Source organism: Hydra vulgaris, chromosome 04, assembly GCF_038396675.1.
Source record: "Hydra vulgaris chromosome 04, alternate assembly HydraT2T_AEP".
NCBI classification, from domain to species: Eukaryota; Metazoa; Cnidaria; class Hydrozoa; order Anthoathecata; family Hydridae; genus Hydra; species Hydra vulgaris.
The window spans coordinates 21804967-21877055 of record NC_088923.1 but is presented as its reverse complement, the minus strand read 5'-3'; the positions used below and the strand labels follow the sequence as shown (position 1 = coordinate 21877055).

The 72089-nt window shown below is 28.9% G+C and overlaps 5 protein-coding genes across 5 annotated transcripts; 2 read left to right on the top strand and 3 right to left on the bottom strand.

The window, feature by feature from the left end:
* Positions 1-12588: 12588 nt before the first annotated feature.
* Positions 12589-17863, bottom strand: LOC100203595 (mitochondrial 2-oxoglutarate/malate carrier protein). The gene is made up of 2 exons (XM_065795788.1): positions 17831-17863; positions 12589-13974 (listed from the first exon to the last, which is right to left on the bottom strand). The coding sequence occupies exons 1-2, from the start codon at positions 17836-17838 to the stop codon at positions 13062-13064; spliced, it is 921 nt and encodes a 306-aa protein (XP_065651860.1). The 5' UTR covers positions 17839-17863; the 3' UTR covers positions 12589-13061.
* A 20611-nt stretch (positions 17864-38474) lies between these two features.
* LOC136079273 (protein GVQW3-like) lies at positions 38475-38956 on the top strand. The gene is made up of 2 exons (XM_065795002.1): positions 38475-38487; positions 38589-38956. The coding sequence occupies exons 1-2, from the start codon at positions 38475-38477 to the stop codon at positions 38954-38956; spliced, it is 381 nt and encodes a 126-aa protein (XP_065651074.1).
* Positions 38957-41821: 2865 nt separating this feature from the next.
* On the top strand, positions 41822-50664 carry LOC124818520 (uncharacterized). Its single transcript, XM_065795787.1, has 4 exons — positions 41822-41963; positions 42342-42436; positions 47163-47369; positions 50151-50664. The coding sequence occupies exons 2-4, from the start codon at positions 42350-42352 to the stop codon at positions 50325-50327; spliced, it is 471 nt and encodes a 156-aa protein (XP_065651859.1). The 5' UTR covers positions 41822-41963; positions 42342-42349; the 3' UTR covers positions 50328-50664.
* A 12100-nt stretch (positions 50665-62764) lies between these two features.
* On the bottom strand, positions 62765-63782 carry LOC100204405 (SAGA-associated factor 29). Its single transcript, XM_065795786.1, has one exon. It carries the CDS (start codon positions 63729-63731, stop codon positions 62838-62840), a length of 894 nt encoding a protein of 297 aa, XP_065651858.1. The 5' UTR covers positions 63732-63782; the 3' UTR covers positions 62765-62837.
* Positions 63783-66600: 2818 nt separating this feature from the next.
* LOC136079649 (uncharacterized) lies at positions 66601-70064 on the bottom strand. Its single transcript, XM_065795785.1, has 2 exons — positions 68921-70064; positions 66601-68727 (listed from the first exon to the last, which is right to left on the bottom strand). Exon 2 carries the CDS (start codon positions 68344-68346, stop codon positions 66805-66807), a length of 1542 nt encoding a protein of 513 aa, XP_065651857.1. The 5' UTR covers positions 68347-68727; positions 68921-70064; the 3' UTR covers positions 66601-66804.
* Between the last annotated feature and the right edge of the window lie 2025 nt (positions 70065-72089).

The following is a 72089-nucleotide window of genomic DNA, read 5'->3' as shown; positions in this document are numbered from 1 at the left end:
GACGGCTGTTAAAGATGATGAAACTGTGTCTGATCAAAATAGTTTAGGTGCTGCAGAGGCTGCTAAAGTTGATGAAGGTGGATTACACGTTTGTGTGATTGCTAATGCCTTATGATTTATATTGTTTTTATTAAGTGAAAATAAGTCAGTGTACTGGAAACCAGCGATTGCATGCAAGCGTGTAAAACATTTACCACTCTCTTACAGCAGTTTAAGGAACATTGGAAGTTTTGTTTATCTAAATTCTTACATTTTGAGTCTTTGTAATACTTTTTATGAATTTCTTTTTATGCTTGTTTGACATGACAACACACACCTCTATCCAATGTTTGTAGAATATGTGAAGAATCCTCTGGTAGACAAATCAAGATTATATTGTGTTTTTTGCACAGCAATACCACTTCCAAAGCTATGTGAGTTGTATGCCCATCTAATACTAAAATATAAATACCACCAATTTGCTTAGTTTTGGGTATAAATACTTCTTTCAGCCATTAAATAAACACATTGTGCTCCATCCAACCTGATTTTGAAATCGAATATTTGGTGCCAACTGGACCACCTCTTACCCAGTCAGGACGAAAGTTTCTTTTGGCTTTGTATATCACAAATGGTGGTGCAAAATGCCTACCAGCATTGCAGTAATTGTTTACAGTATAACGAATTTTTTCATTGTTGCCAGTAAGTTTAAATGCACGTCTTTTCGACACACTACCGTTGCTTTGCCTTGATCACCCATCACAATTCCAAACATGCAACCCAGAGGTTATACCAGTCTGTTAATACTGCTTGGCGACGCATTCAAAATAACAATCACTTATTTCTGGCGTACAAGAAGCGGCTCTTTTAGATGCTAAGTTATCCGCTTTTCTTGCTGAAATTTCTTTTGACCATCTCTTCACAAAGGCATAAAACCAGTTTTTACCAGGCTTACCATTTTTGAATAAATGCAATTGATCTTTGCGTTTAAGGTAGCCATTTACAAATTCTAAGGCTTCACTTCGGGTTAAACCATAACCCCAGTCACCAAGTAATTGGAAACGCATGCATCATCAATCTTTCTGTTTCATTTGAGAGTACCGTTGTTGTATCTGAGCCATGGAAGCCTTTGCTGTTGTTGTTTTTGGAATTTTTGAGCGTTGAGACTGGAACGCCATGTTTGAATGCAGCTTTTCTCAGTGATGTTTTACTTTCTTTCATATCAGTTAATGCGGCTAGTATATTGTCTTCCTTGTATTCTTTTGTTTTTTTAGTTGACATGTTAAAGTGAGTTAAATTGAATTGAGTGAGTGATGATTATATTGAGAAATAATATAATAATTGGTTTTTAACCCTTTGAGCGCTCGATAAAATTCAAACGCCGTTCAGAAAAATTCAACTTAAAAAAAATCGGCAAAAAACATAACAAAAAAACAAACAAGAAAACAATAATTTTTGAACTTTATTTTTTAGTAGGTTATATATGATTAAAAGAAGTTTAATAATTTTAATGCACAACTTTTGTGTGATAATTAGAAAAACAGGCTGGACACAGTCCAACACCACATAACTGACACTGCCAACTTGTGCGCACTCGAGTTTGATGCCCAGCTACTTTTTTTTTTCCAGCACTAACTTTCACAAGATTGTGACCATATAATGGATTGTTATTTGCAGTATGTTGGGGAAGTGGGTATGGGACAATTGTACTTTTAGCTTTTTCAATCTCTCTTGATGTTCTTCTTTTAGAAATTATTTTCACTGGAAAATAATCTCCGACTAAACTTTCCACTATAGTCATCATAAAATCTATTCTTGACATTGGCTTATGTTCATTTTTATTGAGCTTATACAATAAATAGCTATTTAAAATTGCTCTATACCAAATAGAGAAAAAACAACTTTAGTTGTCCACTTTATTGTTTTACGCTCAGACAAGTACACATACAGCTGTACATCACCCAAATCTACACCGCCCATGGTTTTATTGTAAAGGGCAGCAGCATTTGGTTTCATAACTATATTTCCTCTTCTGTTACGCATTTCAGTAAAACCTGCTTTGGCAACAGTAGGTAGTAGATATAGATAGTAATATATTTTTACCATCTTGGTATGCCACACACAACAAAGGACCTTTTCTACATTGGCAAACTTCCTTGTTTTTTAATTTTAATTTGATGCAGATTTCTGGTAGGCCTTTCCTGTTGACTCTCACTGTGCCTGTTGCATTGGTCTGATGAGCATATAGATCTAATAACAGTTGAGGAGAAGTATAATAATTGTTAATACCTAAGTGATGACCTTGGTGGAGGAAATTAGTTTGGCGCAAAAGACGAAAAACTAAATTATAAGTCATACCATAGGCAATGGCTGCTACATCTGGGTCTTTTCCTCCTTTGTAAATTTCAAATTGACCAAATAACCATTGGTGCTGTCTGAAACACACCACAACTTAATCCCAAATCTAGAATGACGTTTGTTTGGCATATATTGACGCAGATGTGGTGTCTTTCCTTTGTAGCCAACCATACTCTCATTTATAGAAACTTCTCTTTGTGGATAATAATAATAAAGAAATTTGTTGTTAAAATGTTCAACTAAATGAATTTTATAAATTTTATTGAGTGGTTGTTGATTTGGCACATGGATGTCTGCAAAATGAAGAAATTTAAGCAAAAGTTGAAACCGTTCACGATTGAAGTGGGTATCAAACCAGGGAGTAGATGCACAAGGATGACTTATATCCCAGTACAGTTTAAGGTTAGCTTTTTCTATGAGACCCTTGTTAATTACGACTCCAAGGAAAACTCTTATCTCTAAAAGATTGGTCTTTCCCTGTTTAATCCATCCATGACCTCTTGATGTTGGATGGGACCTCAAATGTTGTTGATTATTTTGAATCCATGTATCAGCATAATTATTAGTAAAATTTACTATATTTTGCAAATAATTCATGAGTAAAAAACAAGTCAAGTTATTCAATAGGCTTAGACTCAGGTAAAATTGAGTGCTTGGGTCCTGATTCACCAGTAAAATGAACAACATCAGGACCATAGTCATCTCCTTGAACAAATACCCAATCATCTAAAACATGACGATCAACATAATCTACATCAATATCGCCATAAGAACTGAAGTCAACATAAAAATTAAAATAAAAACTCTAAATTATCATACTAGTTGATATATTTGTATAAAATAATATTGTATACAATTTTTAAATTAAAGTTATTGTGCCTTCATCAAATAAGCTGTCATCGCTGGAACTTAAAAATTCTTCGCTGGTACAACTTTCAACATCCATGCAACTTTCTTCACTGTCGCTCATTTTTAATGCCAAATATATAAAGACAATATACCAAAAGATAGAAAAAATGTGCTCTATTCAATGCTACCATTTTTAATGAACAAACAGCAATATTTTGCTGTGAAAAGTTATAGTTTCAAAGACCACTTATAAAGCCACGATCGTGGCTCTTTGCGCTCTGACGGTATAGCCACGATCGTGTATATATATATATATATATATATATATATATATATATATATATATATATATATATATATATATATATATATATATATATATATATATATATATATATATATATATATATATACAAAATGATTACGTATCAGATTGCTAAATATACATTAATATAATATTGATACAAACTTTAATATAAATTTTGGTATAACAAGTTGTTATTATTTATTTTTCCAAACAAAACTGGGTTTAGTTTGGAAAAATAAATATATATATATTAGTTGTTATTAACAACTATTATGTATATTTATTTTTCTAAACTTTATTACCTAAAAAAGGAAAGCAAAGAAGATTCAGCATATTTGGGTATAACATCCACAAAAAAATAAAAATTTCGCAGATGCCCCCAACAGCACCATTTGGCGTATACCAATGTCTATGTAAAAAGTTAAGTTGAGTAAATTTAGAAATAATTTTTTTTTAAAATTAGCTTTGTAACTACTATTTCTACTGTTAATATTATTTTTTTTTTGATTAATATTTTATTTTATTTTTTATTTTATATTTATTTTTAATTTATTGTAATCATTTGTACAAACCAAGAATATGCAGTTTTACTTGCCGTTTAAACGACGATATTACATTTAAGTCTTTTAATTTTTCAAGTTTTTCGATGTTTTGTGGCTTTTTTTGCGATATAATTCAAATTATTATATTAAAAAAACTAAAACTATGACCGGGTTTTAGTTTTTTTAATATAATAGTTATGGAAACTATTAGATCGCAAATTATAATTTTGAGAAAATGATGATGAAAATATATTTAAAAAAAATTCGGTAGCATAGGGTAAAATACCCAGTGTTCGCCATGAGACCTAGTCTTTGCCACTTGGTCACTAAAAAACATGCAGAGTTAAAATTAACTGCTGGATAATGTCGATATTGTATCTAAAAAAAACTCTGATCATCTCTTTATAACTGACGAAAATTTGACGATCGTAGGTTTAAAAGTAAGGGTACAGGATCTATTGCAAAAAAAAACTTTGCCTTAAAATCCTTAATGCTCAGTGACAAATTTAAGATACGCTTTAGGATAATCATTCAAAAAAACATATTATTTATAATTTTTTTTCTTTTTTTTTTCTCAGACCGTTGTCAGAATGTAGAAATATATTATAAACAAAGAATTAGTGGATGAACTTGAAAAGGTTGGCGTGGGGTGGTGGTGGCGAACACTGGAAGCAAAATAACCCCCTTGCCAGTAATCGCCAACAAAAAAAATTCAAAAAAATTGAACTTTTTCTTTATTGTAAAACATGAACACTTGCATATTTAACCCTTTTGCTGCTCGATAAAAATAAAAGATGTTTCAAAATATTCAACTAAAAAACCGAAAAAACAATTTTTAGAAAACAGAAAAAAAAACGATTTTTTAGATTCGTATGTCATTTTTCATTTTATAACATCTACAAAATGATGATGGACAGGCTTACATCACGAGATTGGCACATCCAGGATGTGTGAACTCGGGTATTGTGGCCAGCCACTCAGTTTTTTTTCTTCTCATCACCACTTTTTACTAGATTATGACCATGTAATGGATTACTATTAGTTGTGTGTTGGGGAAGTGGATAAGGGTCAGTCATAGTTTAAGCTCTCTGCATCTTACTTGATATTCGTCTCCGAGAAGTGACTTTGGCAGGATATGATTTTTGTCAAACTTTCTACAATCGACATCATAAAATTAATTCTTGACATTAATTTTATGATGTCGGGGAGTACTCATTGTTGTTAATCTTCTATAACAAGTAGCTGTTAAGGATAGCGCTACCAAATAAAGAAAATGCTACCTTTGTTGTCCACTTCATAGTTTTTCTTTCAAACAAATACACGTAAAGTTGCATATCACCCAAGTCAGCCCCCCCCCCCCATTACTCGATTGTAGGGAGCTATTACATTTGGCTTCGTGACAAAACTACCCCTTCTATTGAGCAGTTCAGTAAAACCTCCTTTGGCAACAGTAGATAGTAAAATTGGTTTTTTTTTCCATCTTGATATGCTACACATAACAATGGACCCTTTCTAGATTGCCTCCTTATTCTTAAGCTTTATTTTTATGCATGTTTCTGGCAAACCTTTTCTGTTAGCTCTGACTTTGCCTGTCGCAGTGGTCTGATATGCATGAAGATCCAACAAAAATTGTGGAGAAGTAAAATAGTTATCAATGCCTAAGTAATAACTTCAATGAAGAAGATTTTCCTGGCGCAAAAGACGAAAAACCAAGTTGTACGTCATACCATGGGTATTGGGTGCTTGTTCCGGTTCTTTACCACCCTTGTAAACTTTAAACTGGCACAGGTAGCCATTTGTACTGTCTGAAAAACACCATAACTTAATACCAAATTGAAAATGGCGCTTGTTAGGCATATACTGATGTAGGTGTGGTGTCTTTCACTTGAATCCAATCATACTTTCGTCGATGGAAATATCTTTTTGGGATTGTAGTTATGCAAAAATTTACTATTAAAATGATTTACTAAAAATTTTACCTTGTAAATTTTATGTAGTGGATGCTAAACATTTAAGAGCTTGTTATCTGCAAAACGTATAAATTTAAGAAGAAGTTAGAAACGATCTCGAAAAAAGGCGTCACGAACCATGGAGTAAAACAGCAAGGGTAAGTGGCATCCCAGTTCAGTGAAATATAAGCTTTCTTTATGAGACCCATTAATAACAACCTCCAAGAACGCTCTTATTTCTAAAATATTAGTCTTTCCTTGTGTGATCCATTTATGGCATCAAGATGTTAGGTGGTCCCTCAAGTATTGCTGGTAACGTAGAATCTAAACATCAGCATAATGGTTAGTATTGATTACAATATTTTGTAAAAGACCTGGAGTAAAAAACAGGTTAAAAGTAGCCAATAGGAGTAGAATTACGCGCAATAATATACTTTGGGCCATATTCATCAATAAAAGGAACATCTTCTGTTCCACAATCATCTTCAAGAACAGGAACACACAAATCTGAAACATCTTCACCATCTCTATCATTATCAGTATCAGAGACTAAAATAAAACATACTCAAAAAATGTGTTTGTGATATTAGATGATAAACTATATTTAACTAGTTAATATTAATAATATAACTATTATATAAATAATATTGTGCCTTCATCAACAAAACAATCATCGCTACTAATTATATTTTCTTCGCTAGTAGAGTTTTCTTCTTACAGAGGTGTCTTCGTTATCACTTATTTTCACAGAAAAACATAAACAAACAATATATCAAAAGAAAGAAAAAAATAAGCACTATTAGTGGTACCATTTGTATATTACCAAATTCGATATTTTTGTAATAAAGGTCATAATTTTAAAGATTGATTTTAAAAGCCACGATCGTGGCTCGCCGCACTTCAACGGAACAACAAAAACAAAAGCCACGATCGTGGCTTGCCGCAGTCAAAGGGTTAAACAGTTAAGTATTTTCCAGTCTTCGCAAAACTCACTTTCTAGTATTCGCTGCTTTTGATAATTTATAATTTTAACTGTTTATAAACCTTTTTGCCTTTTTCAGAACATATATGAATAATAATACTTTAATTTAAACACTTTTTTCAGTTATATCATTAAATATGACGTAAATTTTCAGCTCATAGAAGCAGTTATTATGTTTTCTACCCAGAAATTTATTTTTCCACCTTTTTTTTGTATATTGCAAATCAGTTAAGTTAAATACTAGAATGTTCTGTGACATCAGATGGTTTCGAGTAATTGGTTTTTAATCAATAACTATTGTTAATGTGTTTATACGGTTTAAGTGTAACTGTCAATGTGTTAATACAATTTATAATAATAATTTTTGAGGATTGTAATTTAGCAGATGCCTGATCAAACGGTTTTACTTTATAAATAATTAATAGAATTTGTAATGAGATTTTTATCCTGTAAATCTATTAAGGTTTTAATTTATTATAAATTATTAATAAAATTTGTAACGAGATAGGCTCTCATAAAGTACTTAAACTTGAACAAGAAAGTTAATAAACCTTCTCAAATGGCAACCCGCAGATCATATTTAGATGAAGACATAAAAACAGCACTCACTGATGTTCAGAGGTAACTATTTACATGCACAATTATATATAACAATATATATATTTTTTAATTTTATTGTTTCAATTTTATTTTATTTTTTAGAAGTCTTAGAACAAAACTGGAGGCTGCAAAGCATTATGGTATACCAAGAACAACCTTAAGGGACAAACTCAGTGGAAAGGTTCCTATCACCAAAAAGATGGGGCCAGCAACTTTTCTAACTGAGGCTGAGGAACACGTTCTCGTGAACTATATTATCAGCGCTCAACGAAGAGCACATCCTGTATGCAAAGACACTGTTCTATCCCATATTTCCAGTCTTTTAATGGACGAGCGGCTATTCTCGTCCATTAAAAGACTGTAAATAAATAGAGACTGACCATACAAATTAAGCAGAGCTTGCACGCTAAAACCTGGTGATCGGTGTTTATTAAACATAATAATCACTATATTTGTATAATATATATTAAGTTACTACACTGGTAGTTGTTTATATCGTATTTTAAGTTTAGTCTATAGTATATGATAATAATATAGGTTATACCCATCAAACATTTAGTCAGAAAAAGACGACTTTAATGCATCTCTTAAACGTATTAGACGTTTTTTATACATTTAAAAGACGTCTTATTTAGACTAAATGTTTGCTGGGTAGTATTTTAATTGATACAATAACTAAATAAGTTTTTACCTTAAAAAGTAAACAAATACAAATTGATAGTTATATAGGCCTAAAATATAATTTGTATAACCTAGTTTTAAAAGCAGGTTAGAATAGTAACTTAATCATTATTTTTTTGAAGCTATAAACTTTTCATGGCAAGGTATCCTAATATAGTCACCCGAATGAAAGAGTCTTTAGGTGCAAACCGGCAAAACATTTCACAATAGTGCATCAAACAGTAGTTCTCTGTTATTCGCAGATATCTGTCGGAAAATGATTGCCTAGACATTTTATATGAGCCTGACCGTAACTTTAACATCAATGAGTAAGGCTTTGTGTTTTCTCCAATAAGACCCAAAGTCTTGGCTGAAAAGGCTTAAAAAACGTCCCTAATGGCATCTCCTCGAAAGTAAAGGAAAGAATTATTGTTTTAGGTAAGCAAAATGTATACAATCATAGCTAATGAGTCATTGCTAATTCTGTAACGCTTTTATTACTTATAAACCTTACAACTTTACATAAAATTGTAAATGCTTCCCTATCATTTATTTTTGGTTCATTATAATGCCTAGCTTGACATGATAATATTCCTTTGCATTTCTTTTTCATATTTTTTTATAGCTAATGTTAGTACAGATGGATCATTGCCACTACCGCTTATAATATATCCTAATGTGCGTATTCTAATGAACGTTTACGCACCTTTATCTCCTACACTTTGAAGGCATTGGAAAACCTGAAAACGGTTATATTAACCACGAGAAGTAATACGAGTACCTTTGCAACGCTTTTGATCAAAGGTTAACATCTAAATATATGAAAATACCATTAATTGTGTGGTCAGATAAACATGAGTCTCGTATTCAATTTCATCATGTCAAGAAGCTAGCTGATATCAACATCATGTTAATCCTGATCCCCTTAACTGCACCCACGTCATGCAGCCTTTTGATGTAGTGTTATCATGACTTATGAAGGCAGCATAGTTACAGGTTGCAGGCTTTGTTAAACTTTTAACCCAAATGGAACCAATATCACCTTTGAATGTAAGTAATCAGATTAAGCCGAGTGAGAAATAGGTTTGAAACACAGGCAGCTGAGTCATACATAAACCTGTAAGTGATAAATAATTTTTGTAAACACAATATAGGATTGGGACAAATTACATACTTAGTTAAATTTTAAACAACCTTTTACAATTATATTTTCAATAATTAATTAGTGTAACATTTTGTAACATCTAAAGCCTCTGCTAAAACTATTATTTATTTAAATTTTAAAATTTTTTTATTTTATTTAAAATATTTATGCAGAATTTTAAAAATTTGTGATGACTTTGTATTGGATTGTCCCAGATTTGACGTGTTTAAAACAAGCAAACCAAGAAACTGGTTTGATTTTGCGTTTGAACAAAATAGGCGATTGGAGACACAAACCAGCACATCTACAAATCTAAGTTCTCCCAAGAGCCAACCTTCTACTAGTAGAATTATTTACCATTATTCTTCTCCTGATGATTCAACAATAAAAATGTTATTTCCCTTTGCCTGTGGTAGCTTTTAAACAAAAGAGGTCCGGTATTAGTCCTGTCATACTCAACCATAGGTGGTTTCCTTTGCTCAAAAAAGCTCTAGGTTAGTCATGGGCATTTTTTAATTTTATTTTAATATTGATCTTATGTTATACTGAACTTAGTGATATTTATGATCATAAAAATATATTTTCTTTACCGTACAATTATAAACTGTTCTTAGCTAAAATTCGCACTGTTGCGCGAGAGCTTCAATCAGCATCTGTTGTGACGTCAGATCAGTTTGTAACTATTCTGGCGGAAGTAAAAGAGAAAAAGAAAAACCAAGAACGAGCAAAAGTTGAAAGAACGAACAAACGCTTGGCAACTGAGTTGGCGAAGAAGTCAAAGCCCCCAGAAAAAAAGTGACTACTCTATGGTCCAGCTGTTGTTTTATTGAATTAATAAAAAATCGATAAAAACGTTTCCACATTTTATTTATAATGTCATTTTCTCTCCTTTTTTTTAATAAGATTTTTGATTGTAAATAAGTAAACGCAATTGCACCTAGTATAAAATAAACTGGTTTTGTAATTTTACCACTCGGCTTTTTATTGAACATAAATGAGTAACTACTAACAGAAATTTTTTCAATGCTGTAAAATAAGGATTGATTAGAACGTTGTCAAAAAGCAAAAAAAAAATTCAAATTATCTGCGCAAGACAAAATTTTTGGTTTTCAATTTTTGAGCTTGGAAACAACAGAAACAGGATGCGAATTTTTTATAGTAGCATTTTTTCACGTTTTATAACCAAGAGTTGATTAAAAATAAAACATGAGTAAAAAGAAAAAGAAATTTAATTTGCATTTTTGTTTTTAAAGTATAAAAGAATGTATGTTGTACTGTCCCATCTTAAAGACTTGGCCGTAAAATCAAGCAGATCAAATGGAATGCTGGCTAAAATTCGCCATTATGTAAATCTGTTACTTATGGATATAAGTCCACAAAAAACCAAAGTTTAAAATCTTGCAATAACCTTCCCTATGAACTAAAAGGCCTCCACTCAATCTATGTTTTTGAGAGTAACCTATTCCACTTCTTCCTAATCAAATACAGTTAATAAATCCGAAGATATGTGTATTTGAGTATAAGTGTTTGTGATAAGTGCATGTGAAGTGTGAGCATACATGTATCTACGCGTATGTGTAGATAAGTGTATGTGTATGCGTGTATATATATATATATATATATATATATATATATATATATATATATATATATATATATATATATATATATATATATATATATATATATATATGTATATATGTATTTGTGAATGTAAGTGTGTATGCGTGTTTGTATACATGTATTTGTATGTGTCTATATATGTGTACATGTGGTTAATACTACATTACTATCATTTTTTTATGATTATTGTAATTAATTTTATTTTTATAATTTTTATTATCATGGTATTTTTATTATCGTTACTAATACCACTTAATTATTATTATTACTTTTACTACTGCAACTTTTAATGATTGTTGTGTTACTGCTGCGGACGATTAATATTACTATTAGCATTAGCAATATATTTATTAACTTTTATTTGTAAAGTTTTTACTTGAGATTAGTACATGTACTATTGGTAGGCCTGTAAATCGAGCCGAACGAGCCAAGCTTGCCAAGGCTCGGCTTGTTTACATATCAAGAGTGTTCAGGCTCGGCTCGAGCTCGTTTCGAACATGAGATTCTTTGTTCAAGCTCGGCTCGTTAAGGATTAGTATTGTTTGGGCTCGGCTCGTTTTACATGTTGCTCGAGCTCGACTGGTTTAAAACTCGAAATAATTATTGTAACCTGTTAGTTTAATGCTCGTTTAGTAAAAAAAAATTGTTCGTTAAAGGCTCGTCTGTAAATAATGCAAGTCCTAATCAACAAACAACATAAACAATGCTACAGTCTATTAAACAAGCAAATAAACAACATAATGAAATAAGATCCCACAAATCTTATAGTTCAAAATAAAAGTTAAAACTAATAGTTCAATGTTCAAACTTAATGTTCAAAGTTCAAACATAATGTAAACTCTCACAAACATAATAATTCCTATTAAACACTGCACTCTAACAGTTCAAATTACATTTTCACAAATATAAGTCTTGCTCTCATTGCATTGGATAAATAAATATATATGTATATATTCGAGCTTTAATCGAGCCTATATGAACGAGCCTATGATGTTCAAGCTCAGCTCGTTTAATAAACGAGCCTAATTTTTTGTTCAAGCGCGGCTCGTTTACCATTCGAGCCGAACATGAACGAGCTCTTGTCGAGCCGATCACCGAGCCGTTCACGAACACGAGCCAGGATTTACAGCCCTAACTATTGGTAAACTGCCGTCAATGTAACAACTATCTCAGAAATATATTGATTGATATGTAAAATTAATTTTTAGCTATGCAAGTTTTACATCAAATTCGCATGCAAAAAAAATCTAACGCACTAAAATAAGATGAGATCTTCCTGTTCCGAGTTTTTATTTCCGGAATTTCGGATTAAATTGACTGCGTTATAGAGTTATTAAATAGGTAATCAAAAGGAATTTCTATAATGTAGTTTTGTAAATTTAATCAGTGATATAAACTTTTTACCATGCAAAAATAAAAAATAAAATTTAAATCCTTTTCATCGCTCATATTTTAAACGCGTGCTCGAAATTCAAATTTCAAAATTCTATTTAATTTTTAAAATTGGACAAAATAAGTAGAAATAAAATGAATTTTTATTCTACATAAAATTACTACAAGGTTTTTGAGGCATGCGCATTAATTTAAAAACTAGATTTATTCATATTCAAAAAAAATACTTTCTTTAAATTTACAAGTAAATTTAATACAGATCAGCATTTCTGATGCAAACAAAATATCATAAAATCATTTTTTTAAAAATCACGCATGCCATTTTATAAATGTAATAAACTTTAAAAAAATAGTAAAACAATCTTTTATCCTAAAATTGCAAAAGATTGTAGAAATTTTTTAAATTCTTGAACGATTTTTAAAGTACTAAATGTTTTTATGGTATTTTTATATGGCGGAAGTTTTATATAGTGCTAGATGAATTATTAGGAGATGTTTTGTATGGCGGTAGATGCATTATGTGGTGGTAGATGTATTATATGGAGGATCTTTGTATGGCGGTAGATATTTTACATGAGATGTTTTGGTTGGCGGTAGAGGCTTTATATGGCAGTAGATGTTTTATATGGTAGAAAATTTTTATATGGCAGTATATGTATAAGTAATTAAACTAGTGTTATCTTTGTGTCACAAAATATCTTTTTGCAGCATTCTGAAACTGTTCCAGAAATATAAATGTAAAAACTGTATGAGGAGCAATGCGCAAATAACATGGAGTAAAACCTTTCCAAAGAGCAAACAAACCTTCTCTCTTGACAACTGTAGTCAATACATCTAATCCATTTTTGTATTCTGGTTTACCATTAATAACTTTCATACTTTGGATTCTAGTTTTTACAATATCTGCTGGAAGTGATGCCCAGGTCGTTGCTAAACCACTAACCATGCTGGCAGCAAAGTGACACATAATGTTGTCTTCAAAGTACTTTGTCTCTAGAAGCATTTGTTTTGATTGAGAATAAGTAGCTAGTTGGGCTGCATTTACAAAAATAGCCCTAACAACAGTTGGAGTACATCCTCTCCATAAAGTAAATACTCCTTCTTCAGTTGTAATGCGAAACAATGCATTAAACACATTTTTGTAAGCTCTTTGTTCAGATTTTGGAAGTCTTCCATCATTAGTCATGCGAATCAAAGCAATTTCTGCAGGCGTTCCAACAAATGCTCCAACCGCCCCAGCTATCATACCAAATAAACACTTTTGAGAAAAACTTATATTTCCATCAGCTCCTTTAAAATTATCAGTAAGATTGGTGTAGATTCCCAATCGCACTGTAGTGTATGTTGCCTGTCTAAGCAATCCAGCTGATAATCCATTATAAAGGGCAAAAACACCTTCTTTTTTAGATATTGAAAAAAGAGCATGCATAGCTGTTTTATGTTCTTTTGCTACACCTGCTATTCCACTCATTTGCATTCGAGTTTTAACTAAGTCCATTGGTTGAACAATGCAAGTTGCAGCCATTCCAGCAGTCCCACCCATTAAAAATCGTACATAGCTTGGTATTGCACTTTCTGATGTCATTTTTCTTATGAAAAAAAAAAAAAAAAGATTTAGTTAATGATTTATATAATTATAAGGACATAAATTAATAAATAAATCATAATTATATATATATATATATATATATATATATATATATATATATATATATATATATATATATATATATATATATATATATATATATACATTTATACAACCCTCGGAATTAGGGATGGCAATCAGCAATGCCGATAAACTGCCGACCTCAAAGTGTTTGAGGTCGGCAAAAAATTGCCGACCTAGTTTCAATGTTTTATGGTAAAACCTTTGTATCAAATTTTTTTTTTGCCGACCTCTAAAAGATTGAGGTCGGCAAATTATAGCCCACCTCATTTTCCGAATTCCGAGGGTTGTATATATATTTATGATTTAGTTTCATTTATATATATATATATATATATATATATATATATATATATATATATATATATATATATATATATATATATATATATATATATATATATATATATATATATATATATATATATATATAATAACAATAATAATAATGTATATGTATATACATATATATATATATATAAAATATAGACATATATTATATATATAACCAGTATGCAAATGCTTAGACATTTTTTTTTTAATGCATTTACCCCACATGGACAAAGGGGTCACTAAAGTCAATAGGCTACCCTTTTTTTAGAAAAACCTTTTCAACCTTTTAACTTTGAAACACAAGCATTGACAAACAAGGCTGTTGCACAAAGTAAAACATGTTGAAAGGTCATTAATAACATTATATCAAATAGTCAATTAATATGGGGGCTACAGTCCATACATTGACTAAGGGTTTTAGCTTAGTACAACCCAGATAGGATTATAAGTTAAAAAATTTGTCTAAAAAAGTGTCTAGATTAAAATAATGTGTGTATATGTGTAAAAACTCTATCCCAGTCCCATTTTTTTAGCCTAACTATTTTGACAGTATATACATATATATATATATATATATATCATAAATATATATATATATATATATATATATATATATATATATATATATATATATATATATATATATATATATATATATATATATATACTAAAAATGTAAATATTTTCATAAACAAGACAATGTTTTAATTAGTAAAACCATTTTATTAAAATGAATTAAAATTATTTTAATAAATTGGTAAAAATTTGTCTTGTTTATGAAAATATTTACATTTTTGGTATTGATAAAGTATTGTACAAATTAATTGCATCAAACATTTGTTTGTTATTTGTTATTTCATTCTACATTTTCTTTAATTTTTAACTGCGATTGGCAATATAAGTAAATTTAAAAAAAGTAAATAAACAAAGATAGACACAACACCAAGAAAATGATTTAAAATATTAACTTTACTTCAGTATTCTGATAAATCTCAACAGAAAATAACCACAACTGTTAACTGGTTTATTATGTTCAATAAACCAATCAACAGTTAGCCGGGTCAAGAAGCACTACTTTAAAACAGGGAACTTATTAGGACAAAGAAAATGTTGTCAAAAATGAAAGACCTCAATGAGAGATGACTGATATCTGATGCTGAAGAGAATCGAAAATCCAAAGGAGACAAGTGATCAACTAATGAATGATTTAGCTACACATGACTTCCATGTCTGCTCGAGTACTATGCGAAGGAGGTTAATAGCCACTAAAAAGTTTGCCAGAAAATCTTGTTTATTTATTGATTGTAGGTTTTATTTTCGGATGAATCACATTTCGAAGTGCAAGGTCTTCTATCAAAGTCTGTTTATTGCTCTGATGGTAAGCCTATAAGACCTGGACACATTGAAGAGTATATGAAGTGTTCAGAAAAGATGTTTTGAAGTTGTTTCTTTACTGTTGAACCAGGAGCACTCTACCCAGTTACTGGCATGATGAACTCTGACACTTACATTGAGGTTCTGCAAAATTTAATTTCCGAAATGTTAAAAGCATTTCCAAATGGAAATAGGATATTGCAGCAGGATTTTGCCGCATACCAGACATCCAAAAAAGTCAAGAAATTCATGACAGAAAATCTCAATTGATAATCTCTGGGCAATTGTAAAAAAAAACTGCAAATACATGACTGTATAAATAAAACTAAGCTTACCACCACTATCCTTCAGACTTGGTTTGAAGACCCAGAAATCTAAAACATTTGTTAAAATTTGGTAGATTCTATTCCAAATCATGTGCAGAATGTCATAGCAGCACTAGGAGGACACAAAATATTAGTGTCCAAGTTTTTATTATATTAGTGAAAGAAAACTTAAAAGTTTTTGAATTTTTATTAATATATATATATAATATATATATATATATATATATATATATATATATATATATATATATATATACACACACAATTTTGTTAAAATACAAAAAAACATTTAACTAGTTTTAATAAACTAGATTGACAATTCTATCTAAATGGAGAGAAAAGGAGGATATGATCCAACTATATAAAATCATGAGTAAAATAAATAAAACAGAAAATAACATAAAAATTGTTAAAAATCAAGTTATAGGTCACTGTTTCAAATATTACAAAGAAACAACAAAGAATCCATTAAGACATAATTTTTTTAATAATAGATCTGCAAAACTATGGAAATCAATGCCTTAAGAAGTTGTGGAGTTGTCGACAGTTAACTCCTTTAAAGCAAGATTCAACTGTTGGATGAAAAATAATCACTTGGTTAGGCTGTCACAGTATCCCTAAAGGCGTACTCACTGGCTTACCAAGCCAATTACAGCAAAACTTACTAACTAACTAGTAAAGACATATAATATTAAATCTAATAATAAACTCTTGGTCCTAATATCAATTTCTGTAATTGTGTGCCTATAAGTAATATAGTTTTTCATTGATTCTTCAAGTTAATTTACTCAGACTCAGCACTTTATATATATGTGTATATATGTGTGTTTGTATATATATATATATATATATATATATATATATTTATATATATATATTTATATACATATATATATATATATATATATATATATATATGTATATATATATATATATATATATATATATATATATATATATATATATATATATATATATATATATATATATATATATATATATATATATATATATATACTTATTTATTTTATATTAAATTTTTCAAATACTATTCTTATTGTAATAAAAAAAACAGATTAATTAGCTGCTAAAAGTTGCAATCCACACTTTTAAATAACTTTTCCGGAGCAGTTTTATCTTCTTTTAAAAACGATTCCATGAATTTAATTAGGGTTATCAGATGTTAGGTTTTTAAAAAGCAAAATGAAAACTTTGATTTTAATAGATTTTGCACTGTACTCTTCAACGTTAAGTATCGGAATACTGGTAACCATAATTGAATAAAGAATTTTCTTGATTCTTCCCTCACAAATAGTATACTTAATTGAGAAGACTGATAGTAATTTAACATGTCCATAAGCTTACCCAATTAGAGATACTATACTCAAATAGTATTTGAATTACTATTTGAACATTTATATTTTATGACTATTTAAAAGAGACATTTTTCTTTTGAAAAAAATAAACATTTTTAAAATGTGAATTTTACCTAAAAAAATTTTGCGAACTGTAACACGTTCTTTAAAATAAGAATACATGTAAAACACTAAACAAAATTAAAAAATATTTAAAAACTTAATTAGAAAAAATTTGTCCAATTGAACTTTTTTTGTAAAAATTTTTATATTTGTATAAATTCTTCTCTTGAAAAATTGGCATTAGCATTTCTTTTTTTTAAAACTTCTCGTATATTTAAGAAAGGTTGGAAAATGCTCAAAATGAAACAAAAAATTAAAACCTAACCCACACATGTTTACGACAAGCTAGCATATTTACAACACGAAGTTTGAATTGACAATACCATAATTTAAAACCACTTTAAAGCTGATTTGAAAACTTGCTTTAAAAGTAAAAACAGATTTCAAAATATTTATTTAAGAATTAATGTAAAAAAGCGATATTTACGCACCACCAAGAATGTGGAACTTCAACTTGTCAAAGACATAACGTTAGTAAGTTTTTTAGTTACATGTGCAAAAACTTATATAATCCAAATAGAAAAAGTTTTATAAAAAACCGATAAAAACGTAACTAACTACTAAAACCAATACTAGTAAAACCACTGACGTCTTGATAAATACATCAGTGATATTGAATGTAATTTTTCTAGTACATTTATGATGTGATTGGGAGTTACTTTTTAAAGTTCTATATATTTTTTGAATATGCGTATCCTTCAGAACATGTATTACTGTATTATCTAATCTACTTTAAAGTATACTAGCTACCATTTTTCAAGTCGTCATTTTTTTTTTTTTTTTTTTTTTTTTTAAAAAAAACGCTTAAAATAAAATTTTGACTTTCATGAAGTATAAACTCCAAACAAAACAAAAAGAAACATTTTCTAAAAATTTCAAATTAAAACCTTTATAAGAAGTTGAGAAAACGTGATTATTGTCTTGCAAAGAGTTAAAAAAAATAAAGCATAAGAAAAATGTTAATAAGATTTCGTAAAAAAAAAATGATCATCATTATAAAAACCACCAACAGAATATGATTTCCCTTTTTCATTTTTTTTTATCTATAAATCCTTTTTTCATAAATTTTACCAGCTTTAGTTGGTATAAGGTATCAGCAGAAGAAAATTTTTTTGATACCAGCTATGGTAATCTTATTTATCGTACATTCATTATCAAAAAAAAAAACTTCGCGCTTGAAAAACTTGTAGTTAGCGATAAAACTTTATTCCTTTTTTCTTTCTTTACACGTGTACTAACTATTTTTGAACTGCTTTTTTCGTTACATTTGTACTGATTGCTTTTGCTTTCAGATAGTAGTTTGGGTAGTGATTACTATAACCATAACAACCACAATTCAAGCTATAATCTGAAACCAATTTCAAACCTTCAGTATTTGTGATTGTAATAATACGGATCTTTGTAATAGTCGTTTCCATATAGTCGTACGACAGTCATGCGACAATGGCCGTGCAGCAACAGTGTCATACAACCTATTGTTTTCATTAAATTAAAAACTTATTTTTGACTTTTTTAAGTATTGATTGCATTAATTAATTAAAGAATATTAAAATTATAGTTCAGGACGCAAAAATAGAATCAGCCAATCAAAGTTTAGTGTCGTGCGATAACAATTGTTGCATGAACCAAAACTATGATTGGCAGATTCTATTTTTATCATAAGTATCGTTGAGAAAAAATTCTACATCTACGACAATTATTGTTGGACAGATAGAATTAGTTAAGAAATCTTGCGCGACCAATGTTTCCATACGCTCGCGCGACCGTCTTGCAACTGTTGTGCAACTATTGTACAACCATTTTAAATATATTGAGACCAACCTCAAGTCTATTGTACACCAACCTTTTCTATAATTTATCCTTATACCTATATCCTAGCTGTGCGGACCCAGTGTCATCAGTGTTGTTTCCGAGGGTTCATACCCACCCCTGAGCATAATATATTTTAAATTTTTTCAATCTTGCCATATATATATATATATATATATATATATATATATATATATATATATATATATATATATATATATATATATATATATATATATATATATATATATATATATATATATATATATAACTCATTTAACGCTGATTGTGTAATATTATGTTTAGTAGACCAACAAGCCAAATCAGAAATCAACTCTTCAGTTTCTTTGCTAATTTTACATTTGTTATTATAAAAAGATTCATCTGAATATCTATTTTCAAATTTATCTTCACTTGTATCAGAATTACAATCTTCAAAACTCTCAACAACTATCGGATTCAGTATCAAGTCATATGCGGTATCTGTACTTAATTGTAACTGATCTGGTTGAAATAAAAAAGCTGAGTCAGAAACACTATCAACTGTTTCCACATCCTCACATAGTTCATGTATATTTTTTTTACTAAAGCACTCGTCAGTAATAACTGCAACCTCTGCACGGATCCTTCTCCATCTGCTCCAGTAGCTTGACATACTTAACCTGGGAGTAATCATTAATACAATACATTGTTTAACCAATATAAATAAACATTATTGTGTTTCATAATATAATTATAAATAAATATATATATATATATATATATATATATATATATATATATATATATATATATATATATATATATATATATATCCATTATTAGATAAACAAATTTTTATATTACTAATATAACAATAGAATATGCTTAAACTGTGTCCATTGTCAACATGCTTATATTACTAGCATGTTGACAATGAACACAGTTTAAGCATATTCATAATATTTATTCTACTGTGCTTCATTAGAAAAGAAATTGATGCTTTTAAAAACGCATGTTAACTTTTCGCGGTCCTTCGCTGGTTCTCTATGTGTGGTTAGCTAATCATTCGCTGTAGGTTAGATGTAGGCACGCCTACTTCGGCTTGCCAGCTCAAAGCCGCATTCGGTCCAATTTTGGTATGCCGAAGTTGGCGCGCCATGTCAGGCCTGCTTTTGGCCCATCGATATTTAGCCAGCATCGGCGCGCCGCTAACGGACCTTTGTTACCATTCTCACTGGGTATTTATAGCAAAAAAATATATAGGGGAAGGTTGTGTAAGATGAACAGGTTCCTAAGATGGTATAACCTCTTTTGTGGGTAGAATAATGATTTTTCGCGAACATTTTTGGTTAAGAATATTCATACTAGTTCGACGGTGTTATTTATTTTAACTTCTTGGTTGTATAGTTAATATTCTTTGATTGTTTTTCTGTTAAAAAAATTTACCTGGTCCTAATTTTTTATTATTCAATATTTGTAATTACGTCAGAACGAAACAAGATTATCAAAAATTTATTACATCCTCAATATTTTATGTTTATCTACTGTTAATTCTATGGATTATAGAAGATAATACAAAAGCTGTTGTCATGCTATTTAAATTCTGATAGTACTTGGTGAAATTGCTTAAGATAATACGTTTTTCAAAGATTTTTTCTAAAATGTTTTCTTTTATAAAGATAAAAAGCCAGATTGAGAAGGTGGTAAGGGCACTTGTTTCCCCCTTGTGTCGTCGGCCTTGGAAAATATTTTAAAATGCAACATCTAAACGTCATTTGGACCATACAACTGCTGAAAGTTTCAAAGCTCTAGCTATTTTGAGGGTAATAAAAAATGAACTACACAAACATGACCCTTACCCTGGGCTTTTGCCTCTGGACACAGTTTTAACCTCACCAGAACTACACAAGCGCGGAAGATTTTAGAGCTCTAACTAGTATGAAATGTAGTGATAAGTTATTTATAAGATTCAGTGAGAACTGACAACGGCCAAATAACACGTGAAGTTAAATCAAACCTTGTCATGGAATTTTACTGGATTTGTATATATAAGAATATGAAAAGTAAATCTCCATTTCTGCAAAGCCAAAAGCAAAAAGCAACCAAAAGTTGGTACTTGATATATACAAATTTATATAAACATTGGCGTAAGGATAGGGTGTGGAGGGAGCGTTGTCCTTGCCCAATGGCGGATTAAGACTTTTGGGCCCAGGGCAATTTTTTTTTAAGGCCTTTTTTGTGTGCCACAATGTAAAAAATGAAAGGGCCTGGAGCTATAGCTCCCCTCAACCTCTCTTAATTCAGCACTGCCCTGCCCCTTCCAAACTAACTCAATATTTTTATTTTTTCTATTTCAATTTTAGCTGCGTTAGACCCCCTTGATTTCCGTTTCATAAAAACTTCAGTGCAATCAATAATACTAACAGGTTTAAACTTTTTTTAAGTAATTTTTGTAGGTTATTCTTTATTGCTCCACAATTTGGCAAAAAATCAGATTGTCTACTCTAGCAGAAAATTGGTATTATTATTTTTAAGATAATACATTATTGCAGGGCTACCGCAAAAAAGCAGTATCTTAAGATGCTATTCCAACAACAATCGCAAGTGAACTAAGTTTAACTCATTTGAAGAGGAACATTCTTTAAGATAAGTCTGAAAAAAAAAAATATTTTGTTTGTCTGATGTTAGATTTTGGCTTGAAATATATTTACTTTGTTAAATTAAAGCTTATTTTTTCAAGTTCATTTATTCAATTAATTTTTGTGCTGCATTCATTGAAAGTAAAAAGTTTAAAATTCATAAATATATAAATATTGTATTGATAAATATTGTATTTATATAAAACTTATAAAATTATAAATATACCTTCATAAATATTGTTTTGATAATATTAAGAAATAGAAGACTTATTATTAGGTGGTTTACTCTATTAAAAGAAATTATATTGCATATTTTTTGTTTGTTTTTTCAACAATCAAAAAAAATAAAAACAATAAAAAAACGAGGGTTAGTAATTAAGAATAAGATAAGAACTTTTATTATTACTAGCTAATCGGACCCGTAAAAATATGGGTCTTTGCAAGTCTATTGCTCACCGACCTTTTTCCTTATTCCTAGCTTTCCGGACCCATTACAGATCTTTACCAAATTAACCATTTCTATACTCATTTATTCCACACCGATCGTTTCTATATCTATTCTTTTTTACCTTTTCTGCATCGTAGAGCTTATAAGAAATTTTCAAGTAGGTTGTTTTTTTTTAAACGCATATTATTAATAGCTTATTGGTTTAGTGCGATGTCATCAGTGTCTTTTTGGTGGTTTAAGACCTCCCTTTAGCGTAATAAATTTCAGTTCTTTTTTAATGTTGCTCATATATTTATAGGAAAAATTAATAATAATAACCATTGTTTTTTAATTGTTAAAATAAAGTTCAAAAGTTTTCTTATTTTATAGATTTATTTTATTATTTAATGATTGTTCCATACACTGCCTTCAAACTCAACGAAGGTTTAGGACGTTACAGAGATTTGTACTTAATGTTATATTATTGGCAGAACTGAGATTTAAGATCCCATTAAAAACTATGACTACAAATCGCCTATTTAAAAGTTAAACCACAAAGATTTAGCGCAGTGACGTAAGTTCGTGGCAAAAAAACTTTAGTACGTCAACTTCGCTATTGGATTTATACATTATTTGATTAATTTTTATTATGGTACAAACAACTGCACAAAAGGATATATAACTGATGCAGATGCATAATTTCACGAATAAGAATATTTATTACAAAGACAATATATAAATAGTTTTAAATAAACAATGCAAAAGATTACTATATATATTCTTTATCAGAATATATCCCTTAAAAATATATTCTATGTATTTTCAATATATGGAATTTTCCTAAAAAATTTTAAATCTTATTTCTAAATTAAATTATTTTAGTTAAAGTAAATCCGTTAAATTTGATACAATTTTTAATAATTTACATAACTTGAAGTTTAAATGTTAGATATTAGTATAGACTTTTGTTCACATAAATAAAATAGGAATCATAACGAATTGTGGTTTCAAAAAAAAAAAGAGCTTTGTAAAATAAAAAATAGTTTAATTTACACATTTTTTTACAACTTTCATAGTTTTTAATTCTATTCAAGTCAATATTAAACAAATATGTTATTGGATAAATCTAAAAAAGGTAATTGAATTTAAAAAAGGAAAAAAATACACTACACGTATTAACTGGAAATCGATTTATTTATAACGAAACAAAAAATATATAAAAGTTTTTTTTTACAAAAAAATATTCAACTGTATCTGCATCATTAATTGACAATTTAGATTGACCAAATACAAAAATACTAATTTTCCCACAGCTCTCTCCTAATATTATACATTCTGACGGATCCACACTCCCCATTAAAAAAAAAAGAACGGGGTTAAGCTTTTGCGGTAAATTTAAGCCCACACCTAATGAGATGTAGGCCCCAATTTATTTGTTCTGCAATATGCAAAAAACGCATTGTAAGATTTAACTAAAACGAAAAAAAAAATTATAATAATAAATAAAATAAAAACATTACATACTAACACTACTAACTAATTTACCTTTCGTAGATGTTTTTTCTAGAGCATTGTTAACAATAGTCAAAATCTGAAAGAAAAGACATTTATTGCAAAGACAGTTTTACAAAATAACAAAAACTTAAAAGCTAACAGAGCAAACAAATTTTGTAATTTGACCAAAAAATTAAATTATTTTTACCTTGATTGCAACAAACTAATTTCTTTTCAAGTATTATATATAACTATTAGCTAATGATCATTATAGTAAATTAAAAAAAAAATCAAAGTTTACTAAGTTAAAACCATACTTTAACAGCAAACAAAGTAAATTTATGATAGTTATTCGAGCACCAAATGAGGACTAAAAAAAATAAAAAGGATGAGATAATAAAGGTTATAAGATAATAAAGGTAAAATTATATAAACAAACAAACAAAAAAATAAATGAAAAAGCATACAGTAAAATGTTTCTTTTTTATTCAAAATAGGATCCTTTTAATTAATAACATTAACGTTTTTATGAACAGATAATGACACATCAAAAAGTACATTCAGTGAAATTTTTTTTACAGTGAAAGTACTTATTAGATACCCCCTAATTCAGTGATAATTTTAAAATATTATGAAAATTATTAACTGCGATTTGAAGTATTCACAAAATCTAAACGGGCAATAAAATATTATTTTGACATGGAGAATCATTAACACCGTCACAACAGCAAATCGTTATAATACTTTGCATGTTATGCTGAAATTTTGACGGTGTTAGTGTAGAAACAGAAGGATATATTTTTTCAAAAATTTTTTTGTAAACATAACTTGATATTAAAAAAAAAGGGAAACAAAATTGGTAATTTTTTTTACGAATTTATTCATTTAAAAACAAAATTTAACAAAAAATATCAATAAAAATATACATATTAAACTAAAAACGTTTAACTACATCTTATATTTGTAAATGTAGTTATATATTTTACATGCCTACTCTAACACCACCCAGTTTACTTTTAGCAAAGGTAACCCCTTTCCCTTTAATGAAATAAAGTAGATTTTTTCCCTGTTATGGGTCCAGAACCTGTGTGCACTATGGTATGTGGGATAGATATATAAATAGAGGTTAATTTCTATATATGATTGCCGAAATAGCTGAATGATATTTTAGTTGCATACTTAACTATAAAAACTTCAAATCATTTGTTTACCAGTTACAGATAAGGGTGGTGCAGCAGCGATTGTTGCTTGTTACCACTAACTGGCTAAAATAAATATCAAAAAAAATACAGATAATCAAATAGAAAATTAAACACAATTTAAAGCAATCAAACCATCAGCAAAATATCTCATAAAACAAATAACACAATCATACTAAAAATATTACATTTTTTCAAAATTTATTGTAAAGATAAAGATAAATTAGAAATCAAAACCATCAATATGTAATAAACTGTGGTACTAAAATTAAAATAACAAACAAAATATCGTTATTCCATTTTATAATATCAACATTTTGTACTAAATGTTGAATTAGAAACTAAAAAAAAAAATATATATGTAAATTTTTTAAGAAGTAAATTCGAATGATTTAACTTTATAAAATCTAATTAACTTAACTAGTAAATCTAACTAATTTAATTTTATAAAATCTAACTATCACCACCAGACAATAACATTAAAAGTAATGGCGCTAATTTACATTTCTACCCCCTATTTTTATTTTTGATTATGATAGAGAATTTTATCCTTATAAAGAATCGTATAAAAACATGAAAACCAAAGGAAAGTTCTCTAATTTGATGTTGAAGTATCAAAGTAATATACCAAAAATGCTAATATTTGCCATCTTTTTTTTATAACACTTTAAAATTTCATCATTTAATTACTCGGCCTGGTTTTTGTAGATTGAAAGTAATTAAAATACTCATGAAAATTCCGAAAGTATTCATGAAAATTTCGATGCAAAAAAATTTGCATAAAACAAAATGTAATAATAAAAGACTATCTCTATAAGAAATGTTTCTGTATTTCTGCTTTAAAATTAAAATGGTGAATGCTAGACGACCAACGTTTTTGATATAACTATGAGCTTGATAGCCTTAATTACCCGGAAATTGGTCGCAGAATTAAAAACAATGATAACGTGTGCATCCGGTGGTGCAGGGAGTTTGGTTTACTTCCTATCAATATGATCTGTCCTTGATGTAACATCCAGTCCAACGAACAAAATAATCATAATGTCGATGGAAAGATTTAGAGAAGCATGCAAAAACAATGCAAAAATAAAATAAGTACTCGTGTTGGAAGTTTTTTTGAAAGATCTCAACTGAAACTTCGGCAAATAATAGGTATTACCTATATTTGGACTCGTAGCGCCGGAAAAAGTCGTGGCCTTTCAGTAGAAGACATTCAAAAGGATTTAGAAATTGATAGCAAATTGAATGTAGTTGATTGGAACTAATTTTGAAGAGACATTGCTGTTACTTATTTCCTTAACAACTGTGTGCAATTAGGGAGGCCAGGTTCAATAGTAGAAATAGATGAATCACTTTTTTTAAGAAGGAAATACAACCAAGGTAGAATTGTAGAAGATCAATGGATTTTTGGTGCGTACGATATAGCGACTAAAGAAGGGTTACTCATTCCTGTAGCGCACCTCGATGCAGCAACCTTATTACCCATTATTATACAATGGATTCGTCCTGGAACTGAAACAGGGTAGAGATGTAAATTAGCGCCAATATTTCTAGTAATATTTATTTGCAACAATTAAATATATAAAAAATTGACTAATAGTTCTGAGCAAAATTAACAAACAAGTCTATGCATAAAATTGAAGTCTCAAAACTTCATTAAGGACAACCATTTTATTGAGATGCTGAGACATAGTACAAAATTCACTTTGGAAACATACAATAATATAAAGTATACAATAATAATAAACCCTTAATCAAAGATTATATTAAAGTTTAACTTAAATGGTGGATTATATATACACATACCACAAAGATGACATTTTTTTATTATAATAATTTATTATTCCATCAGAGAGGTACTGCTAAACATCTTCAACAGAGTAATTATAGACTGGCATTTTAATTATATAATTTTAAAAATATGATTATTTTGGTTTTTTGAGTTTATACCCAATGGAAAAAGGGCTACTTTTTAACGATAGATTTAACCTACCTAACGGAAGCTTCAACCCGTATCTGCACATACGTTACGCTTGCGCAGAACTGACTGTCTACTTATTTAACGATCTACTTATTTAAGGGACCGCCTAAAAAACCGAATTCTAAAACGCCGAATAGCCGAAATGCTTAAAATAATGGCGTAATAATAGACCTGCGGTAACCGTAAAAAAAAGTTAACGAAAAGTTAAGTATCCCCCTGATTTTTTAATGAGCATTTGTAAATGCGAAAGTTTAAAAGGACAGAACCAAAAGCCGAACTTGGCTTTCGCTTCTGTCTTTTTAAACTTTCGTAATAAAAATTAATTTTTACAAAATTATTTTTAAATTTATTTTCTAATTTCATATTTAGTCGAAAAGATTTGCGCAAAAGTTATTAACTAATTAAATTTTGAAAACTTTAATCGGAGTTTTGAAAATGACCACGGTGACCCATCAAGCAAGCGAATTCTCGCATAAGTAACTATAAGAAAGCTGTGTTAAGAAAAAGCCCATCGTTTCTGGGTAAGAGAACCTACCGGTACAAAACAAGAATTTTAAGCAAGTTTAGTCTTCAAGCAGACAAAATCTCTTGTGATATCAATTCTAGTTACACGAAGTTGAAAAATATTCTGTCTGGACCTCAAATTCTTGTTAAAATGAATCTTTGCACACTGAGCAACATTGGCGCTAGATATCTTTGAAGGTCCTCACCAATAATTAGCGTCTTCTACAAATCTTTTTAAAGCTATTGTGAGCGATGTTAAACAGACCAAAACATTTTGAAACATTGCAAATGACGGAACAAAATGTAGCTTTTAGCTTTTTTGGCCTCAGTTCCAGACTTTTTATATATCCTAGTTTTGAATCAAATCAATTATTTCATTGAACAGAAAAAAATAACATTTAAGTTTTAAAGTATGCAGGGGATTGATAAATATATCGTCTCTGCAGTACTCACTCAAAAAGATTTAATCAAAGGATTAGTCACCTTGAGTATGCTCAAAGGCTTTAGAACTGCAAACAAGACAACAAACATTGTAGAAAATTATGGTGGCTTTTCGTTAGAATTCATTTATGTTTTAAAAAAAATGTTTTTTTATTAGTTAGGTATCAAAGAAAAAATGTTGAGCGCTATAAAAAAGAATGTATTTCGAATGCTGTTACTTTGCTCATATGAGCCGGCATGAAACCTCCTGGTTCTGAGTCAAAATTCTTACCACTGCGCTACGGCTCGTCATTATTAAAAGCCACCTTTAATAAAAATTTATATTCATTTTGTCCAAAAATGATAACAAATGTTATCATTTTTAAATATGCTAACAAATGTTATAGTGGTTTCCTAATATATCGAGCAATTTTCTGAGTCAATATTTAGATATCAATTTCTTGATTTTTTGTAACTAGTTTACTATGTTACTATGTTTAGGTGATTTTCCCGGGACAATTCCTTGCTCAATCAACCTAAAACAAGTTATACTGCCACACCAGAGATTACTAAAACAATAAATTTATTTCAATGTAGTCTCTTACTTTATGTAGTGGTGAGGACAGGACCGACGGAAAAAAAAAGTAAAACGAAAATATAATAATCAATAAATATATTTTAAAGCCCTATCGTTTATAAAAATTTAAAATTTTTAGAAATAAAAGCAAATATAAAATGCGAATTAAAAAATTTCGGCTGTACCCTCATTCACATTAGAGAGATGAAAAAAACAAAAACAAATGAACTGCAAAAGAGTAAGAAAACCCAATTTACTATGTGAAACATAATACAACTAGCCATATAAGAAAGACCAGCATTCATCTGATCATTTAAAAACTAATTGACTTTTATTAATTATCACATATATAAGTAATACCATCTTTCATAAAGATGATTGTGCTACGTCGTAGCACTGTCATTGTATAAATTTAGATCGTAGCCTACGATCTAAATTTATACAATGACAACCAGTTTCCTCAATGAATTGAAGGTTACAAAATAATTTCAACCGTTGAAGACTAAAACTGTTTTTTACTATTTAATAAATTGGATTTAATCTAAATGATTGAGCTTAAAAAAATTGTTAAAACAGCAATTGTCAAATAAAAATTACTGCCAATTTTATGTCTTATAAAGTAACACTTTAGAAAAAATGAGTAAAAATTCTTCTTAAATAATGTTTTTATTTCACTCATCCACAGTATATATAAAATATTAGGAAAAGTATAGGTTTGCCTAAATTTTAAAAAATGACAAATGTCTCATCTACTACCAACATAAAAAGTATTTAACCTGTTAATACCAAATTAATTTTTCAAACATTTTGAAGATGCCAAAAAGAAAGTATTGGTAATCTTCTGAAAGTTATTTTTATTATTAATTCTTGTAGTATATTGACTAAAGCCAGATTAGTTTGTGCGAAAGTACTTTAACGTCTAAATTCCTTGCACACAACTTCGAAGTTACATCAGCAGAAGCTAAAAAACGACTTAAAAGATTGCAATTTATAATTATATAGGTTTAAGCAAATTATAATTATAATTTTTAGAAAAATTTTTAGAAAAATTGAGGTCGGCAAACTATTGCCAACCTCAATTTTCCTTTTAGACCTCTTATACTGCAATATAATTTCAATTTAACAAATATAACTTTTGATAATATAATGCAAAAGCTGAAAATTTTAAACAAAAAAAAACAAACTAAAAATTTGCCTAATTTGTTCTTGAAACTGTTTACATTTGTTGAGTTGACAACTTTCAATGCGTTCCATAATTTTAATGTGTTCCCAATGTATTCCATAAATTTGCTGCTCTGTTTATAACGAATTCATATCTAGATATAAACTTACTTTATTCTTTATTGTATTTCTTAGTAGGACTTCTGCATTATTTTGAGAATATTGTTTTTTTTAAAGTTCTACTTTTTCAATCAAATTAAAATTCTTGAATATATAACAATTTTTTTTGTTTTTAGTGTGTAATATATTATTTTTTGTCTTATAATGGGAAACTTAATTACTTCCTTTTAACGCTCAAAGAGTACTGATTCCTCAAAGATTCCTGACGTATATAAAAGTTTTCTTTCCAGTTTTAACAAAGTATTGAACTTCATATACAAAGTCCATTTTGTTTCTAAACAGTAAAAAATTCTCCTCTTACCAGACAGTTTTACTATAATAATTTGATTAGGACTTTTTTCATAGACAACACTTTTCAAAACTCAAAGCTTCTCCCATTGCTTGCATTCCTTGTGTAATAAGCAACAACAACAAAAAATTAGTATACTTATAAAGATTTTATTAAATAATAACAATAAAGTTTCTTTAACAACCTTTTTTAAACTTTAACAACCTTTTTTAAACAAATTGAAATTTGCTGCTAAACTAACTACTCTATATTTACTGTCAATAAAATAAATATGTTTAGCAATCGTTTAAAATTCTAAAACTGTTAAAAACGGAACTTTTCAGAATTCTTTCTAACATTTTTAATATCTCTTTCTCAAGTGGTGTTTTCCCAAAAAACTTAAAACTACCAAAGTCATATCTATTTTTAAAACTGATTCAAAACTATTTATGCAAAACTGTAGGCCAATTTCTCTCCTCTCCAACATTGATAAATTTCTTGAAAGACTAATTTTTAACCACTTATACGAATTCTTCAATGTAAATAAACCATTTTTTGAAATACAATTTGGTTTTAAATCAAACTACTCTACCTCACTTGCTTTTATAAGTCTAACAGAAAAAATTGAAAGATTCTCTGGATGAACGAACGTTTGGATGTGGTATTTTTTATCAAACTTCAAAAAGCTATTGACATTGTAGATGTTGACATCCTACTTTATAAGCTATCCTACAATGGTTTTAAAGGAATTTTAAACTCCTGGTTCAAATCTTGTCTTACTAATAGAACTCAATCAGTATCCATTAGTGGGGTGAGCTCAAACGTAAATGATATCAAAGTAGGTGTTCCTCAGGGATCTGTCCTTGGCCCTTTGTTGTTTCTTATATATATAAATGACATGTCTAAAGCTTTAAAATTTTGTAGAGTCCTTTGCAGATGACACCTTCTCTATTTTAATAAGTCCATAAAGAAATAAAAAAATACATTATTTATGACCTTAAAAAACTATGCAACTATACTTTATTTCATTCTCACCTCACATATTGTTTTCTATCATGGAATTAAAACATAAGGGAATCGCCTATTTATCATGCAGAAAAAAGCAGTCAGGATTATTGAATTTCTACCAAAAAATACCCATACATACACATTTTTTAACGCACTACAAATTTTAAAATTACATAATATAATCAAAATTGAAAATTGTTTACTTATTCATTGCTGCGTAAACAAAAAGCTACCTTGAATATTTAATAAATGGTTTACTCTTTGCAGTGCATTAACTGTTAACTCACAAGAAAATCTTGTAGAGGTGCACTGAGTGTGCAAACATATAATTAAGCTTGGTTTCCAATAGTTGTAGAAATGTTGTGCAACAGTTTTTGCGTTTATGTTGTACAACAATTGTTGCCGAGATTGGTTTGGTTCTAAAGGTTCCGCAACCTTTGTTTTACAACATAAATTTTGTTGTACAACCGACGTTAAGTTGTGCAACTTACGCAAGAAAATGTTTACATTATAAAGCATTATTGTTGTACAACTGTTGTACGACATTTCTACAACTATTGGAAACCAAGCGTTAGGCAAGTTACTTACCGGTAACGTTACTACCCGGTAAGTTACCGGTAATCTACCGGTAGCTTAAATCTAGTTACCGGTTACTTCCACAAGGATCAACGCAAGTGCAAACAAATTCGAAAGTGCTTTAAAAACAAAAAAACGCAAGTGCCCTAAAAAATATCAAGTGGATGTTCTTAAATCAAATGTTTTCATATTTTATATCTTTATTACATTTATTATAAATGTTTTACTATAAGTATTTAATATAAATATTTATATCAAAAGTAAGTGTTTTAGTTTAAAGTATTTTTGATGTAAGATTGTTATATTTTTGCTTAACTGAATGTATAAAAAAATATTAAATTGCTTAAGATTTCTAGGTGTTGTAAATTGAAGTTTAGTTTACAGCACCTCAAAATGCTCAGCAGTTTAAAATTTTTATATACATTTAATTTTTAAGTAAATATAACAATTTTACATAAAAGTTCAAATAAAATATTAAGTCTTTTAGAGCTAAATAAGTTTTATATAACAACAAAAGTGTTGGTTATGTGTTTAAATAAATAAAATTATCACGTTGTTGTTGAATTAGTATTAATTGACTGAGTTGAAAAGTCACGTTTTACTGTTATTTACCATTGATTTAGATGAAAGTTAAAATATGTATTGAAAGATATCTAAAAAGCAGGAACATTTTTACTAAAAGAGAAAAATGCATACTCTGTGGCATTGAAGTTTATTGGTCGTCTGATAAATTACGCAGCCATAAAAGAGCTAATTGTTCTGGTATATCTGTTGAAGAAAATTTTTGTTTGATAAACCTGTAAGTAATAAAGTTTGTATAAGTAAACAACTTAGTGATGCTAATTTAATAAGTCAACAAAGTGGAAAATCTGATATTCCAAAAGAATTTAATAAAAATGCTACCATAATAAATTGGATGGACACTTTAAGCAAACCTGAGCAATTGCAATATGATGAATTATTGTTGTTGGTATACTCATTATAATTGTTTATCAAAATTAATGAATGCTAAATTTATTATTGAACTCGTAATTGAGGATCACATTATTTCAAATATTAAAGAATCAGAGAAAAAAAATTCATTTATAAAAATTGTTTCTGATTGTCAGTTTTGGAAAAAAGTCAAAAGCCTATCAACCATACTTGAATTTCCAAGTAATATAATTGGAAAATTTGAAAGTGATAATTATGATTTGGCAAACATTTACAATGATTTTAAAAGACTCCTCTGTCATTTTGAAAAACCTGATTTAGATTCAGGAATAATTCTCAAGTTGTTATATGAAAGGTGGGCCTTTCTCCATACAGAATCTATGGGATTTGCTTTTGTTTTATCACCAATATATGCTAGTGATGACATGATTGGTTCAGATAAATTAGACATTTTGAAACAATTAAAAAAATATTTTACAATCTTTTATGATTCAGAAGAAGAAATCAGTTTAGCTATTTTTGAGTTGAATAAATATTTAACACAATTTGTTTCTATGTCAGACAGCATCAAAGAAGAAATTTTTAAAATATCAAATTTTCAATACTGGGCAATTGTTGGAAAAAGCAAATTTCCAAATTTATCTAAAATTGCAATCAGGTTATTTACAGTTCCGAAATCTTCTGCTTCTAGTGAAAGAGTTTGGAGCACATATAATTTCATTCATGAAAAGAGAAGAAACAGACTATTAAATGAAAATGTGGAAAAGTTAGCTTTTCTTTACATTAACTCATCTTTATTAAACAAGGAAGATAAACTTATGCGATGAAAGCTATATTGAAGATAATGAAGAAGAAATGACTTTATTAAGCTCTTTTTACGATTTGACTTAGTGACCACCTTTTTTAGTAGAGAATATATATTCTTGATGTTTCAAAAATTTTCTTATGTTTTTAGCAACAAATTAATCTTTGAAACTATATTTAGTGTGAAAAACAGGAAAGTTTAGTTATTGAACAACAAAAAATTATAACATATTTATTCACCCACTTTTGTTACTCATTTGTTATTAGATTTGTTCATTGTTTATTACAGCATTTTTTTCTTTATGATGTTATAAAACATTTATTGTTTAGTTTTTATATTATTGTTAAATTAACATTTGTTATTTATTATTCATAATTAAAGTATATAATATATATTTTATTTATTATAAATAAAATATATATTAAAGTATATATATATATATATATATATACATATATATATATATATATATATATATATATATATATATATATATATATATATATATATATATATATATATATATATATATATATATATATATATATATATATATATAAATATATATATATATATATATGTGTGTGTGTGTGTGTGTGTGTGTGTGTATGTGTGTGTGTGTGTGTGTGTGTGTGTGTGTGTGTGTGTGTGTGTGTGTGTGTGTGTGTGTGTGTGTGTGTGTTGTATTATGTTATTATAATATTATGTTAGTGTATTTTACAAATAGAGTGCTCAATGTTCTTAAAAAACAGAGCAATAATAAATTAGTAAAAAACACTTATCAAACTTTTATCTTCTACTTTAAGTTTCACCATTGCTGGATCATCAGGAAGAGTTCTTCTGATTAAGATTCTGTTTTATTTTGTTTATGGCCGCTCTCCTCTATTTAGCCAGGCTATATGAGAGTGAACCATGTAGAATGTAGACTGTATAAATATTTTTTATAATTTATAACATGCTTATGTAAAATATCTATATATCTGGTAAATATATTGCTTTTTGTTGTTGTTTCAGCTTATGTAAGGAAAACATGTCTTTCTTATATAAGTAAAATAAATTTCCTTATATAAATAAAAGTACTTGAGGTTTGTCAAACTGATGGATTAACCATACTATTGAAACAGGCATACTTTAAAGATTATTTTATATTATGTAAATAAAAATTTTAAATTAAAAAAAAACTTAAAAAAGAAACTTTTAATTCTTTCATTTCTAATTTTTCTGCTAAAAATTAAAACTAACGCAGATTAAATAATTAATTTATCTTTAATCTGTGTTAACTAACACAGAATAAAGAAACATATAGAAAAAATTAACAACAAAAAATTTACTAATCTTGCTGTGATTACAGATTTTTCCCTTATTATGCATACTTAACATTAGTGGAAAGACTTTTCTCTTATTGCGCAGATTCCACTAAACTTATTTAATTGCTGCAAATCATTCTAACTTCGATGTACGGATACTCTTATTGCTGCACTATTTTTCTAATTTAACATGTTTCGAATCTTACAATAATCTGTATAATAAAATTCAAAACAATAATGTAAACATTAATGCGGGGGTTGACTACCGGTTTTTTTTCGCTTTCAATCCGTTTTTTATTGTTTCTCTTAAAAGGTTTTTCGCATGGCGATACTTATTACAGGCCTTCCCGTCGCGAATCCGTATTTTTAACTGGGGGCGGACAATGTTACGGAAAATATAAAAAAACAGCTGAAAAAATAAGCGAGCTACATTATTTTCATTTAATTTATTAAATTTAAAAGGAACTGTTCCAATGCACAAAGTGTCTAATGCAGTGTTTATTAAATATCATAAAACTTTAATAAAACAAAAAAAAATAATGAAAAACAACATTTTTTAGAATAATGAATGAATTTTATTTAAAAACGAAATCACAAAAAAAAAATAAACAACCTTAAAAATAATGCAAAAAAAGCCATTAAAATAATCATCAAGTATTAGAAAATGTTATGAAAAATGTACATAGCAATATAATTTAATGCTTTACAGATAATTTTAAAACCTTTAATGCAGGTTCCTTAGAGCGCTTAGGTGAAATAAACAAGCAATAATTTTTAAGAAATATGTTTGACAATATAACACCATGTTTCTTTAGCATGTTCAAGTTATAAATATCTGGTATCATCATAAATATATTGCACAACGACTTTCTGCATGTCTTTTTTTTCTCAATTTCAAATATAATGTAACAAAAAAAACCCACTGGACACAGCAATCCAGAGGTACACTTAATCCACCTCTGTCAATAGTTTTTGTGTAGTCTCCATACAACTGAAAATATAATGCAGTGTCAGTCAACAATTCATTTTCACTGACATCGTCTTTTCTTGTAACATAGCCTGCAATATAAAACAGAGCCATTTTTGTACTCAGTGGCAAAGATGCTTCTAGTTCACGCAATTGATTAATTATATCACAAGATTCTTCACTTCAAAAATAGCCACATTTTTGACATAAATATTCAATATCAGTAGTGTAATCTGAAACATCAACTTTTAATTCCAATAACAGTTTAGCTTTTTCAATGTTTAATTTTTCAACAACATTTTGAACATTTATAAAATATGTTCCGCCTGAACCTTGTCTAAACTTACTGAATGCTTTTTCAATATAATCTGTTGAGAACTCTCCTAACATAACATAAATGAAATTGTTTTTTAACAAATACTTACACATCTCTACTAAACCATAACAAGCATGCCAAATTGAAGTACCTGTATTTCTAGTTAAGGATTTTATTCTACACCCTTGTTTACCACTCATTTTAAGAGCCATATCTCCGAAATCAAGTAAATTTTGCAAATTTATGTCTAGTTCTTCCGAAATAACTCTTTTACGAGAATCTAAAAATCGAGTATCATCGTAAATTTCTTTTACACTAACTATTTTCCAGAATTTAGTAACTTTTTCTAAAAAACAAATGGTTTCATTCATATTAAAAGGGTGGATAACTTTTGAATAAGTTTTGAGAGCAGCTATAGTTTCACCACAAAACACTTTTAAACAGTGTGATACATTTTTTCTTTCAATTGGTTTTGGATGTATAGCTACAAAATTTAGTCTAGATAGTTTAATTAGCTGATATTTCTCAAAATCAAATAAACATTTAAGGTCACTCCATTTAGCAGTCATATTTTGATTTTTTTCAAAATGCAGTTCCTGTGTTGTTTCTGTTATCCAGTTATTTCTAATACTTTTTAGTAGATGAACATAATCAAAAAGTAGAAAAATCCCACATTTTGTTAACCAAGGTTTTTCTCTCTCAAATAAATTAAAAAAAGCTTGATTTGTTCGATTTCCATCACAAATAACTGAAATAACTTTTCCATTGCTAGACTTGATTGAATTAATAAGGTATCAGACAGGTATCATTTTGCACAAAAAAGATGGTCCACCTTTTAAACATTTAACCATGATACCCAAAACAGTATTTGCTAACAACTCAGGATTATTTTCAGCTTTTTCAAATAGAGAACCACCATGGTAGAGAAGAAGAGACTTTACATAAACCTCATCTACCAATATTATACAATTTCTCTGATTCTGCTCTATATTTGAAAATACAGTGCTGATAAAATTAATATCTGAAACATTCTTCGTCCTAGATGTAATTTTAGTCAGTGTTTTTACACTTGGAAGTTTAAAATCTTTTCTTAACTGATTGTATAGACTTCGAGATGTTGAAAAATAAGAATATGATCTGATGATTGTTTCTACATTATAAATTTTTTTACCTACTTCTGATGCATTCATAGATGCAATATGATCTTGTGATATCAATCTTTGATGATCAACTTCAATGTTTTTCAGATAGAGAATTGTTTCTTCCACTCTTGACCAACAATCAAGAGTGGTAATATGGTTTTTAGATAATGAAGAAATAAAGCAACGTACACCAGCATGAAAACTCTCAAATTTACATTTGCTTGAGATATGAACAGCAAACATAGGTATAGAGTTAACATAAAAGGAATTTGATTGGATGTGCAAAACTTCATTTATAACAAAAGTTATTACAGGAAAAACAAATTTATGATTTTTAATATCTTCACATAAAGAAATGAACGTACACAAATCACTTTTTTAATTATTGTGACAACTCATCACACTTTTCACTTCTGATAGAAGACAACACTTTAGTAGTGGACCTTGGTTTTAAAGGTTGAGTTGGTATAACACTTGATGGAATATTAGGAAAAATTGAAGGAGGTTCGATTGGTCTATCTTTCCAATTGACACGAGCTTTTAATAAATTTTCTATAAAATTTCTTTCACAGACAACAGTATCTGGCTTATTTGGAAAATTACTTCTTGGAATTGAATTTATCAAACGATTTCGTTCTTCTTCATTCGAGGGAAGTCTATAAACTCGTACTTTATTTTTAGTGTCGTAGTTTCCACTACATCCAGGAATACAGCACTTTTTAACCATTTTGTGACTATCAACTGCTCTCAAATCGAAACTATAAGACTAAACTTTCCGTAACATAGTCCGCCCCCAGTCAAAAATACGGATTCGCGACGGGAAGGCCTGTAATAAAAGTATCGCCTTGTTTTTTCGGCATTTTGGGCTTTTTAGAATTCGGCGTTTTAGAAACTCTTCGACAAGGGGCATGTTGAAGAGCCCCACAATTTGGAGAAAAAAGCCGCATGCGGCTCGCAAGTGGTGGGTTGCCAAACTTTGCGTTAAACTTATTAAATCAGATTTTATATAGGCTTACACACTGCACTTTAAAAAAATCTTAAGTATTTACAATTTATGTGAATTTAGTTTTGTTTCCTGATTTAAGTATGTTTACATATTATTATTTTATTACATACTTAGGTCGTTAGGAAAGTTCGTAGAACTTCATCTGTAAAGATACAATGAGACAGGAAATAGTTAAATATTTATATAGCATTTTAAACTGTGTTTAATTATGAACATTTTAAGTACTTGTTGAAATATTTTTAATGTTTATTAAAAAAGTTATTTAAATTTTATCATATACGTTAAAAAAAAAATTTTAAAATGGAAAAATTTGAATATTGAGCATATATTAAAACCCGTGCTCTACTTGGAGTTTCAGCACAAGCCATATCCGATGAGTTGGTTTTAGTTCATGGTAACCAAGCTTCAAAATATAGTACAGTTGCCAAGTGGGCTACTTTATTTAAAGATGGTAGAGAGAGTCTCGAAGATGATCCTCGCTCAGGACACCCTCGAATCACGTATACAGCTGAGAATATTGAACGTGTGCGAGCCACTATTGAAGAAAATCCGCATGCAACACATGATATAATTGAAGCATCGATTAATCGTTTTACAATCAACGAAATCATTCACAACGCACTTAAAAAAAGAAAACTAACATCACGTTGGATACCTCACGAGTTAACCGATCAAAATCGCAAGAATTGAGTTGAGGCATGTAAGGAAAATTTAGCCCTTTTCAGAAACGGTCTATGGAAACTATGTGATATTATTACAAGGAATGAGTCGTGGTTTTATTTGAGACAAGTTGGACACTAATCGGCTGATGCTAGTTGGGTCGGTGAAGGTGAAAGTCCAAGAACTATAATAAGATGCGACAGGTTTCAGCCGAAAAACATGTTCTACATCTTCTTCAAAACAACAGGTGTTGTTCATTTGGGTTATGTTGAAAAGGGAGACACCATTACTAGCGAATATTATATAAAAAAATTGTTTGAAACAGGCACTCAAAATTTCAAATTTCTCCATGATAACGCTCAACCCCATATGACTGAAACCGTCACAAATACTTATTTTTATGTTTAAGTTTAAAAATGGTATGCTACCAAGCATTTTCCAAACTTACTTTTTTTCTTTAAACCACAAATACGAAACTAAATACTCAATAAATAACTTTTTTATACCTAAAACATTATTAAAACACGCTGATTTTTCGAAATCTTGCCGAGGGCCGCGGTTATGGAACTTGGTTTTAACGAGTAATATAAAAACTTTAACTTCAACTCAACAATTTAAACGTGCAACAAAACAACACTTATTTGATTTTGATACAAAGCAATTACTATCCTTTTATTAAAAATTTTGATAATGTTAATTATTTAATATCTAATAAATTGACGCAACATGTTAATTATATTGTATGGTACTTAAAACATGTTTGATATTATTCTATATTATAATAATAACGCAATTTGTAAATGCAATATTTATTATAACTTACGCCATCTGTAGATGGAATATAAAACAGAATTTATTTGGTTTTGTATGTATATATGAACGGACTTATATTTGCATGTATGTGTGTGTGTGTGTGTGTGTGTGTGTGTGTGTGTGTGTGTGTGTGTGTGTGTGTGTGCGTGTATAATAAAAATAAAAGTAGAATAAAATAGAGAATTAAAAATAATAATAATTTTAAAAAAATAATTAAAATTTTTTTTTTTTTTTCTTCTTTTTTTTTCTGCAAATAGTAAATTGATTGTTAAACCAGTTTTCTCTTTAGTTTCTACTTTCCTTTTTCATTTTTATGGGCTGAATTTTTTAGTTATATTAACGGGGCTGGATGATAAGACCATGTCTTCTGCCGGCTCCGGTCGAAACTTTAATGTTGTATTTTTATGTTGTAAAAACATTGTAAAAGCTTATTTTTTTAATGACGAAAATAAATAAATAAATAAAAAGTGTAAAACGATCAGCATAGTTAATTATGCAAATCGCATTTTTTTTTTTTTTTTTTTTGAAATGTCTTAACCAAGCTGGAATTACAATAGTTCGCCACCCACCATACTCACCAGACTTAGCCTTATCCGATTATTGGCTATTCGACTTGGTAAAAAAAAATCTTGATGACGATACTGACGTCTAAAGTCAAAAAACTCGCATAACAAAGCTACTTCAAAGTATACCCAAAGAAGAGTATAAAAAAACGTTTGACAAATGGCTCGAAAGGATGCAACTTTGTATGGATAACGATGGAAATTATTTTGAACATTTGATAAAATAAAATTTGAAAAAACTCTTCTTTTTTTTTTTTTAATAGGGGAGTTCTACGAACTTTCCTAACGACCTAAGTAATTATAATATATTTATAAGTATTTATCAAGAATAACAACGCTGTTATTTTTTCGGCTCACGGTTGTTAATAATACTTTGTACATAACCTTTTATGACGATGGCTTATAACTGAACCTAATTTTTAACTTCCTAAAATTGTAAGTTATGAGGACTTTGATTGTCAACCAACAACCTTTCATTTTCATAATTACATAGTTACCTAGAAACTTATATTTATTTTACTTTTCAACTTATATTTATTTCGTTTAAACGAATATGTGTATTCTGTAACTTATTTTAAATATACAACGAGCCTAACACTTTTTAAAAAGTTTTCTTTTGTTAAAAAGAGTGTCTACCCTAGCCAAAACCCTCAGTCATTCTATGAAAACTCCGCCTCGCTTTTGTAGCAAAATATTTGAAAAATCGTTAAAAATGCAGGCTAGTCGGTTAAAATGAAAACCATCTATAATCCGTTGAAAATTAAATTTTCTGATATTAGTTTAATTTGAAACTCAGTTGAAAAAGAAATATCGCCGAAAATGAAAAAGTCATTTAAAAACTGGTTAAAGTCGTTTTTCTAAAAGTTCATTTTTTTCAAAAATTTTGTTTTTTTAACATTTGGATTATTTATTGAAAGAGGTACAAATCTAACTATGTTAAAGCGAATGAAAAATTTGTTCATCGTCTTTATTTACTTATACAAAATTATTGAGATTTAAAAAATACTTTACCGGATGGTTTTTTTTTTAATTTACTTATCTTGAAACGATAAAAATGTGACTTTTAGAAAACCTCTCTTCAATTTAGTCCTCAGTCGGACATCTGAAATTTTTTTTTGTAGATTAGCAGTTTCTAACTATGAAACATGCTTTGTGACACGCTGCAGTTTTATTATCTATAAATATATCGTTTTAAACATTTTGTAAATGAGCCTAATTTTACAATTTTTGACACATAAATATTTTTTAATTAGCGCAATGATTATTTTTTAAATTATTTTTTAAGCATGAAGTATTTAGTAAAACAAATAAAACTGTATCTATTTTTTCAAATATATATATTAATATATATAATATACATAAATAATTATATAATATATATATATATAATTATGTTAATATATTTATAATATATATATAAATCACACGTAATTATTTTTATTTACATCATACTGAGTACTTTTTAAAAACAAATGAACTTTTTGTTTTATTTGGCAAACCTTTAGAAAACTTAACCAACTTCACAAAAGGCGAGAGCATATAATCAAATCCATATTTATTCAACACTTTTCATAATTTCGACAATGTTAACTTTACCAAACAAACATCAAAATAAAAATAGAGCGAAGTAAAATCAAGACGAACAGATGAGCAGTTAATTGTAAGTAACCTTTTTCTATGATTTTAAATTTTACTCGTTATTTCACGATGCAGCATATAAGTCCATCAATACCTGAGATTTACTTGTATAAAATGTTTGTATTTAAAAAAAAAAGTTTCATTTGCACATCGTTTCTTTTATCCAAACATTAACTTTTCTTTAATTTTTTAATCAACATTGTCTTCTATATAATAATAAATTTAGGGCTCCTCTGCAAAGTTTGCAAAACAGTACAATTGTAATCTATAATAATTAATAACCTTCCAGATTTTCTCTTTGTTTTACGAGATGTTTACTTTCGGCTTTTGGATTAGTTTTAGGTTATAAATATATTTAAATTGCATTTGTATTTTTGTATTTGCATTTTTTTTTATATTGGATTAACATATGGCAAAGTTAAATGTGTGGACCATTATAGCAATTGCATTAGGCGCTACGTTATTAGCTTTTGTGATCACTATTCTACTATATAAGGTAAAGTTTATAAAACTTATTCTATTGTTGAAAACAGTTTTTTTTAAGTAAATTGAAAAACTGATTGTTTAAATAAAGTTGCGACGACCAATGGCAAAAATTGCTTTGAATATTAGGCAAAACGGATTTATTGTATCGGTCTCGTACAATTTGGCTATACTCTTATCTTTTAGGAATCAAATAAACTATTCTTCATTAGACTTAAACCTATAACCTATTCATAGTGACAATAAAACATATTTTTGTTTTTTGTTTTTTATAACAGGACGCCTTTTAGCATTATTTGTTTTAAATTCAGTTTATACGATCAAACGTAGGTTAGGTTAATATCAGATACTTAACAACCTTTAACAACTTTTTGCAACCAAATATATAAAATTTATTCGATATTTATTTTTAATTCTTTTTGAACATATAACAAAACCTTTTTTATAAAGATAAAAAAAAGTAATAAGAAACTCTTGCATACATACATATATGCCAGCATATATTTGTTTTTATATATCATATATACCAACATCATTGTCACATCATTGCACAACACTGCACAAACACATGAGCAGGGGCATTACAAACAACCTCCCTGTAGAACCAGATTATCAACAAAAACTCTAAAACTACTAAAAAAAGACCAGCAACAAACTCATATGATCGGTACCGTGGCCAAAGTGTCTAAAGAACACAAAATTCAATCAAAGAACATCATTATCCGAGGTATAAGCAAATCAACTTCATTCAACTTGAAAAACTAAAAGCAACGCAATTAAACTAAAATCAATAAAGTTCTTGATTTCATCGGAGCTGAAAAAAGCCGGTACCAAAGTAACAAGTTAGGTAAAATAACCTCAACAGACATCTTACTTCAATTACATATAATATTGATCACTGAAACTTGGTTCACCAGCACATCCGACACAAAAATAGAAGTCTATTGACTATTCAACAAAACATGTCCGGTCAAACTCAAAAAAAAACCTTAATTTTTTAGCAAAGCCGGCTACGAATCAATCTCTATTGCAACATTCGACTGGAATTCGACTCTTTATGGATTAAAAATTTCCAATAAATACAAACTATTCATAAAAAATTATAACGTAGCCACATCTCTATACTTCCCTTCAACAACTATCCCTTATAATATGAAGCGCAAAACGTGGGTGACGAAAGACGTCGCAAACGCTATTAAAATGGATGACAAACTCGGAAACAAAGTTGTGATCGCTAGTCGCACAAACAAGCCACTTTTACGCAAAAAGCACAAAAATAAAGTAGAACAGTAAAAAAGCTGGCTAACCAACCATCTACAACGTGTAACCATTTTTAATAACAAATCTGAAAGGTAAACGATCTTTAGCCGTGTGCCTCAAGAATTTGTTTTCAGACCACTACTATTTCTCATTTACGTAATTGATCTACCAGAAAAAAAAATACTTCACCGTTTCAAAATGTATGCAGACAACTGTAAAATAATTGAAGTTATCAAATTAAACGAAGACGCCATAAAAATCCAAGCCGACATCAATAAAGTAGTTGAGTGGTCACACACATAGCTTATGTCTTTTAATATCGATAAGAACAAAGTCATGCACACCAGTCGCAATAATGACGAAAAACCAACTGAAATCTACACAATGAACAACACTGTCGGCCAACGGAACCAGCTATTGTGACCAACATCTAAACAAGATCTAGGTGTTGTAATGAATAATGATTTAAAGGTTACAAAAACAAGTATGCACGGCCGCACTAGCTGTCAACCGCATGTTTAGCATGCTTAAGAGGGCTTTTCGAGGCCGTAGTTCTATACTATGGCGCACATTGTATATTGCATAGGTTTGCCCATACTTGAAATTGCAGTACAAACGATGTTGTCGCCATATCTAGAGCAATATATAGGCAAAGTTAAACATACTTAATCAAATTCAACGTTAAAATGCAGTTATTAAGCTCGCAGACACACTAAACAACTCAAGTACAACTTGTTCCAAAATGAGCAGAAAGAAACATCTTATTCACTAGTTGTGTGGTCAAACGATTGAACGCTTTAACCCATAACACGGTGAATTTAGCAAATATAAATAATTTTAAATATCTTTCTTATCTTTATTAAAACACTTAACTGTAACTTGAAAGCTAAAGACTACTTTCTTTTGAAAGCTAAAGTAATTATTATCACGGAGCAACGTGGCATGAAGCTTTTTATCAATAGTTTGTAAATTTTATTGACTGTAAATAAATTAAATATATATATTTAATGATGGAAAAATAATAATAAAATGACCTAAAAAAATAAGAAAATACATTTTATTCGCACCAATTGATGATTATTGATCTTAATTTTTTTTTTTTAAGTTTTGTGTTAATACTTTTATCTTTAAAAAGATTGTTTAGTCCTCATCGAATTTACTCATGTAATCCTCCCTTCAAATTCACAACCTTGGCTGCTTCAGTAACACTAACTGCTATGACCTTCCTACATGGGAAGGTTGAAAGGTAACACACCACTCACGTAGCTTTACCACTGAGTGTTATTATACTACATATTATAAAACATGATACGTTCATTAATTGTTCTATGTAGGTTTAATTAATAATTTATAGTTTACTAACATAGTACAATATCAATATTTCAGTTAATTACTTACAATTAAAGTAAAAAAAAAATGTCGAAGTTGAAAGTATTACCTTATTGTAAGGAACCTCGAGGTCGAAAAAGAAAAACAACTTACGAGAAGATAAATAGATATTTAAATAGTAGTTTATTAATGCAAATTGCGCAGTTCAAAATTTAACTATGCTTTGTTTCAACAAACTGTATTGGGCTTTTTTTCAATGTTGCAATGACAATTTTGAATCACCTCTCAGTGCTAATATCAATTTGTGAACCATGTCGAACCATTCATTTGATTAAACGATTGGCAACAACTTTGGCACGTTTATTCATTTAATTTTTAAATGAAGTAATAAACATGCCAAATAAAAAAGTAAGCGTAAAATGAAATAAAACATTTTCTACCTGGTACCATGCATACTGTGAAATGTTTTTCTTTGATTTCTTGAAAAAAACTTTTTTTTTCTTATTCTTCTGGATTCTTATTCTTCTGTCTATACTTTTGTAACGTTTTCTGCAATCAAAAAAAGTTAATTAATAAATCCAATAAAGCATAGCTTTTAAAGTTTCGATTATCAACTCAATCATGGTTACGGTCTTAATATTTTATGGTTGTCAACAATAAGTTTTTGTATCTTTTTAAAAAATTAGTCAAGCATCAATCCAGACAGATGTAATTAAAACATCAACGTCAAAAAAGAATCTCTGTTACTACGAACCTTTTTTCATTTTTGTTAATTGTTTTCATATTAATTTGAAATAGATAAACATACTTTACCTGAGTATTGTCACATTTTGAACACTTTAGGTATATTTAGACTCTTTTTTAGAACACAGAGAACTAGGTTCTGTGTTAAATTCTTTATAAGTGAACCTTTGTCATTGAGAAAATCCTTGTTTAACATTTGTTTAGCGTTATGGTTCATTGTAACGTTAACATTACTTTTTATTATTCTGTCTTCCCTCTTTCTCTTAAAAGTTTTAAAAGCTTTTCCAGGTTCTAAAAATGCTACTTTTATGAAATGTCTTGTATCGATCACGAAGAGCATTTAAAACTAAAGATTATAAAATTGTCAATAACGCAACCTGCTATCTAATTTGTCTTATCATTAATTAAAAAAATATCTCTAGTTTTTATGACACTTTTAACTTAAAAAGCAGGATATATATGTATATATATATATATATATATATATATATATATATATATATATATATATATATATATATATATATATATATATATATATATATACACACATACAGTGGCGGTTCTACGAATAAAATGAACCCTAAAAAATGCCAACCCTGCTTAGCAATAATCAAGAATATACTGCACTTGAATTTTATTTTTGTCTTATTACAAATAATAATTTATTAAATGATCGAAGCTCAAATTTGTACATATACAACTTAACTTGAATTTTTACTGTTAATTTGTGTTTATTTGGTGCGACTGTACTTTATGTTTTAAATACTTATTGTTAATTGCTGTTTACTAGCAGTTGAACTCAATGTTAGCTAACCACCAACTCACTACAAAACGTTTTAGCAGGGACCTCTTTCTTGTGCAGACCAGCATCATTCAGTCCTGTTTTTCGAATATTTCTGGACAGTTTTTTTAATTTTAAATTACTTTTTTTATTTTTAAAAAACTAAAAAGTATTTTGACTTTTTTGAAAAACATTGAAAATACAAAATGCATCGAAAATAAAAAATGCATCAAGCGGCGCATGACAGGTGGCGTTTTTTGTTCTGACTATTTTGAGACGTCTACTGATTGATGAAATGATTATCCGATTGTCTATTTTTATATTGTATTTCAATAACTTTGCTCATTAGGTGTTTAAATTGTAAAAAATGCACGTTGTTCCATGAATTCTTTATTTAAGCATAAATTAAAAATAAAATTGAAAATTGTAAAATTTAAAAACTTTGTATATAACAGAATCTACAGTTGTATTGATATATCTTTAACGTGTTAAAAGTTTATACACGGTGCTATTAGAAAAGAGTTGTTCTTTCAGAAAACACTTGTTCATTGAGTTGTCCTCAATTTTATAATATATTTTTAGTAAAGCCAAACATTGTCTATTTTTTACGTTTATATTTTAGATTATTAAACGACGTAACAAAGTTTTATTTACTTGGATTGACAAGCTCGGCATCCCTTTTGCAAAACCAGGACAACCAGAAAATGAAAATACAAAAACAGAACAATTGAGACCTCGCATTCAAGTTCCACTGAACCCAGCTAGAGTTTCTAAAGAAAACAATGGCTTCGAAGAAAGCCAAAACGATATTTCTGAACTCTCAAATGAGGTAATAATACTAAAAATAGTTTCAAATTTCTGTAGAAAACCTTATCTGAAGTAAACTTTTTCATTCCTTCAATTGTCAATTTCCAGTAAAATTTAAATCTACTATAACTACTAGTTGAATTAAAACTATTAAAATTTTTTTCAAAATTTACTGCAATACTAATTAAAAGTTCCAATCTCAGTAAGCAATCTTTTTATTTTATAATTTTTTTTTTCTCCTAATAAATAACTCAAACCAAAATCCGATAATCATAGATAAATTCTTCAACAAAGTTTAGGGTTTGCAACCACTACACACTAAAAAAAAAAGGTAGAAATTTCTACCTTAGGGTAGGATATGTGATATACCCTTAGTAAGGTATAATTTTCTACCTTTTAAGGTAGAAAATTATATTAAAAACAAGTATTTGTCATACAATTTTCTAACTTAAAGGTATAATTTTCTACCTTATAAGGTATAAAATTATACCTTACTAAGGGTATATCACATATCCTACCTTAACTAAAAATTTCTACCTTTAATTTTTAGTGTGTACTTAATTCTCAAAACTTAAATGAGCGTATATATATATATATATATATATATATATATATATATATATATATATATATATATATATATATATATATATATATATGTATATACAGTGCCGTAGCTTGTGGTTCGTAGCCCTCTTCCCCTCTCAAAAAAAAAAGTTAATTTACCATCCTTGTTATACCCAGTCATTGAATTTGTAGAATCTGAGCTAGTCACAATTTCTTATATAAATCTGTTTAATACTATTAAAGGGGAAATCTTTTTGTTTCATATTATCTGATCTCTCTTCTGAAGTCTATTATTTGTATCCTTAAAATTTTCAGATAAAATGTTTTTACTAAAACCATGTCCCTCTGTTTTATAAACGTTATCTTCAATTTAACAAGTACTGAGCTAAAAGCTGTTTGTATGTCAGTTAAAAAATGGCATTTTTGTCATGATATACCAACGACATCCAATTTTTAAAAAATTTAGCATCTCTCAAACCCCTAGCTAATGTCTAATCAACCTTATTATTACTATTAGCAAAGCCTTTGGTATTAATAACTATTCAACTTTTGATATCTTAACTTTAGTTTTACAACTTTTTGACAAGCTATTTTAATTATCTCGTTCTGCTGCTGACTTGTTCAACGTTGTTACAGAAAGCAACAGTTTTATCAGTTTATAACAGTTCTATCGTGTATTATTTTAATGATGTGAAGCAAGTGCTAAGAAAAAGGTTTTATTTATCTAAAATTATTTTAAATTGTTAAACAGTTTCTTTTTAATTGCAGTATTAAAGTTGTTCTTGATGAACAACACTCTCTCTTCAGCAACATCTCGGATGCCATAAAGTTTTATAAAAATTAAAGTTTTATAGATGTTCCTATTTTAATAATCATTTTCTCTAAAGAGGCTGATGGTTATGGAACTATACCCTTAAGTTTTGAGTAAGATCTTCTGTAACAGCTAAGAGGCTGTAGTAACTAATTTTTTTAACCCAAATAAACTCAGTTAATAACTGCTAACAGTATTTGCAATATTGTTGATATATTGATAGCAACATATTTTCTGAGTTCTCTACTTTAGTTTCTCTACTTAACGACATATTATCATTCATGGATAATCTCTCATAGAAACTGTATATATAATCCATTTTAAATTTTGCATCTACTAAGTTGTCTCTCGTTATTGTGGTTGTCGTGTTCTTATTCCTGATTCCATTCTCTACCTCATTAAATCTCTTGTTTAACTTTGTATAAAATGCTTTTCTCATATTTGGGCTGTTTCTTCTAATGCAGTCTCCTGACATGGTTCAAAAATGCTTATAAATGTTCTTAAACCTGCTAAACTTGACCCACTATCCCATCGTCGCACAGTTGCTTTTTTTCTTTTTTCTACAAATATTACCATGGTTGCGACATAAGCAACTTACCATCACATATTTTATTAGTCAAAATTCAACCCTGCACAATTCATAATTCAGCTAATTTGCATCCTTTTGCTGTAATTTTTCCTTCATGCTCAAAAAAGCTTTACTTTTTACCTCAAATATTGATGCTTTAGAATTCTCTCCTGTTTTCATGTTTTTTCCAACACATGCTATTTCCAACACATACAATTTTCATTTTCCAAAATTTTTGGCTCATTATTTCTGTTTTCTCTTTTCTTCATTCGTGGTTGTTTGCAGTTTTGTTGGCTGTGAACACAACATTTAATAAAAATTGTTTAAAATCAAAACAACATATCAATTAAAAAAAAGAATTTGTTTATAGAAAAAATGCTGGAAATTTTTTTCTTTTTTTTTTCGTACTTATTATTATATCACAGAGCACCGCGGAAGAGTATTTAACAGGGAAATTTACGCCTTCTTCCTTACCAATGTCGCGTACTTAGGCTAGAGCTGGCATCGAACGTCAGACCTCTGGGTTCAGAGCCAGAACTCTAACCACTGCGCCGCGACTGCTCAAATTATAATACCAAACACAAAATTGATTATACTATATGTCTATAATAATTTCTTAGTTTTTTAAAAATGTATTTAGTTTATTTATATCACAAAAAACAAACTTTAACAAACAAAAATAGAAAAAAATAAAATTTTTTTGTATACTTTCATATTTATTCTCAAAATAGTTACACATCTTTTATTGTGTGTATGGGGGGTGGGGGGAGGGTTACCCCTCTTATATTCTTTTATTTTATCAACATAGTAAGCTGTATACTTATTTGATGTTTAATATTTTTATTTTTACTATATAGAAAAGTGAAGAAGTCAATCCTTTTAAAAGGTTAGATCCACTAGGAATCCCTAGAGCAAGAAGAGCAGATGATAATGTTCAAGGAAAGAAACCACCAACAAGTCCATTACCAAGTCCGTTACCAGCTATACTTGTTGAAGACATTAATATAGAAGAAAATGAAATTCAAAACAACTAGTGCTCGTAAACACATAGGAAAAGTTGACAAATCTCTTTTTGATAAGAAATTTACAGGCTGATATTATCTAATTTATATTCAAATTGCATAACGACTTAACGACCACGAAGCAGTCATGGAGGATCCAAGAAATAACTTCCGTCAAAATCTACAAATTGCTTTAACTAAAAATAAAGTTAATTAAAAACTTTGTTTTTAAATTTACTTAATAAGATGGTAAAAGGTGGTTTTATTTTATTTTAAAATAACTATAACAATGATTATATCATATCTAAGTTTCTAAAAAAAAGAAAAAACTGTTCTCGTACCAATAGAGGCAAAACATACCAAAGCAACATTGATTAAGTTTTCAAAATTTAGTATTTTATTCAAATAAATATTTTTATTGATTTCACTTGTATATAAGTTTATTTATTTATGTGTATACTATAAAAGACTTGAGATATATTAGTGTGATAATAAAGTTTTAATTTTTTTGCGAATAGCGCAGCAAATATACAAAAAAAGTAGTCATATTAACGGGACAGAATGTTTGCGTTAACACCAGAGAATGTTTACGCGAACACCATAGAAACAAAATAGTGTAAACTAATTTACAGAAGTAAATCGCTCGAGTCCCACTCTTGAACAAAGGGTGCAAATTTTTTTTTTTTTAATAATGCACTTTTAAAAAAAGAACTTAACCAAATGAAGACTTTCTTTGCTTCATTGCCTTAAACCTACATATTGATTTTCCTGAGGTAATTAATATTTACTCAGTAATAAAGCGCTTTTCTAAAAGTTTACAGTAAATTTCTTTGGACCCACGTAATCCCTTAAACGAATCCTTAAAAGTAATTTTTGAATATTAAAAAAACGTTGTTTGCATTGATGTAAAACGTGGCAATGTTAAAATCAAATGTTTCCTTGATTGGAATACACGATAACTGTCTAAATTTTTTATAAAAAGTTCGGGAAGTCTGACTTCCCAAACTTACCCAAGATATGCCATCTACAAATATAGTTGATTGGTTGTAAAAATAAAAGAACAAAAGTATATGTTGGAAAGTATTATCTTTCATAATTAATATTGCTACTAATAAAATTTCTTATCAAGAAACGTGGCATAATTATTATTGATATTAAATTTATATGGTGAAAGAATTTATAAAACTTGATATTTTTGTTTCGTATTGAAGCTTGTTTTAATAGATTAAGGTGTTACGTTTTCACAGGGAAAGTGGAAAGAAAAATCACGCTAGCAAGTTTTAATTTTTTTGAAGCTTACGTGATTATTTATCCTAGATCAAACGGAACCTCATCTATAGTGTTCAGGTCCCCAACAATGTAAAACATGTTTCTGTATTTTAATTGTCCCAAAATTGTCCTCCGCGTGCCGTATTTTCATACGCGCGAACTGTTGCAACATTGATTTATGCAAGACATCTCAGCTTTCCAAACGTGTTTTTTCCGTTTTGCAAAAATGTCAGTAACAACCTTTTTGTTCTAAGCCCGCAATACATGCTAGTAGGTGCTCTTTTCAAGTGGCATTATATTTTACATTCTGTTCTGTTTTTAAGTTATGAAATTTTCATTCATTAAAACAATTTAATTTTTGCCACTGGTATGATTAAATTTCGGGTAGTATGAAGAATCCTTTATTTATTTTTGTTGATAAAAGCTTACTAATTAATTACTGCGCGGAAGTGTCTAGCTATGGCCTATTTATATAGTTTGTTGCACGAGCCATTTTTCACTTGGCCTCCAATTATTGATTTATTTTATCGAAAATAAATTTTATTATTTAATTTTTTTAATTGTTGTAAATAATTTACTAAGTTTAGATTATTGGGAATCATTATTGGTTTACAAAAAGTAATTATTATTAATTTATTTACTTATTACTTATTTTTTTTGTTAATTTATTTACTTATTATTAATAATTTAGTTAAATCGTTAAATCAAATATTCATTATGTTTCCAAAATAGGACCCTAACCGATAATGATTACTTATTCGATTGTTTATTTAGGTATTTAAACAAAAAACAAAAAAATGAATAACTTTTCTGTATAAATTATTTTCAAAGAAAACTTTATTGCGTAAAATATTTAAAGCTAAATGTAAAACAGTTCAAAAACTCATGAAGCTCGCATAAGTTCTGTTTGTATTTTCTCCATTAAGATAGACAATCGGCGGTTTACAAAACTTTACTAGTTGTAAATTTAGTAGTTTGTTTTAAATGATCTCGAATTTCAAGATGGCTGAGTCCCTTCAGCAATTGTATAAAGTTTTGTTTTCTAATTGGAAAATTAGATGGAAGAAATACACATTATATCGTTCAACTTTACAAATTTGCATCAGTTTTTATCGAGCCGGTGGCAAGTTTTTTCATGTTTTCTTAATGTTTAACCTACATAATAGAGAAAAGTGAAAAGAAAAAAACACATGATCTTTTCAATTATAAAAATTTAACAACAAAGAACCAACTAAGTGATCAATTTGTTGAAAAACGGTGCATCATGTGCCTATCCATTCTTTATTGTAGTTTATCCATTCTTTATTGTAGTTTCTCTATTCTTTATTGTAGTCTCCTTTATTGCGTTCTTATTTTTTATCATATGCTTTAAGAACATATCATAAAAATTTAAGGAGAATAGTAATGAGAGATACTGTAGGAAGGGAGCATGGTTTCTACGCTCCAAAAATATTTTCCCTATATGAATTATCAACTAACGGACAACCAACTTCATGGAAAAGTCACTTAGGCGGAAAACCAATTGCCGCTTGTGAGTTTTTGTTTGTATATTTCATACTACTTTCATAAAAATCATAATCTTCATATTTTTCTCATGTGGTTTTTTTAATTAGAGCTGATCTTTTCAATTATAATCTTCAGCTATACGCTACTGCTCAAAATGAAATTTCTTTTCCTCAAAAATTATCTTTGTCAACTTAAAATATGGTGCAGAGCAAGGTACTGAGTTCTCTAAAAGTTTTTTTTTTTTTTTTTTTTTTTTTTTAGTATTGTATTTGCCGATTGAAAATAATTTACACTCGTAATTTATAAAAACAAATATTTACATGACTGGGGCTTGAAGAAGACAAAATTCATCTTATCATTAAGCTCCCCCTAAAAAAATGCATATTCATCAAATAAAATGTTTTAACAAAATGCAAAAAATAAAATATATAACGTTTAAAATATTTAGTAATTCAAAGAGTATTTATATTTAAGAACTGATTAGTAAAATAAGATGATATATAAGTATTAATATTACAAAAAGAATTTACAATAACTTTTTTTAATAAAAATTGAAATTATAAAATTTTACAATATTTTTAGTAATTAGTATTTCAAATAATAAAACTTAAAAAAATCGTTAAAATACATTTACAATAGCAGACTATTGTTTAGAATATTAAATATAATATTAAAGAGTAATTAGTAGGTTAATTTTTGTTTTTGTTTGCTAGTTTAAAAAGCTTTTTAGAAGAACTTTAATTCATTTTCATGTATCATCAGTAATTGCTTAAGTTTTGTTTTAAACTGGTTTAAAGAATAATTAGATTTCAGCTCATTATTTAATATTGTATTCCACAGCTTAGGACCTCGGTTAGCAATTGAGAATTTGGTTGCTGAATAATGTGTTTTGGATTGAATGTAATTGTTTTTTGAAAATCTGGTAGGGTATATGTGGTTTATTTTTTCAAAAAGTGAATTAAATAACATTGGTGATATTTTTTTATCAAGTTTAAACATGAAGATAAGAATATGGTAAAGGTTTAGTTTATATACATTTAGAATATTAAGTTTATTAAATAATGTTTGAGTGTGAGAGAAACGGTCTACGTTTGTAATTATTCTTATAGCCTGTTTTTGTTTACTAAACAGTTTTTTTACTTTTGTTGCGTTTGTGCTGCACCAAGCAACGTTTGCATAATTTAAGTAGCAATGAATTAAAGAAAAATATAAGTTTTTTAAACAAGATAGATTTAAAAACTGCTTGGCTTTATACAAAACACCTATATTTTTTGATATTTTATTTTCAATTAGACCTATGTGGTCCCTCCAGGTTAAATTTTCATCCAGAACCACACCTAAAAATTTTATTGATTGCTCTCTTTTTAATAATGCGTTATCAATAAAAAGATCAGGAAGTTTTAATGGAATATCTTGTTTTTTATGAAGACGATGGAACAAAGTGTATTTGGATTTATTGATGTTCAAAGATAGTTTGTTTGATTTGAACCATTGGGTTAATTTTTCAAGTTCTTTGTTTACTGTTTGAAATAATTTACTGATATCTTTACTAGAATAAAACAAGTTTGTATCATCTGCAAACAAAATTAAGTTTAAAATGTTAGAAAATTTATATAAGTCGTTAATATAAACGAGAAATAAAAGTGGTCCTAAAATTGATCCTTGAGGAACACCACAGGTGATTGACTTATATTCCGTTTTTCCGCTATCATATGAAATAAACTGCTTTCTATTAGACAAGTAACTATCAAACCAGGACAAATTAGTATTTATTATACCATAACTTTTCAGTTTGGATAGAAGGATTTGATGATTGACAGTGTCAAAAGCTTTACTTAAATCGATAAATACACCTAGGGTATACTTGTCTTCATCAAACCCTTTAAATATATCATGAACAAGGTGAGTGATTGCATGATCAGTTGAATGACCAGATTTAAATCCAAACTGTTTATGAAAAATAATATTATTAACATTTAAAAAGGAATATAGTCTATTATACATAACCCGCTCTAATATTTTAGAAAAACAAGAAAGAATTGAGATTGGTCTATAATTCGTAACATCGGAAGGATCACCTGATTTTAACACTGGAATGACTTTTGCAATTTTTAGGTTATCTGGAAAAACGCCTTGTTTTAGAGATAAATTAAAAATATGTAGTAATGGAATTGTAATTTGTTTTATTGATTTGATAATGACATTACTACTTATATCATCAAATCCTAAACTTTTATTGGGTTTTAATAAAGAGACTGCGTCTAGTAATTCTTTTTCTGTAAGTTTATAATTAGACATAACATTAAGGTTGGTTGAGGCTAAGTACGAACTTAAGTGTGATTGAGTAGTTGCTATATTAGATGATAAAGTAGGACCTATATTTACAAAAAACTGGTTAAGTGTTTCAGCGACTAAGGATTTATTTACAATTTGTTTGTTATTAAATTTAAGATTTAGAGGAAGTAAATTTCTGTATAAGCTTTTTTTTCCAATTACCTCCTTAATAATATGCCAAGTTTTTTTAGAATCATTTTTGTGCTTTATTAATTGTTCAGAATAGTAACGTTTCTTTGAGCGTTTTAAAATTGACTCAAATAGCCGTTTATAGTTTTTATAGGTAGTTTCATTTTTAAGAGTTCTTTTTTTAAGAAACTTGTTATATAAGCGTTGTTTTTTTTTTGAAGATTTAAGAATGCCCTTCGTGATCCAAGGGTTTAAAAGTGTTTTTGTTTTGATTACTTTAGTAACTTCTGGGAATGCCTTGTTATAAAGATTAAGAAACTCTGTTAGAAAAATATCATACGCTTTATTGGCGTTTAGATTGAGTTAAAAATTAAAAAAGTTAAAAAAGGAAACTTGGATTAGTTATAAATCAAATTAGCTCTATCGAAATCGTAGATTCAAATTTTCAGCAGTAGTTTGTTGAAGCTGGAAAAAACTTAAATAAGCACTTTACCGATACAAATCTTTGCAAAGTTGTTCACTGTCATAGTCTTAACAACTTGTGAGAAACTATTGTTAATCTAAATAGTTAAATGATTTATCAATTGTAAAGTTATAAATAAATGGAGGTGGGTTGTTTCTGAAAATGAGGTTTACAATTTTTTCAATGATGAGGGAAACCATTACAGCCTGGTTCTTTGACAACCAAAATATTTTCTCCCGAGATATTAAAAACATCCCTTGTCAAGCAACAAATCACCATTGTACTTGCGCAGGATATACGACAAACCTATTTAAGTTTCAAAACTCTCATTGACCTAACGCAGTTTAAATTAAAATTTCTGATTGCATTAATTCGTTGATGATTGGGTGTTAACTTCCTGAACCTAATAAACTGCTATCAGCTTAAAACTTTTAGTGAAATAAAAAAGTACCACACAAAATTTATAAATTTTGGGGAGACATCGAAAAGTCAAAAAAACTTCAAAAATGTTTTCCACATTTTATTGCTTGAGTTTGCACGAAGCGCTTTCTTTGAGTCGGGTTGTTTGGGAAAGCAGCCCAAAATGGAAGGTAAAGTCCTTCTAAAGCTAAATATTTGCACGAGACCGATAGCGAACAAGTACCGTGAGGGAAAGATGAAAAGCACTTTGAAAAGAAAGTTAATAGCTCGTGAAACCGTTAAAAGGGAAGCGCATGGTATTAGCAATGCGCTGTCAAAATTCAGACGTGCTGTAGTCTCTACGCGGCGTCATGCCGTGGCGCAGTGGTTAGAGTTCTGGCTCAGAACCCAGAGGTCCTAGGTTCGACGCCAGCTCCAGCCCAACATGCGACATTGGTGCAACATGCGACATTGGCGTGAACTTTCTGTTAAATGCTCTCCCGCGGTGCTCGGTGATAAGACTGTAAGGACTTCTGGAAGCACCTAAATAATAACTACAAAAAAAAAGTTTTTCTAATAACTAGCTTGTGCTTAAAGCTAATCCGACCAATAAGGAACTACATGGATGGTACAAGAAACTACATATCCTGTATGGGGAGGTAAACTATTTGATCAAAAAACTTTTATACTTTTTATACTTTAATAATTTTTGTTTGGTTCAAAAAAATTTTTCTCTCAAATACTATAAAGTTTTGTTTAAAGAACAATAAAGTTTATTTATCCGATCTAGGTTACCAAGGTTACTATTACCAAGGTTGTTCAGATATAACTTAAAATCTCTTAACTATTGATTATTAAGCTATCTATTTATTTTTACATCTGTTTGTCTATTTATATATCTAACAAACTAATTTATGTAGACTGATAGTATTGTTTTATAATGCTTTATACTGGTAAAATAAAATAAAAATCTGAAATTTAGAGGGGAAGGGTGTTAATAAGATCCTGGATAGGGAACGAAAAGTTTTATAATAACCTATCTTTAACTCCATGTAAAATCAAGCTTCAGCTCCAAAGAGGTCATGGCTGTCCTGTTAGTTTGAAGACTCTTCAAAAGTAATTACTAGACTTAGGAATGGAATTTTGAAGAGAGGGACTAAACGTAAAAGAGTATTTTAGTTGGTGGAACTAGAAATAATAGTTTGTCTGAACAGCAACCATCATAATATTTCTAAACAAAGAAAATAGACGCAACCTTACAACGACGTGACAGTGGCTCAAGCTTGAAAGACGGAAGCGGAGAAGATCTAACCACATTTACAACACGTTTTTAAACCTTTTCTAAAGAAGAAAGAGCATCATTAGATAACTAACCCAAATTTGACAACAGTATTACATACAGGGACAAGTAAGAGATTTGTGAAGTAAGAAAATGGTGTGCACTATAAAGAGAAGCAATCTTAGCAGATGCTAAATTTGCGTTGTATTGTGTATATGGTTTCCATGAAAGGTCAGTAGTGAATGATGATCAAAGAAGACGTAAATAGGAGGTTCTTTAAGATTTATCAATATATCAACAATATTGAAAAAGTTTTTTTACAATAATTTAACTGAACTTTGTTAAAGTTGAAAATTACAAGCCACTGCTAGCCCAAAGCTGTGAAAAAAGTGAGATCAAATTCAAGATCAGGTGTCTGTTCTAAACAGTCAAAAAATGAAGATTTTTTGTTCAGACGGAATGATAAAGTTGAGTCATCAGCTGCATGTAAAATTGTAAGGAAAATCATTATTGCAGATAAGAACAATGTAGAACCAAGGATAGAACTTTGCGGTACCCCAGAAGTTACTTTAATTTATGGTTACCAAGAAATAATTTAATCATCTAAAAAATTTTCCAGATAAATTTATGAAGCAGACTTATCGAGAAGACCTGCATACCAAACTTTAGCCAAAGCATTTATATGTCAAGAGCAATAGGCCTTGTCTCACCGCCAAGTCAGTTGTAGAAAAAGAAAATTGAAATCTGTATTATTAGTCAGAATGGAAGTTGTTAAACTCATTGAGATATTAGAAATTTGTTAATTAAAGACTATAAGACCTTGCTAACAATAGAGAGAATACTGGTTAGACAATAGCTAGAGAGGTTAAAGTGTTTTCCAGAGTTTTTAAAATTATAATCACAGATGCCATTTTTTGAGCAGACAGAAAAACAAGATTCAGTTAAGCACTTGTTAAATAGTGTAGAGGGAATTGAAAAGAGTTCTGGAAAACACTTTTGTAAAACTTTGACAGAATTTTGTCTAGATTACAAGCTTTAAAAGAAACTACTTGAAAAATAACTTTAGAAATGGAAGCTGGTGTGATTTTGGTTTCTAACAATTAGTTAAAAATCTGGTAGATTGATTCAGAAGTAAAAGTACGAAATAAATGGTTATTAGAGATAATTGCATGGTCTGAACCACCTTAAGGAGAACAAGGAGAAACTGACACTAGTTGAGAGACAAAACACAAAACAAGAATTGATTTACCTTCACTACTTAATTCTTAGGTATTTTAGTTATGTTTTAGGTAAAAGAGGACTTGACTCAATCATAGATTGAATATGGCTGTTACTTTAGTTCTGCTAATTAACTCAAAGTACTAAAGGCTCCTAATGTGACCTAGGCAATGCATGCCAAAAGTAAATACACGAGCACTATTTATGCGTAAGTTGACATTGTTAAACTTCCATTTACAGAGATTTTATAGCTGTTAATGGAATCAGTCTTTCTAAGAGCTGCCACAGAGTTTAAAAAATCCTACTACCAGCCGGCCTCAGAATCATTAAACTTATTTTTTAGAGCCGTACCTAGGAGATAACAGGAAGGCTTGTGTAACTATTTTCAATAAGATACTATCAAAATCCCAGAATTAAAGTCCAGGATTCATCATCTTAGACAGGAAAAATTTAAAACAGATTAATATCAATGTAAAATAGATTACGAGCTTACTTTTGCGAGGTTACCCTAATGAATTTGCCTACGAGATCTTCTACAAGACAGTGACTGGATCCAGTTTACATCTATCAAAGATAATTTTTTATTGAATCCATTTCTGCCTTTGTCAAGAAATGCGAATTTACATGGTTGCAGGACCTGGAATAGGTTGTACTAGAATTCATGTTACTAGTAGCAGAGTGATCGTGATGATAGTGAACCTGGCCTAACCTGGATTATTTAAAAGAAGTTAAATCTGTACGCAGTATTCAAATAAATTGAACAAATTGAACGGAAAATTTAGAATCTTCATTAAAAAAAAATGTTATCTAAAGAAATACTTAAAATTAAGGTGAATTGAAACACAAAAATACATATAATTACTTTTGGCTCAGGTAGCGCAAGAGTTTAATAACTTACAAATGAGTGAAGACCGCGCTAGATGTAAAACACAAACACATATCAAGCGCAAAAACCTAAAGTGAACATGAATGTTTTGTTGAAGTTTTTCTAGAATAAAATCTTGGATAGTAAAATAAGTTTTAAAAGATCAATACTAATTGAGAAAAAAAATTATGCATGATAGGATGTTTGAAGAATTTGGTTGGAGAGTTGATGAACCAAGAGCTAGTGGATCAGGAACTAGTAATACCGGAAATTTATGTCGACGAGTTTTTTCTGATCTGAAATCAGTTTTTTCTGATCAGAAAAAACTCGTCTAATCAGGAATATTTTGGAAATTGATGAAGAAATTACCATCAGATTACATAAAACTCTAATTGCAATCAATCTCAAACACCAAGTTAATCAGGAAAAACATTGATTAATACAGCAATGATACATATAAGAAATTGTTTGTGACAAATGCTTGGTTTAAGGTCCCAGCTCCATTCACAAAGTATTAGCACGTGCTGCGAAAATTATCATTAATTCACCAGTTCCACTTGGTTTAATGGGAGAAAAAGCAGATGAATCTAGACACAGAACTTAAAAATTTGATTGTGAACTCCATGTAAGGAAAATAGGCAGAAAAACAAACTTATTTTCATGTGAGCTATACATACTGTTGATCCAATAATTAGTTCAATCGCATTAACTAAAAGATTGAAAAATAAGAAAATATTGTGGCTACCGGACAAAGTTAAAAGTTTGTTAGCAGTGTATAACGGTGGTAAAGAAAATTCATCTGATATGGAGTCAAATAAAATTAATGACTTATATGAATTACATTTAAATGTTGATAGCGTTGACAAAAATCTAAAATTCGATATAGATGCAGAAAAATAATGTTCTAAACCATATAATTTGTATAATGTATGTTTTAAAGAATAAAGTTTTGATCAATGAAAGCTTAAACCTGTCGGTGAATTTAAATTTAATGTAAGATGGCTATAAAAAAAACTTTTTGAACATACTGCCCTCATATTAGGGGTGGGGGCTAACTTTTTGGGGGTATTTTCGATCCAGGGCTTCAATTACCGCAACTTTTTTTGCAAAACATATTTTGACTTTAGCTTGAACATAATAAATTTGGAGCATTTTTGAAGTTGTCCATTGTTTGGACAATGCCCGAAAGTTTCATGTATAAAAAATCCATCTGGTGCCCCCAGCGCTCACCTGCATCTTTCCACCCACCTCTTTGCTGCTCCTATGAGCTGGTTAAACACAAAAACAAAATATATTATCTTAATCTGCTATTTTACTTTATTTTTTTTTTAAACAACTTCGCTTCCAACAAGGCTGCAAGCAACCAGTAATTAAAGTCGGAAGTTATTGGAAAAGAAAAAATGAAGGTTATAGAGCAAGATAACGGTTGACAGACGACTGAAAGGATTGCAACTTATATGAATCAGGAAAGCAAGATGAAGGAAGCGAATTCCAAAGAACCGATCTTAGAGTAAAAAAACTAGACAAATAAAAGTTTTTGGAGCACTTAGGAACATTCATAGAAAAAGGATGAGACTTACTTGAACAACGAGTAACACGAGAATGAATTTTAGTAGACGGTACAAGAGACGCTAGCTCTTTATAGCAGTGCCCATTATAGTATTTGTAGAAAAGAGAAAGATAAGCAGCATTACGACGATGCGATAATGATTGGAGGTTGGCTGCAGGCGCAGGTCCAACTATGTTTACAATACGTTTTTGCACCTTGTCTAAGAGAGAAAGGGCATCATTAGAAGATCCGCCCCAGATATATCAACAGTATTCCATACAAGGCCGGATTTGAGATTTATAGAGATAGAGAATAGAATCCAGAGTAAGAAAGTGTCGAACTCAATAAAAAGGTGCAACCTTAGCAGATGCTAATTTTGCAACGGATTTGATATATGGTTTCCAAGAAAGATAAGAGTTAATTCTAGAAGATGAAGGGTAGATGACTTGTCGAGTACATTACCGTTCATAAATATAGGAAGATCTAAATTATTGCGATAACGATTGGCCAGAAAAAATTGAGTTTTATTTGAATTAAAGTTCACCAGTCACTGTGAGCCCCATGCTTTAGCAGAAGTGAGATGCTTTTCAAGCTCAAATGCCCCCTCCATGCTATCAGAGAGTGTTGGCCTTCTTATTATGACAAGAATAAATGTTAGTATCATCAGCGAACAATGCCATCTGAGATGTGAGAACATCTGGAAGATCGTTAATGTAAATTAAAAAGAGTATAAGGCCAAGGATTAAACCTTGAGGAACTCTTGAAGTTACAGAATAAGAAGAAGAGTGCTGTCCCTCGAAGACAACTTTTATACTACGATTAGAAAGGAGGGACTCAATAATCTTAAAGATGTTACCAGATACACTGTAAGAAGAAAGCTAATGGAGGAGACCAGCATGCCAAACTTTATCAGAAGCTTTAGAAATGTCAAGAGCAATGCCTTTAACCTCTCCACCTTTATCTAATGCACGATAAAACCTATTGGTTATTACTGTTAGCAAATCAGCTGTAGAACAAGAAGATCGAAATCCATATTGATGATCAGAAAGTAAGTTATTAGATTCAAGATGAGAGATTAAGTGTTTGTTAATTAAAGATTCAAAAGCCTTGCTTATGATAGGAAGAAGACTAATGGGACAGTAGTTAGACGAAACAGATTAAGGCTTAATATCCACATAAATACAACGATTACATTTTGGGCCTATTGCACCTATATATATAAACATATATAAATATACATATGCATTTTCTAACTTTATTTTATTTTGAGATGCTTAGTATGTCTTTCTTTTGTCAAAAAAATAGGAGAGCTCTACCAACAAATAGCTCATCCACCACCTCCTGGATTTGTTTTTAGGCTCAACTAAACGCTCTTATATTGACAAAATGTACATTTTATTAAAATTTTGTATTTTATTTATTTAGAATACCACTGATAAAATAAACAAATAAAAAAAACTTAACACCAACAGCATACCAATTTTTCAAATATAATTTTTACAAGATAGACAGACATGAAGTTTTTATTGCCATTACCTTATTTTTTTTGAGGATACAATATACCTTTGAGGTACACTTAAAGGAGGAGAATAACCATCTGCGTAAGATGTATCTTCAAACAATACAGTATAGTCCATGTCTTTCGTTTTTGGCACACTATGCACAATTGCTTTATAAAAACAAGTAGTTTGTGGATAAAGAGCAAGCACTGGCTGTTTAAATTGAAACAACGCTTCAATATTTAGTTGAGGATCAGCTTTATATAATGGCAATGGTATAATGCGCCGCCGGCTTAATTGATGTCTTTCTTTTTCATTTTTACCTTCTTCTTCTGAGTAGTCAATATCCTCAATATCGTATTTTCCACTAATAGGGTTGTAGGATAAAATCTCTGCTAAAATATATTGCTCTTCTTCATCAGGGTACTTTACACGAGCAGCAACATGATCTCCAGGTCGACATATATAGTTTGTTTCAGCAGGTATTGCTCCACACAGTGCAGGTGGATCATTGTTTTGATCTTTCCATGTTGGCAAATTAATAGCATTTTGTTGTAACAGTGACATCAACACACCACGACGTATACCTTTTCTTGGTTCTTCTTGATAAAATGTGTGACTTATACCCTTTGTTTTATTCTTGGATGTTTTTTCATTAGCAAGTGCTTTTATTTCAATAATTCTTTCCATTGCCTTTTGAATACATTCAGATTCTAACTTTGCATCAGCAATAGCTGTTCGGTAAAGGGATTTTAATTTACCCTTGAAATAAGCAGACACACGTGTTTCATGGCGCATTTTTTCATGAGTTTTATTGATGTTTAAAAGGTTGTCAGCATTTCGATTTCTTTCTTCTTGAATGCGCAACACCATCTGGTGAAGCTGACGCAATGATTCTTTTGTGTTTAAAACTGAACTATTGGCCATAATTTCTAAGTTTAAAGTTTAAATATTTTAACTAAATAGATAAAGATATGAGTAACATATATATATATATATATATATATATATATATATATATATATATATATATATATATATATATATATATATATATATATATATATATATATATGTATATATAAGACTAAAGTCATACATATATGAATATTTACATACATACATATATATATATATATATATATATATATATATATAAATATATGTATATATATATATATATTTATAAATATTCATATATGTATATATGTGACTTAAAAGCAAATGCTTATCTAAATACGCTATAGAAGATATATATATATATATATATATAAATATATACATATATATATATATATATATATATATATATATATATATATATATATATATATATATATATATATATATAGTGCATGAAATGGAGAAAATAACAGGATTATTTCAGTTAATTGAAAATGCCATCCCACCTAATCATTGATATATTAGAAGATTTGTAAGTGGTATAGTTTATACCATATAAAAAGGTGACAAGATGACATCCCGAGGCATCTTGCCTCACTTTGAGCAATATATATATTTATTATAGCATATATAGATCAGCAATTGCTTTAGTCATTTTGCTTATCATTAAGGACACTTCTTTATGGCAGCAGACTATATGATAATCGATGTATGTACTGAAGCCTTCAGCAGCAGGCTATTTCAGTATAACATCACACTGCTTATCTAAACACACATTTAAAGTTATATATGTATATACATATACATATATATATATATATATATATATATATATATATATATATATATATATATATATATATATATATATATATATATTTATGTGATACTCATCAGAACACCTTGTGGGTCTAGCTTTTTTTGGCAGGCACTTCCCTCTAGGTGTTGAATCTAAAATAGTAAAAACTCTTTTATTTAAAATATAACTGAGAGCTTTGTGAAGTTAACAATCATCTGTTATAAATCCAGATTTATAAAATCTGATAATAAAAATCAGATTTATAACATCTGACTATTGCTAACTTATGTAAAACTCTGAGATATTACAAAAAAATCAAGTTTTAATTATTTAATTTTTTAATTAAAACTTGGTATTTTTGTTCAATTTATTGATTTATATTAAATTTGTTGATTTATAATACATAGATGATCCAGGTCATATTTTAAAAATCCGGAAAATTGTTTGGGTAAAATATCGGGAAAATTTTTTTTCTTAATTTTGCTTATAGCTGAGTTGTTTCTAATTTTTTTCAAACTTTTCTTAATTTTTGTATGCGTGATGAGTGAAAAAGCTTAAATATCAAATATATTACAAAAATATATATCTAAACTTATATGCATGGAAAACGTTTTGGATATAACAAAAGAATATAAGTTGGAAAAAAAATCCAGAGTTTCAGAAATTTCCGGAAAAAGATAATCACTGATAAAATCCGGTCCAGTTATTATCAGATATTATAAATCTAGATTTATAACATCAAATGATTGTTAACTTGCATGAAGCTCTCAGTTATGATTAAATAAGAGAGCATTTACTATTTTGGATTTGACACCTAGAGGGACTTGCCTGTTAAAAAAAGCTAGACACACAAGGTGTTCTGATGAGTACCATAGATGTTGAGAACAAGAGCATATGCTGTATTAATAATGAATGATACAGATATTATTAATACAGCATCTTAATATACATATTCTTGAACTTGTGAAATTTTTTTTTTATGCATGCTTTCATAATATTATTTTCAATAAAGTTTCAATAACTGTTCATTTCATCATAAAAACAACTACATTTGTTTGAAGGTCTCAATATGTGACTGATAATTGATATTAGACTAATTAATTCGATAAATTAAAGATTATTTATGGTAATCAATTAACAGTATTTATATAAAATGTACCTAGAGTAAATGATACAAATTACTAACCACTAAAGCTAATTTTCTTGAGTCAAATTAAAATTTCAAAAATGCTTTATACTTGAAAAAATTTCATTTTTTAAAAATTATTTGCTGATGGCAAGATGGCTGCTGTTTACAAATTATAAAAAGAACTAGAACAATTAATTTCTGTGGCATTTTCAAAGGACTGCTTAAAAAGAAAGAAAAGTGTATAAACAATTTGATTTTTGTTGAAATGTAATGAAATTAGTTGCTTGCTTATGTTGAAATTGACCCTTAAAAGTGCTCAAACAAAGAAAAAAGATATGCTTGTGGAGAATGGTTAGGAACACTTTAGACTTTTACTATGTAAATCTGGGAAACCTGAATATATATACATATATATATACATATACATATATATATATATATATATATATATATATTATATATATGTATATATATATATATGTGTATAAATATATATATATATGCATATATATATATATATATATATATATATATATATGTATATGCATATATGTATACATATATGCGAATGTATTTATATATATACATACACATATATATATACACATATATATATATATATATATATAATGTATATGCATATATATATGTATATACATATATACATTAGGGTGTCCCAAAAAAAAAAAAAAAGGCTCTCTACTGATTCCCATTCTATGTGACCTAAATAAGTACTAAAAAAAGTTTGACGGTTTTATTTTGACAGGAAGTGCTAGATGTAAAATCTGAGTTTTACTGTTTTAATGTTAAGCTAGCTTAACATTTATAGAAAACACATTTTAGAAAATTAAAACAAAACAATTAGATGCGTATAAATCATTTCCAATTGTTTTCTACTATTTAACTTGATAGATTATATTTATAAATATGAAAATACAAAAAAAAATACATTAAAACTTATATTTATTAGCAAATTTAAGATTTTATTGCGGTGAAACATTTCTCAAAAAATACAACTTTTTGAACAGTTCCCAAGCTCCTTTTTAGTCATAGTCTTAGTCAAGTTTTTTCTAGACTTTTTAACTACAAAAAGTACATTTTGAAGGTGATCTTCATCTCTAGTAGCTGAAAGAAAATCTTTAATGAGCTTAATGTTTCTTTCTGCACCATCATTTACAACAGATTATGTTTTTGATCCATGCAATAAAACCTAGCAACTGAGGATGGTTAAAAACATCTATAGTATTAAGACTATTATTAAGCCATTCTTTTATACTTGCTCTTGATATTTTAAAATGTTTGAAGAGAAGGTAGCTTTGCTCGGAAATCAACTCAGGTAGCTCTGTGGTCTCACCAATTTGTACATTTGATGGTTTACAATGCTGAAATTCATTTAGCTCTTCAAACTCAATCAGAGCTAACAGCATTCTTAGCTTTGTTTCAGAAGGAACTTCTTTATCCCCAAAGGACAAAACACAGAGTTGCAGAGTTAAGTACCACGTATAGCGTCCCATGCTGAGAAGCAAAGCATTTCCAATATTCTTACTAACTTTTCTCAATGCATAGGCTGTCTGGATAGCTTTCAAATCATTGTAGGGAGCCAGAAATCCTAAAAAACTTTTTAAAAACCATGGAACATAGCAAATTGCAATGAACAAACTTGCATCCTTCAACTGCAGCACTTCTTTTTCTGTCAAGATATTACTGATATCTTTAGTCATATAAAGAGTCAGGATGTAGATCGCATCTGCTAAAAACCTTGCCTCATGGCAGGCGCCAGGTTGATGGAACTTAAAATCTTGTACTTCCACTCCAAAGAAGATGAAGGCAAGCTTACAAACTATACCATAATCATTCCTTGAAAACACTATATCAGTAGTTGCATTAGTCAAAAATGTCTTAGCTTCCTCTGCAACACTGCGAAGAACAGAGCCAATCTTCAGATCATCTCTTTGCCAGTCCAATTTACATAAATTTTTCATTTCATTCACTTTCTCACAGATTTCAGGCCACTTGTTCTTTAGCTTGACATAAAGAGCTCTTCTTGGACCTTTAGTTTTCTCACCAGTAAGGGCAGCCATATAGTGAGATACATGCACTTCATATATGTGTCTCCTACACATTAGCCACAAAATTGGTAATTTCAAAATATCTGTAAGAATTTGGACTGCTCCATTTACTCCGCCTGTATTGCTTGCAGTTGTATCACAGCATATACCAATGATCTGCTCTGTACATCCGTAATATTCTAAAAGATTGTGCACTTGTTCTGCTTGGTCAACTCCCTTTGAAGAGGGACATTGAACAACACCTAAAAGATGGTCTTCCATGGTATCGTCATCCGGGGAACTCACTGAGACTGCAAGTCGCTCAATTTTTTGGATAATGTTAAGCCCAGTGGTAATTTGTTCCAACAGTTTAGTATCAAAATGAAGAATAAGCCGTCGGCCTTTAAGATGATTAGATATTGAAATCCACTCCGAGTCTCCTTCAAGTTCTACATATTTGAACTTTTTTCTATGAAGTGTGCTTCTTGAAAGCGATATATCATTAATTTCTATACCTCCAGCTTTAAATACTTCACTTAAAATTGCCAGATGAGGTCGTACACCAACATTGAACCTTGTTGCTGGAACAGCAGTACATTCAATGAGCTTTTCAACATTCACTACTAGATTTATCGTATCTCCAGAATTGTACCTAGGTATCATTTTATAATATTTTTCTACCTATTTATAATTATATACTTTTCAATAAAACAGCTTTAGCTTGTGAAAATTACAACTATGTTATTAAAATAATACTATACCTGCGTTTCCGACCGTTACCCAGGAAATCATCTTTCTCGCTGATTTCACAGTCCTCGTTTGACTTTTCTTCCTCACTGCTGAATTGAATCTCTTCTGTCATGGAGTCATGTGACAACAAAACATCATTGATATCTTTTAAGTTTTTCTGTCTCTCATTCTTTCTCTCTCAACTTATCTAGCTTGTTCTTTCTCCTGTTTGCATCCAGTACTCTTCTACTGTAGTCTTTATCGACTTTTGTTCCTATATATCCTTTCCTATGTAACTTCTGGTCTTCATAAAAACTAAGAAATATTTAAATCTATTAAGCCATTTATAAATAAATTAATAATTGTTCTAGTTTTTCTTGGAAGATGACCAAACCATGTAAAGAGTTAAACGTAAATATTTTAAAGGAAATAATATGCTATTACTTAAGTTACTTTTAATTAGAAAAAAAATCTCACTACTAAAAAAAGTGTTATTTAATGAACTTACTTTATATCTTCCAGCTTGGCATCATCTGTTCTCAATCTATCAGCAAGAATATCTTTTTTAAAATTCTTAGTCGAGATGTCAAAAAGCTGATAGGATTCTGTGAGAAAATCTTTCTCTAACTTTGATTGCTTATCAAGACTGCTGTTCCAGTTTAGAGAAGACAATTTAATCAATTTCTTGTATTTTAAATTAAGTTTAATGATTTTAGTCTTTATATTGTACCCACAAATCACAAATTTCTTGCCAAACCCAGCATTATCCCAAATTTTTTTAATCCTAGATACCAAGCAAGAACTATCAGGATCTGTACAAACACCATTTTCACAAACAAGATCCTTGGATTTCGATTTCAATTTGCAACCAACATTAGTAGAAGTGGGTTTGTATTTAACTTGTGACTCGCGAAGGATAAATTGATAGTATCTAAGAATATCACCATTAGATGGAAGCTGTCTCTGAGGTAACTCCCTTAGTGGGTACTTCAATAGGTAAATATACCTCAACCTTTCTGTATTTTTCCGTTTTATCTTATTCTGTCCTATCATCTTCTTTTTTTTAGCTGTTCTACCCATTTTTATATGAATTTCGAAATAATCAGTTTTTTAACTAAATTTATACTAAATGTTACACTTGCATCAAAAATCTATGAAGTCGTTATTCCCTCTCGTATAATATTTTATCTAAGTTTACCGTTACGGCTTTTATAACCGTTTACACGAGAATTTCTTCATGCACAAATTAGAATTCCTACGTGCACAAATAATTCCATTTAGAAATTTTTTCCTTCAAAAAAAATTTCTAAATGGAGTTATTTGTGAACCAATCCATGGGGAATTATACGAACTAATAATATTGTCCAGAGGGAAAAATATCAATCTCTAACAATGTTCATAGGGAATGATTCTATTCTTTAATAATATCCTATGGGAATTATTTGTGTACTAACTATTACATCATATTAAAACATATTGAAATACTAGATAGCGCTGTTTTTTAGTAAATACACATAAGTGTACAAAACCGTAAAACTCAGAATTTACATCTATCACTTCTAGTCATTAAAAAATTAAAAAAAAGATTTTGGTAGCTATTTAGGACCTATAGAATGGGGATCAGTTGAGAGCACATTGAAATTTTAAAAAAAGTGTGGTTTTGGGACACCCTAATATATATATATATATATATATATATATATATATATATATATATATATATATATATATAGTGGCGGCGTTAGGGTAGGGCCTGGTTGGGCAATGGCCCAGGGCGCCGAATATAAAGGGGCGAAACTAATTGGTTATTTTACCCTTTGCCTTTTTTTTGAATGGGGTTAAATTAAACTAGGGGCGCCGTAGAAATCTCGCCCAGGGCGCTGGTAGTGCTAAAACTGGCACTGTATATATATATATATATATATATATATATATATATATATATATATATATATATATATATATATATATTTATATATATATATATATATACATGTAAATATATATATATATATATGTATAAAAAATATATATATACATATATATATGTACATATTATATATATATATATATACATTATATATATATATATATATTATAAATATATATATATATAATATATATATATATATATATATATATATATATATATATATATATATATATATATATATATATATATATATATATATATATATATATATATATATATACATATATATAATATATATAATATATGTGTGCGTGTATATATACTTATACAACTCGGCCTAAGAGTTTGATTTAGAAAATTGAATAAATTTAAAACATTTCAATCATTAGATTTTAATCCAATTTAATATAATTGGGCTCGAATAGACAAAGCATTGTTTAATATTTGAATAACTTTTGTGAAAAGTATAAAAGAAGTTTTCTTGACAAGAAGCACTAAATAATATTTAGAAAAAAGTTCCCACTGAAATTTGCATCAAATTTGTACATTTTATAATATAGGTAATTTGTGTAAAAATTTAAACATTACATTATTATATATCATTAAAAAATACGTTTACTGAATATTGTGAAAACTTATTGAAATCGGATCATTATACAAAATGTAATGTATATTTAATTAAGGGATCGTCCATGAATTTCGTAACGTAAACTTTCACAATAAACAAAACATAAAAAGATTAAAAGCTTTCCCTCGCTGAGTCTTAATTTAAATAAAAAATCAAAGAGTCTTTAATTATACTAAAAATTAAAATACGCTATGAGTTCAATGAAAAGCGCCGCGCAAAAGAGCAAATGATCTCCTACTTCTAATTTTAATTAAGTTGAGCGTTGCGAAATTTATGGACGACCCAACAAGGAATCCTTAAGAAAACTTCAAAATATTCCGTTCGGTTAACGGCATTTTAGTAGTAAAAACGACTGTTGTCGCATAATACAAATCGCTTTTGAAACTTTTAAGTTTCAAACGATTTGTATTATGCGTATTATTTGTATTATCATAATGTCAAGTCAATGTTAATACATTAACTTAACTTGACACTATGATAACAAAAATATTGACCTGATATTATGATAACAAAAACATTGACTTGATATTATGACAACAAAAATAATGGTGAAAAAAACCGATGATTATAAACCTATTTTGCGAGGGAAAATTTTAAAATAAAACTTGGAAGGTATTTAGAAAATAAATATAAAAATGGAGAAGAATATGTTTAAAAATATATATACATACCTTCAATATAAACGCGATGTCAGAAAAATAATGAAGTTTTCAAAACAAACAAACTCAGATAGTCTCTTTTTTCAAATCCATATTCCGATGTTGAGCATCCTTGACGTCGGAAAACCTAGATTTTTAGGGGATCGGCAAATTGGAAGATATAGGGATAAGCACATTGCTGTGAACATACATCGACTGATTTATATAGCTGTAGGCACAGTGAGTGTGCATACACTGACTAAGGGTTTGGGTTTGGGCAGGTTTTCTTGAGCTGGAAGATTTTTCTTTTTCATATTTGCGGACTTAAAGGAGACCGTTGCAATAGAGGTTTGATAAGAGAACTTACCACAAACACAAAGAAAACTCAAAAAACTGAACAAAAAAAAACACACTGCGATAAATTTTCAACAAAATTTTTTAAATTAAGACAACAAAACATTTCCTAACTAGACGTACA

What these genes read in the sequence shown, in the direction of transcription:
- LOC124818520 (XM_065795787.1), top strand. Translation starts at nt 42,350, where the DNA reads ATGGCAAAGTTAAATGTGTGGACCATTATAGCAATTGCATTAGGCGCT. An exon ending in TCACTATTCTACTATATAAG is followed by an intron (nt 42,437 to 47,162) that starts GTAAAGTTTATA and finishes TTTATATTTTAG; the next exon opens with ATTATTAAACGACGTAACAA. An exon ending in TTTCTGAACTCTCAAATGAG is followed by an intron (nt 47,370 to 50,150) that starts GTAATAATACTA and finishes TTTACTATATAG; the next exon opens with AAAAGTGAAGAAGTCAATCC.
- LOC100204405 (XM_065795786.1), bottom strand. Translation starts at nt 63,731, where the DNA reads ATGGCCAATAGTTCAGTTTTAAACACAAAAGAATCATTGCGTCAGCTT.
- LOC136079649 (XM_065795785.1), bottom strand. Translation starts at nt 68,346, where the DNA reads ATGATACCTAGGTACAATTCTGGAGATACGATAAATCTAGTAGTGAAT.